This window comes from Chiloscyllium plagiosum, unplaced genomic scaffold (assembly GCF_037043375.1).
Source record: "Chiloscyllium plagiosum isolate Xiang-an unplaced genomic scaffold, Cpla_swu_hap1 HiC_scaffold_3, whole genome shotgun sequence".
NCBI classification, from domain to species: domain Eukaryota; kingdom Metazoa; phylum Chordata; class Chondrichthyes; order Orectolobiformes; family Hemiscylliidae; genus Chiloscyllium; species Chiloscyllium plagiosum.
Genome location: NW_028270141.1, coordinates 142885075 through 142957163, shown reverse-complemented (window position 1 = coordinate 142957163; position 72089 = coordinate 142885075). Strand labels below are relative to the sequence as shown.

Sequence of the window (72089 nt, the reverse complement as noted above, 5' to 3'; positions counted from 1 at the left end):
GCATTCCATTAACTCACAACTCGCTGAGTAAAGAATCTACCCCTAACATCTGTCCTATACCTACCACCCCTTAATTTAAAGCTATGTCCCCTCGTAATAGCTGACTCCATACGTGGAAAAAGGTTCTCATGGTCAACCCTATCTAAACCCCTAATCATCTTGTACACCTCTATCAAGTCACCCCTAAACCTTCTTTTCTCCAATGAAAACAACCCCAAGTGCCTCAGCCTTTCCACATACGATCTTTCTACCATACCAGGCAACATCCTGGTAAACCTTCCTCTGCACCCGTTTCAGTGTCTCCACATCCTTCCTATAGTATGGCGACCAAAACTGCACACAATATTCCAGATGTGGCCGCACCAGAGTCTTATACAACTGCAACATGACCTCAGGGCTCCGGAACTCAATTCCTCTACCAGTATAAGCCAGTACGCCATATGCCTTCTACAGTGCACTATTTACCTGGGTGACAACTTTCAGAGATCTGTGTACACGGACACCAAGATCCCTCTGCTCATCCACACTACCAAGTATCCGACCATTAGCCCAGTACCCCGTCTAACCAGTTCTGGTTGCCCTGTTATAGGAAGGGTATTATCAAGCTGGAGAGGACTCAGAAAGTAGTAGGGGCGTGGAATGCAGTACCTGCAATAGTAGTAGACTAGCTGACGTTAAGGGCATTTAAATGGGCATTGGACATACATATGGTTAATAATGGACCCGTCTAGGTTAGATTGGCATCAGATTATTTTACAAGTTGGCACAACACCAAGGGCCGAAAAACCTGTTGTGTTCTATGTTCTAAGAGGAGGTTCAGGAAGTCTTAGAGAATACAAAGGTGGATAAATCTCTGGGAACCTCGCTATTGAATGCCAGAGTGTTGTGGGAAGTAAGAGAGAACATTAAAAGACTCCTTGCAGAAATATTTGCAACATCTGTAACTATGGGTGAGGTGCCTGATGACTGGAGAGTAGCTGATGTATCTTTGTTTAAGAAAGGCTGTAAGGCGAAATCGGGGAACTGTAGACCTGTGAGTCTGACTGTGGTTGTAGGTAAACTGTTGGAAGTGATTATAAACGATAGGATTTATAGACATTCGGAGAGGCACAAATTGAATAAAGATAGTTGGCATGGTGTTGTCTGAGGAAAATCATGTCTCACAAACTTGGTTGAGTTCTTTCAGGAAGTTACCATGAGGATTGATGATGGCAGAGCATTAGATGTTGTTTATTTGGATTTTAGTAAAGCCTATGACAAGCTTCTCCATGGTAGATTAATTAGTAAAGTTAAGTCACATGGGATTCAGGGTGAGCTTGCCAATTGGATACAAGATTGGCTTAATGGCAGGAGACAGAGAGTAACGGTGGAGAGTAATGCTTTTCAGACTGGAGGCCTGTGACCTGGGATTGGTTGTGGGCCCTCTTCTGCTTGTCATTGATATAAATGATTTGGATGAGAATATAAAAGGAATGGTTAGTCAGTTTACGGATGACACAAAAATCGGTGGCATAATAGACAGGAAAGGTTTTCTAAGATCACAAAGGGATCTTGATCAGATGGGCCAATGGACAGAAAAATGGCAGATGGAGTTCAATTTGGATAAATGCGAGGCATTGCATTTTGGTGCAACAAACAAGGGTAAGATGGTAGGGCCTTGGGTAGTGTTGTAGAGCATGTATAAAATTCTTTGAAGAATGCATCACATGTAGACAGGGTGGTTAAATAGGCATTTGGGACGCTTGTCTTCATTGCTCAGTCCTTTGAGTATAGGAGTTGGGAATCTCATGTTGAGGTTGTGCAGGACATTGGTGAGACCTCTTCTGGGAAACTGTGAGCAGTTCTGGTTGCCCTGTTATAGGAAGGGTATTATCAAGCTGGAGGGGGCTCAGAAGAGATTGACCAGGATGTTGCTGGGTCTGGACGGTTTGAGTTAGAGAGAAAGGTGAGATAAACTGGGATGTTTTTCACTGAAGTGTAGAAGGTTGAGCAGTGATCTGATAGACGTTTAGAAAACAATGAGAGGAATAGAAAGAGTCAATGGTAGTTGTCTTTTCTCTTGGATGGAGGACTTCAAGACAAGGAGGCACATTTTAAAAACTTTTTGACATAGAGGGAGGTTTGTGTGTGTGGATTGAACTTCCAGAGGAAGTGGTAGATGCAGGTACAATTACAATGTTTAAAAGACATTTGGATAAGTAAATGAATAGAAAAGGTTGGGAGGAACATAGGCCAGGAGCAGGCAGGTGGGACTGATTAGTTTGGGATTATAGTTGGAACGAAGGGTCTGTTTCTATACTGTATGACTCTGTGATTCTCTGTGTTGAAGGGGCAGTGTCAGGTCCAGAGGCTTTAGGGATGGGGTGTGGTGCTACCGGGTCTGGAAGGAGGGGTCAGTACCACCTGGGTCACTTTGGGTGGGGTTTCAGGTCAGTGAGGGAGGGGCTGGGTGGGTGTTGGGTGGTATTGGGTGATGCGGGTGGTTGTAGTTCCAATCCCATTGGCAGGAGCAGGGGCCACTTTTGGGTCAAATGGGTATCAAGTCTAATGAAAGGGAGGGGTTGTTGTTTTGCTGGTGATGGGGTGGGGGGAGTTGACAGTTCCAATGGGGTTGTATTTGGGGAGAAGGGGAGTAGTGGGTCAGTGATGAGGGATCTGTAGGCTCCTGGGGTTGGTGGGGAGGTGAGGGAGTTTTGGGTCCATCAGATCACGGGTGTCAGGTTGAGGGGGGTCATTACGGGGTTGGTGTCAGGTCATGGAGAAGGGGGGAAGTGTGTCGGTGACAATGACTGACTCCTGACCAGAATTCTGGGGCCAATGAAGTGAGAAACTTGGATAAAGCCATTGATCAGAATCATTGAACTAATGAACCAGTGGGAACAGTGAGTGTAAATGGGGAATGAAATGCTTCCTGCTGATGTTAATGCAGCTGAATAATTTTCAACTGAGAATAAATGCTGTACAGTATTCTTGGTTCAAGTTTAAATTATTGACTGCCAGTAGAGGGCAGTGTTTATAAACAGGATCCCAGAATTTCTGAAATAGGAACTTGATGGAATTGGTCAAAGTCCCAATATGGGCACAGTAACATAACCTATTGTATGAACAGTCATTGTATTACTAGAAAGTAGGTATAAGTGGATATATTTTTCTTAAAGAGACCAGAAATATGCACAGTACTCTAGATTAATACATTGTGTACCTCAGCAGCCTCCTGGCTGCTAAAACGCAGATAGATTGCTAACTTGGCCTAACAGCAAGGGATGCTGGGTATATTGGCAAAGTAAAGCTGGAAAGTCACAAAGTCCACACACCAGACACAGTGCAAACACAGCAGTCGGGTGCTAATGACATTTGCTAATGTAAAAGGCAACATTTATGCAGAACAGACATACTCTCAATGACTTATAAGACCTTAAGACATAGGAGTGGAAGTAAGGCCATTTGGCCCATCGAGTCCACTCCGCCATTTAATCATGGCTGATGGGCTTTTCAACTCCACTTACCCGCATTCTCCTCGTTATCTGCTGAACAAAGGAGGGCCCTAACAGCAAGGTACAGTGCCGGGCCCTTCTACACAAAAATAAACTAACATCAGCAATCCATCCAAATGATTGACTCTGTTTCCAACGACTAAGTGTATCTCCCTGATTGGCCAGAACAATAGAAAGTTCCAGAAAACCATCTAAAAGATATAAAAACAGGCTTCACCTACAAACTTTGCTCTTGGAATCTTCTGGAGGCCTTCTGAGAAGACCAACATGGCAAGAGGCAAAGACCAACTGACCATCCAGAGAGAGAGAGAGAGAGAGAGAGAAAGAGAGAGAGGAAGAAAGCAGCTTCACAGACCCAGAGAGAGAGAGCAATTGTGTAAATCTCCAAGAAACTCGGGAATTATTGGAACCTTAGGAGCCAAATAGGATTTGACGTTGTGTGTTTAGTATTAAAGGTTGTTGTAACTTTGTTTCTAATAAAGTTGGCAATATTTTTCCTTGGTACTGGCTTGTGTTCGTATTGATCCTCGAGGGTAATACTATTGGGAATACTCTCGGTACTATGAGCTAATGAGGGCAGGAATAGGAGGATAGAGCAGATGAATGCATGGCTGAGGAGCTGGTTATGGGAAAAGAATTCACTGTTTTGGATCATTGGAATCTCTTTTCTGGGGTAGAAGTGACCTGTACAAGAAGGATGGATTGTGCCTGAATTGGAAGGGGACTAATATACGGGCAGGGAGATTTGCTAGAGCTGCTCAGGAGGATTTAAACCAATAAAGGGAGGAAGTGGGGTGGGACTCAGGGAGATAGTGAGGGAAGAGATCAATCTGAGACTGGTACAGTGGAGAAAAGGAACAAGTCAAACAGTCAGGGCAGGCAGGAACAAAGCAGAGAACAAGGTAAGACTGATAAATTAAACTGCATTTATTTTAATACAAGAGGCCTAACAGGGAAGGCAGATGAACTCAGGGCATGGTTAGGAATATGGGACTGGGATATCAGAGCAATTACGGAAACATGGCTCAGGGATGGACAGGACTGGCAGCTTAATGTTCCAGAATACAAATACTTGATAAGGGATAGCATTGCAGCTGTATGTAGGGAGGATATTCCTGGAAATACACCCAGAGAAATTATTTGAGTGGAACTGAGAAATAAGAAAGGGATGGTTACCTTGTTGGGATTGTATTATAAACCCCTAATAGTCAGCAGGAAATTGAGAAACAAATTTGTAAGGAGATTTCAGTTACCTGTAAGAATAATAAGGTGGTTATGGTAGGGGATTTTGACTTTGCAAACATAGTCTGGGACTGCCATAGTGTTAAGGGTTTAGATGGAGAGGACTTTGTTAAGAGTATACAAGAAAATGTTCTGATTCAGTGTGTGGATGTACCGACTAGAGAAGGTGCAGAGCTTGACCTACTCTTGGGAAATAAGGCATGAATGGGGCTGAGGTGTCAGTGCAGGAGTACTTTGGGGCCAGTGAACATAATTCTATTAGTTTTAAAATAGTGATGGAAAAGGTCTAACAGTTGAAGTTTTAAGTTGGAGGAAGGCTAATTTTGACGGCATTAGGCCATAACTTTCAAAAGCTAGTTGGGGGCAGACATTCGCGGGTAAAGGGAAGACTGGAAAATGGGAAGCCTTCAGAAATGAGATAATGAGAGTCCAGAGACACTATATTCCTATAAGGGTGAAAGGAAAGGCTGGTAGGTGTAGGGAAATGCTGGGTGACTGGAGAAATTGAGGCTTTGGTTAAGAAAAAGAAGGAAGCATATGTCAGGTATAGACAGCAGAGATTGAGAGAATCCTTCGAAGAGTATAAAGAAAGTAGGAGTATACTTAAGAGGGAAATCAGGAGGGCAAAAGGGGGACATGAGATAGCTTTGGCAAATAGGGTTAAAGAGAATCCAAAGGGTCTTTACAAATACATTAAGGACAAAAGAGGAACTGAATAGCGAATAGGGTCCCTCAAAGATCAGCAAGGTGGCCATTGTGTGGAGCTGCATGAGATGGGGGAGATACTAAATGAATATTTTGCATCAGTGTTTACTGTGGAGAAGGACCTGGAAGATATAGAATGTGGGGACATAACTGGTGACACCTTGAAAAATGTCCATATTACAGAGGAGGAAGTGCTGGATGCCTTGAAACACATAAAAGTGGATAACTCTCGAGGACCTAACCAGGTGTACCCTATAACACTGTGGGAAGATGGGAAGTGATTGCTGGGCCCCTTGCTGACATATTTGTATCATCGATAGTCATAGGTGAGGTGCCAGAAGGCTGGAGGTTGGCTAACATGGTACCATTATTTAAGAACGATTGTAAAGATAAGCCAGGAAACTAAAAACCGATGAGCCTGACGTCGGATGTGGGTAAGTTGTTGGAGGGAATCATGAGGGACAGGATGTACATGTATTTGGAAAGGCAAGGACTAATTAGGGATAGTCAACATGGCTTTGTGCGTGGAAAATCATGTCTCATGAACTTGATTGAGTTTCTTGAAAACGTAACAAGGAAGATTGAGGAGGGCGGAGATGTAGACATGATTTATATGGATTTCAGTAAGGCGTTCGACAAGGTTTCTTATGGGAGACTGGTTAGCAAGTTTAGATCTCGTGGAATACAGGGAGAACTAGTCATTTGGATTCCAAACTGGCTTGAAGGTAGAAGACAGAGAGTGGTAGTGGAGGGTTGTTTTTCTGTCTGGAGACCTGTGACTAGTGGAGTACCACAAGGATTTGTGCTGGGTCCACTATGTTTCATCATTTATATAAATTATTTGGATTTGAACATAGGAGGTATAGTTAGTAAGTTTGCAATTGACACCAAAATTGGAGGTGTAGTGCACAGCAAAGAAGGTTACCTCAGATTACAACAGGAACTTGATCAGATGGGCCAATGAGCTGAGGAGTGGTAGATGGAGTTTAATTTAGATAAATACTGCATTTTGGGTTAGCAAATCTTAGCAGGACTTACACACTTCGTGGTAAGGTTCTAGGGAGTGTTGCTGAGCAAAGAGACATTGGAGTGCAGGTTCATAGCTCCTTAAAAGTGGAGTCGTAGGTCGATAGGATAGTGAAGAAGGCATTTGGTATGCTTTCCTTTATTGGTCAGACCACTGAGTATCGGAGTTGAAAGGTCATATTGCGGTTGTACAGGATTTTGGTTAGGCCACCTTTGTGCAATTCTGGTCTCCTTCCTGTCAGAAGGATGTTGCGAACTTGAAAGAGATTTACAAGAATGTTGTCGGAGTTGGAGGATTTGAGGTATAGGGACAGTTTGAATAGGCTGGGGCTGTTTTCCCTGGAACTTCTAAGGCTGAGGGGTGACCTTGTAGAGCATTATAAAATCATGAGGGGCTTGGATAGGATAAATAGACAAAGTCTGTTCCCTAGAGTGCATAGGTTTAGGGTGAGAGGGAAAAGGTGTAAAAGAGACCTAAGGGACAACTTTTTCACGCAGAGGGTGGCACATGTGTAGGAATAAGCTGCCAGAGAAAGTGGTGGAGGTTAGTGCAATTGCAACATTTACAAGGCACCTGGATGGGTCGATGTTCAAGAACACTGCTGAAATTTGCTGTCCATTTTCACACTGACCTTTTGAAGTTGATAATCCTTCCTTTGGTTTTACAATTTATCTTCAATTGCTCCAATCGCTTTCCTATTTTTAAGATCACCTTCACAGCAGAAGCATTTATCTCTCACCTTTACATTTTCTATGTTTCTGTTAAACTTTTTTCAAAAGCTGAGTTCAGTTTGATATTTGCCAAATGACAGGTTATCGAGATTGTGAGACGACTCAGAGGGTATATAGCACAAAAATGTGATTTTAATTAGAATCAAAAAACAGTTCACTCCACTCCCAAAGATTTGAAATTCATTATTAAAACAATTTTGAATCTTTGATGTTGTGCATGAACAACACCCTAATTTTCAGTGAGCCCTCTTGAACTATGGGGTGAGTTCCCACCTCCGGGCAGTGTAGTGAGGTATACAGCTGTGATTCAGTATACGGGGTGTCCCTGTCTACTGCCCATTTTTCAGCTGTTTCTACCTTATCCTCATCAACACCTGCTGCAGCCACTGACTCACCGTTTCTTCTTGTATTAGTATTAACTCATCGACACAACTGTAAATATAAAATTGTGATGATCACTCCCCCTTTCTGATCTTTATCATTCTTCAGAACCATCCATGAACATTTTCCCCTGGGGTGGGGGGTGGCCCGATGGGTTGAACCCATCTCTCAGCATTCCCTTCATCAATTTTGACTGTTGTTCTGTTGTAAACCCGATGATGGAGCCCCTCTGACATTCAATCAAAGTTTACAGCCTTTTCCTCATTCCCCTCCCTGACTGCATTGTTACACATTCTATGATGATACTTTTCCCCTTCAGATGTGATTTTAACCACTGGAAGAGGCACTGAGACTGTGACTCCTCTTGTGAGATCTGTCAGCACAAACCTGACGTGGTTTTGCATTTTGTTTAGAAGAAGCCCAGTTAAATGTAAGGCTTTAATGATTTGTAATATTATTCCTGGGTAAAAATGGCAGAATAGAGTATTCAACCCCTCGAGACTGTCCCTCCATTCCCACCCTCTGGTCTGTCCAAGTGTCACTCCAGCTCCCACTCCCATCTCTTCACAATTCCAAGCTCTAGGTTTCCCTTCCCTTTCCCCAGTCGGAATGTCTCCCAGACCTTTTCCTGGACCACTTTCCCAATGCCAGGGATCATTCCCTCCAGTCTCAGGTGGTGTCCCCATGCCGTGTGGTATCACTCTCCCACCCACCACCCACCTCCTTGTTCCTGCTTGGTTCAGGTTTTACCACAAGATGTGTCACTGTTCCAGGGAGTAAAGAGCCTGGCGGAATTACAGGTATATTTTGTGTCTCATGTTGTAAAATTTCCATTTAATCAAATTCAGGGATTCGGATGGTCAGGTGTGGATGAAGTCAGTTTCGGGCTCGGAATGATGTTTTTCTGTATCACTCATGATTCAACATTAAAATGCTCTGTCACCATGGAGACGTTAATGAGTAAAGTGGCCATTTGGTGACTTGTGTTTCTGTTCGTGCAAAGTAATAAAGTTAGCTGAGTATCTCGCTCATGAACAGCAATGGTGTAAATGTTGGTCAAATCTGGACCACCCAATATTCACTGAAGTAAAGTCAAACTCAAAAGGCAGACCTGAAGCTAAATTCCACACGTCCATCAGACATTTACAGGGTCTGCATTTCAGAGCAATGGCTGGAGCTGATGTTCATCTTCAGAAGTAGTTCAGGTGTTCCTCATTTACATCAAAAAAATGAAGCTGGAAAACACTTGAACAGAAACATACCCGGTTTCGGAATTTCACATTGCAGACACTCAGTGTTGTTTATTCCTTCTTGGGGTGTGGGAGATTCTGACAAGATTGTTGTTTATTGACCATTCCTTGATGCCCAAAGATGGTGGTCAATCCTCTGTTTGAATTGCTGTCGTCCAACTGGGACTGCCATAGTGTTAAGGGTTTAGATGGAGAGGAATTTGTTAAGTGTGCACAAGAAAATTTTCTGATTCAGTCTGTGGATGTTACTCTTGGAGAAAGTGCAAAACGTGACCTACTCTTGGGAAATAAGGCAGGGCAGGTAACTGAGCTGTCGGTGGGGAAGCATTTGGGGCCAGTGACCATAACTCTATTAGTTTTAAAATACTGATGGAAAAGGATAGACTAGATATTTTTAGATTCCCTACAGTGTGGAAACAGGCCCTTCGGCCCAACCAGTCCACACTGACCCACTGAAGAGTAACCCACCCAGACCCCCATATTTACCCCTGACTAATGCACATAACTCTATGGGCAATTTAGCATGACCAATTCACATGATCTACACATCTTCGGACTGTGGGAGGAAACCGGAGCACCTGGAGGAAACCCACACAGACACACTCCACACAGACAGGTGCCCGAGGCTGGAATCAAACCTGGGTCCCTGGTGCTGTGAGGCAGCAGTGCTAACCACTGAGCCTCTGTGCCACCAACTAGATCTAAACGTTGAAGCTTGAACTTGGAAGAAAGCTAATTTTGACTGTATAAGGCAAAAACTTTCAAAAGCTAATTGGGGGCTGATGTTCGCAGGTAAAGGGACGGCTGGAAAATGGGAATCCTTCAGAAATGAGATAATGAGAGTCCAGAGACAGTATATACCTGTTAGGGTGAAAGGAAAGGCTGGTAGGTGTAGGGAATGTGGGATGGTTACAGAAATTGAGGGTTTGGTAGAGAAAAAGAAGGAACATATGTCAGTTATAGACAGAATAGATCGAGTGAATCCTTAGAAGAGGATAAAGGCAATAGGAGTACAGTTAAGAGGGAAATCAGGAGGGCAAAAAGGGGACATGAGATAGCTTTGACAAATAGCGTTCAGGAGAAATCAAAGGGTTTTTACAAATACATTAAGGATAAAAGGGTAACTAGGGAGAGAGTAGGGCCCCTCAAAGATCAGGAAGTGGCATTGGTGTGGAGACACAGGAAATGGGGGAGATACTAAATGAATATTTTGCAGCAGTGTTTACTGTGGAAAAAGAAATGAAAGATATAGAATGTGGGGAAATAGATGGTGACATCTTGAAAAATGTCCATATTACAGAGGAGGAAGTGCTGGATATCTTGAAATGAATAAAACTGGATAAAACCCCAGGACCTGATCAGGTGTACCCTTGAACTCTGTGGGAAGCAAGGGAAGTGATTTGCTGGGCGTCTTACTGAGATATTTGTGTCATCGATAGTCACAGGTGAGGTGCTGGAAGACTGGAGGTTGGCTAATTTGGTGCCACTATTTAAGGAAGGTGGAGAGGACAAGGCAGGGAACGATAGACCCGTGAGCCTGACGTTGGTGGTGGGAAAGTTGTTGGATGGAATTCTGAGGGACAGGGTGTACATGTATTTGGAATGGTAAGGACTGATTAGGGATAGTCAACATGGCACTGTGTGTGGGAAATCATGCCTCACAAACTTTATTGAGTTTTTTGAAGAAGTAACAAAGAGGATTGATGAGAGCAGAGCTGTAAACGTGATCTATATGGACTTCAGTAAGGCATTTGATAAGGTTCCCCATGGGAGATTGGTGAGCAAGGTTAGATCTCATGGAATACAGGAAGACCTAACCATTTGGATACAGAACTGGCACATAGGTAGAAGACAGAGGGTGGTAATGGAGAGTTGTTTTTCAGACTGGAAGCCTGTGACCAGTGGAGTGCCACAAGGATCGGTGATGGGTCCACTATTTTTCATCATTTATGAAAACTAGGGACGTGATTTGCTGGGCCTCTTACTGAGATATTTGTAACATTGATAGTCACAGGTGAGGTGCCGGAAGACTGGAGGTTGGCAAATGTGGTGCCTCTGTTTAAGAAAGTTGGGAAGGACAAGCCAGGGAACTATGGACTGGTGAGCCTGACGTCGGTGGTGGGAAAGTGGTTGGAGGGAATTCTGACCAACAGGATGTACATGTACTTGGAAATGTAAGGACTGATTAGGGATAGTCAACATGGCTTGATGTGTGGGAAATCATGTCTCACAAACTTTGTTGAGTTTTTTGAAGAAGTAGCAAAGAGGATTGATGAAGGCAGAGCTGTAGATGTGATCTATATGGACTTATAAGGCATTCAACAAGGTTCCCCATGGGAGACTGGTTAGCAAGGTTAGATCTCATGGAACACAGGGAGAAAAATCCATTTGGATACAGAACTGGCTCGAGGGAGAAGACAGAGAGTGGTGGTGGAGGGTTCTTTTTCAGACTGGAAACCTGTGACCAGTGGAGTGCCATAAGGATCGGTGTTGGGTGCACTGCTTTTCATCTTTTATATAAAAGATTTGGATGTGAGCATAAGAGATATAGTAAGTAAGTTTGCAGATGACACCAAAATTTGAGGTATAATGGACAGCGAAGAAGGTTACCTTAGAGTACAGCAGGATCTTGATCAGAGGGCCAATCCGTTGAGCAGTGGCAGGTAAAGTTTAATTTAGATAAATATGAGGTGCTACATTTTGGGAAAGCAAGTCTTAGCAGGACCTATATGCTTAATGCTAAGGTCCTAGGAGTGTTGCTGAACAAAGAGACCTTGGAGTGCAGGTTCAAAGCTCCTTGAAAGTAGAGTTGCAGGTTGGTAGGATAGTGACAAAGGCGTTTGGAATGCTTTCTTTTATTGGTCAGAGTATTGAGTACAGGAGTTGGGAGGTCATGTTGCGGTTATACAGAATATTATTTCATCCACTGTTGGAATATTGCATGCAATTCTGGTCTCCTTCCTATCAGAAGGATGTTGCAAAACATGAAAGGGGTCAGAAGAGATTAACAAGGATGTTGCCAGAATTGGAGGATCTGAGGTAAAGGAAGAGGTTGAATAGGCTGGGGCTTTTTTCCCTGGAGTGTCAGAGGTTGAGACATGACTTTATAGAGGTTTATGAAATCATGAGGGGCATGGATTCATAAGGCATTCGACAAGGTTCCCCATGGGAGACTGATTAGCAAGGTTAGATCTGATGGAATACAGGGAGAACTAGCCATTTGGATACAGAACTGGCTCGTAGGTAGAAGACAGAGGGTGGTGGTGGAGAGTTGTTTTTTTAGACTGGAGGCCTGTGGCCAGTGGAGTGCCACAAGGTTTGGTGCTGGGTAAATAGACAAGGGCTTTTCCCTGGCGTGGGGGAGTCCAGAACTGGAGGGTATAGGTTTAGGGTGATAGGGGAAAGGTATAAAATAGACCTAAGGGGGAACGTTTTCATGCAGACGGTGGTACATGCATGGAATGAGCTGCCGAAGGAAGTGGTGGAGGCAAATACAATTGCAACATTTAAAAGGCATCTGGATGGGTACATGAATAGGAAGCGTTTGGAGAGATATGGGCCAGATGCTGGCAGGTGGGATTAGACCGGAATGGGATATCTGGTGGGCATGGACAAGGTGGACCGAAGGGACCGAAGGGACTGCTTCCATGCTGTACATCTCCATGATTCTATCTGGGGTCTGCACACCAGCATTGTTAAGGTGGCAGTTCCAGGATATGAAGCCAGTGATGGTGACACAATGGAGAGTAATGTCTCAGAGGGGAACTTGGAGGTGATGGCGTTCCCATCGACCTGCTGCATTTGTCCTTTGAGTGTGAACGTTATGGAATGAGAATGAGCAACTGAGGAAGCTGCAGTACCTCACTGCAGTCCATCCTGTAGCAAGAACAGACTGACATGCAATATACCAACAGAGGAGAAAATGGAGTACTGAAGATAATGGATGGGATTCTGGTCAAGGGGATTGGTTTATTGAGGTCTGTTGTGTCTAGTTTCTGGAGTGGGAACACACCCCAAGAAATTGGAAATATTCCATGGCACACCAGAATTGTGATGTTTATTGAGGTTTGTTTGTGCAGAGGGTTAGTCAGTGCAGTCTCGAATCTGGCCCGATAGAAACAGTATTGATGTGGGTGGTCCAATTCACTTTCTATTCAATGAGCATGACCAGGAGTTTGAAACTTGGACCCAATAATATTAATATGATCAGACATGGCAACTGCCTGGCACTTTCACCGCATGGATTTCACTTGCCATCTGGGCATCAATGTTGTCCCGCTCTGAATTGCTGTGTGTGTGCATGAACTGCTTCATTATCTGAGGAATAAAGAAAGAACCTGAAGACCCCAGTCAGCAGAGAACAGCCCCCCTGAGGGGATTATTTAACTCTGTGTTCACCATTGAGGAAGCAGAATTCAGAAAGACATTGACAGAGCAAGTGCTCCTGCCATACCAGACTGTAACACTCATCACTGCAGGAAGGAGCTGGCCCTGTATTTCACCGAGACATCAGGGTGTCTCTCCCGGTAACTCGTGTGGTTTCTCACCTCTGAGATGTTTCTGACCCCACTGGAAGTGATGTGCTGTTTAAACATCACTGTCCTCACTCAGCACCCACACAGAGACATAATTCAGTGGAGCTCACTGGCTATTCCCCTCAACTGGGACGATGCTAGTCACCTTCCTGACACCAGGAGGTTAAACTTCCTGTTGTGACCTTCCTGCCACCTGGGTGAGATTGTCTAACCCAGCACAGACTGTAGATTACACCAGCCATTTAAATATCCTGGAGTGTGACTTCCTTAATGGGAGCATTGAGAGCCAAGGGAAGGTTGTTGTGTGAAGTTGATTTATCTCATCTACTCTGACAAACTACTCTGACAACGCTGTACTTTCTGTATTACCAGAGAAACTCTCAGCCTGACACTGTGGGAGCTGAAAGCAAATGCTGCTGGGGACCTTCAGACTTCCCTGGAGCCAGCACTCAGTGAGTTAATCATTTCAAAATCCATCTCAAAGTTGGAATGAAGGAAACTGTTCCAGAAGCAAATTGCTGCTATTTGCCTCCTGTGTTTCATGTTTGAGTAATTTATTCCAAAAACAGGTCCAAAAACAGTATGTAAATATCTGAGCTCACTGCTCAAACTGCAGATCCACCTGAAGATGCTGAGAATCCAGCCGTGAATTCACCGATCTGAGGGAACATCGATATTTTGAGTTTTTGCTTCATTCTGTCTGTCGTCCTCAGGATGATAATTGTAGGAACAGGAGCTGATCAAGAGGCAGCTGATTTCTGTCATGAAGTTTTCTGCCTTCAGTCCTTGGGGCACATTTCATTCAAATTCAGTCTGGTCAGGAGCTCACTGTTTGCTGCCCTGTTTTGGGCCAGTTCATTATCACTCGTGTCAGAGAGAGACAGCTTGTCAGGGTGTGTTTGATGATGATTCTTTCCAGAATCAATTGTTCAGACATTCAGAGGGCAGCAGATAATCTCAGCAAATACTGAGGCTGCTTTCCCACCATCTCTCACAGATGGAAGGATGACAATCAGTTTGCTGATCATGTTTGTTCCTGAGTCCTGTGGGAAAATGTGAAGCATGTTTCACACAGAGGGAGAATTCTTACTTTAAGAAATCACATTAAAGTTTAATCCCTTTTCCAAGAATGATGTTTCAGCTGGTTGTTCAATTGCTGTTGATCCATTAAAGTTAAAAATCACACAACACCAGGTTATAGTCTAATAGGTTTAATTGGAAGCACTGGCTTTTGGAGCGCGGCTCCTTCATCAGGTGAATGTGGAGGACACAGTTGTCAGACATAGAATTTATGGCAAAAGTTTACCGTGTGATGTAACTGAAATTATACACTGAAAAATACCTTAATTGTTTGTTGAGTCTCTCATCCGTTAGAATGACCATTGATAGTTTCACCTCTTTCATATGTATATCACAAAACCTTTTTAAAAGTTACAGTCTCAGATTAACTGTAACTATTGGTGTCAGCCATATAAGATGTTAGGATGTTGAAGGTGTTAGCCCCCTGTGTTCCCTGTCTGTGCCATAATGTTTAGACTGATTCTAAACTAAAAAGTGAGTTCACAGAGTCTTACAGGGATTCAAGCAGTTTTTGAGCAAAGTACAATGTAACTCTGCGAATACAAATTCACCCCACAAACGTACATGTGTATGTGTGCATGTGGGTTTTTGCGTGTTTGTGTGTGTCTGTCTGTCTGGGGTGGGGTGTTGTGAGTGTGAGAGAGAGTGTATATGTGTGTGTGTGTGCGTAAAGTGTCTAAGTCTGTGAGAGTCTGCATGTGAGTGTGGGAGTGTTGGTGTCTGTATGTATGTGTGTGTATGTATGTGTGTGTGTATGTGTGTGTGTATGTGTGTGTGTGTGTGTGCGTGTGGTCCCAGTTGAGGTCCTCCCTATGAGTATGGAACTTTGCTATCAGCCTCTGCTCGGCCACTTTTTGCTGCTGCCTGTCCCGAAGGCTGCCTTGGAGGATGGTCACCCGAAGGTCGAATGCCCTGGACTGCTGAAGTGTTCCCCAACTACAACCCTGACACGGTAGGCACTGCATGACATGTCAGAGTGTGTACATGGATACCACCATTACACGTGGGGACACCTCCCACCATGTCCGTGGCAGGTCCTCATGCTACTCAGCCAATGTTGTCTATCTCATATGGTGCAGGCAAGGATGCCCTGAGCCACGGTACATTGGGGAAACCGAGCAAAAGCTATGGCAAAGGATGAATGGGCACCGCACAACAATCAACAGACAGGAGCATTCCCTTCCAGTTGGGAAACACTCCAGCAGTCCAGGACATTCGACCTTGGACCTTCGGGTGACCATCCTCCAAGGCAGACTCCGGGACAGGCAGAGGTGAAAAATGGCCGAGCAGAGGCTCATAGCTAAGATCCGTACCCAAAGGGAGGACATCATGGGTTATGGGGTCATGTCACACTACAGGTGACCACCAATGCACTATATACACACACACAAACACTCACACACTCATATACACACACAGGCACACGCATGCCAGACACACTCACACACACTCCGACAGATATACAGACTCCCACATGCACCCTCTCACAGACTTGGGCGAGTTTACACTCACATGCACACACACGTATACACTCTCTTTCAGACACTCACAGCCCCCCTACTCCAGACACACACACACAGACACGCACACGTTTGTGGGGTGATTTTGTACTTGTAGAGTTACATTGTACTTTGCTCAAAAACTGCATGAATCCCTATAAGACTCTCTTAACTCACTTGTTAGATTAGAATCAGTCTAAACATTATGGCACAGACAGGGAACACAGGCGGCGGACACCTTCAACATCTTGTTAAATACATCTGGGAAAGTTATTTGGGTGGAACTGGGAAATAAGACAGGGATGATCACCTTATTGGGATTGTATTATAGACCCCCCAATAGTCAGAAGGAAATTGAGAAACAAACTTGTTCGGAGATCTCAGCTATTTGTAAGAATAATAAGGTGGTTATGGTCAGGGATTTTAACTTTCCAAACATCGACTGGGGCTGCCATAGTGTTAAAGGTTTAGATGGAGAGGAATTTTTTAAGTGTGTACGAGACAATTTTCTGATTCAGTATTTGGATGTATCTACTAGAGAAGGGCAAAACTTGATCTACTCTTGGGAAATAAGGCAGGGCAGGTGACTGAGGTGTCAGTGGGGGAGCACTTTGGGGCCAGTGACCATAATTCTATTAGTTTTAAAATAGTGATGGAAAAGGATAGACCAGATCTAAAAGTTGAAGTTCTAAATTGGAGAAAGGGCAATTTTGACGGTATTAGGCAAGAACTTTTGAAAGCTGATTGGAGGCAGATGTTCGCAGGTAAAGGGACGGCTGGAAAATGGGAAGCCTTCAGAAATGAGATAACGAGAATCCAGAGAAAGTATATTCCTGTCAGGGTGAAAGGGAAGGCTGGTAGTATAGGGAATGCTGGATGACTAAAGAAATTGAGGGTTTGGTTAAGAAAAAGAAGGAAGCATATGTCAGGTACAGACAGAGTAGATCGAGTGAATCCTTAGAAGAGTATAAAGAAAGTAGGAATATACATAAGAGGGATATCAGGAGGGCAAAACGGAGACATGAGATAGCTTTGGCAAATAGAATTAAGGAGAATCCAAAGGGTTTTTACAAATATATTAAGGACAAAAGGGTAGCTTGGGAGAGAATAGGGCCCCTCAAAGATCAGCAAGGCGGCCTTTGTGTGGAGCCACAGAAACTGGGGGAGATACTGAATGAATATTTTGCATGGAAAAGGATATGGAAGAAAAAGACTGAAGGGAAATAGATGGTGACATTTTGCAAAGTGTCCAGATTACAGAGGAGGAAGTGCTGGATGACTTGAAATGGTTAAAGTGGATAAATCCCCAGGACCTGATCAGGTGTACCCGAGAACACTGAGTAGCTCGAGAAGTAAAAACAATGACTGCAGATGCTGGAAACCAGATTCTGGATCAGTGGTGCTGGAAGAGCACAGCAGTTCAGGCAGCATCCGAAAAGCTTCGAAATCAATGTTTCGGGCAAAAGCCCTTCATCAGGAATAAAGGCAGAGAGCCTGAAGCATGGAGAGATAAGCTAGAGGAGGGTGGGGGTGGGGAGAAAGTAGCATAGAGTACAGTGGGTGAGTGGGGGAGGGGATGAAGGTGATAGGTCAGGGAGGAGAGGGTGGAGTGGATAGGTGGAAAAGGAGATAGGCAGGTCGGACAAGTCCGGGCAAGTCATGGGGACAGTGCTGAGCTGGAAGTTTAGAACTAGGGTGAGGTGGGGGAAGGGGAAATGAGGAAACTGTTGAAGTCCACATTGATGCCCTGGGGTTGAAGTGTTCCAAGGCAGAAGATGAGGCGTTCTTCATCCAGGCGTCTGGTGGTGAGGGAGCGGCGGTGAAGGAGGCCCAGGTCCTCCATGTCCTCAGCAGAGTGGGAGGGGGAGTTGAAATGTTGGGCCACAGGGTGGTGTGGTTGATTGGTGCGGGTTTCCCGGAGATGTTCCCTAAAGCGCTCTGCTAGGAGGCGCCCAGTCTCCCCAATATAGAGGAGACCGCATCGGGAGCAACGGATACAATAAATGATATTAGTGGAAGTGCAAGTAAAACTTTGATGGGTGTGGAAGGCTCCTTTAGGGCCTTGGATAGAGGTGAGTGGGAGGTGAGGGCGCAGGTTTTACAGTTCCTGCGGTGGCAGGGGAAAGTGCCAGGATGGGAGGGTGGGTTGTCTGGATACAGAATTAGCTGGGCCATCGAAGGCAGAGGGTGGTATAGATGGAAAGTATTCAGTCTGGCACTCGGTGACTAGTGTGTTATGCAGAGTTCTGTTCTTGGACCTCTGCCCTTTGTGATTCTTATAAATGTCTTGGATGAGGAAGTGGAAGGGTCGGTTAGTACATTTGCTGATGTCACAAATGTTGGTAGATCTATGGATAGTGTGGAGGGCTGTTGTAGTTTGCAGCAGAACATTGACAGGATGCAGAGTTGGGCTGAGAAGTGGCAAATGGAGTTTTACCTGGAAAAGTGTGAAGTAATTCATTTTGAAAGGTTGAATTTGAATGTCGATTACAAAGATAATGACAGGATTCTTGGCAGTGTGGAGGAATAGAGGGATTTTGGGGTTCACGACCATAGATCCCTCAAAGTTGCCAAGCAAGTTGATAAGATTGTTAAGAAGGCGTATGGTATGTTGACCTTCATTAACAGGGAGATTGAGTTTAAGAGCTGCAGGGTTATATTGTAGCTCTGTCATGCCCAGGTTAGACCACACTTGGAATATTGTGTTCAGTTCTGGTTGCCTCATTACAGGAAGGATATGGAAGCTTCAGAGAGGGTGCAGAGGAGATTTACTAGGATGCTGCCTGGAATCAAGGGCATGTCTTATGAAGAAAGGTTGAGGGAACCTGGCCATTTCTCATTGGAACAAAGAAGGATGAGAGGTGACTTGATACAAGATGATGCGAGTCAGAGGTAGAGTGGATAGCCAGAGTGACAGCCATTCCCAGGGTGGAAATGGCTGTCACGAGGGGGCATAATTTTAAGGTGATTGGAGGAAGGTTTAGGGGAGATGTCAGAGGTAGGTTCTTTACACAGAGAGTGCTGTGTGTGTGGAATACACTGCCAGCAGGGGTAGTAGAGTCAGATACATTACGGACATTTAACACTCTTGGATCAGCACTTGGATGATAGCAAAATGAGGGGTATGTAAATTAGTGTGATCTCAGAGTAGGATAAAAGGTTGTCACAATATCAAGGGCTGAAGGATCTGTAGTGTGCTATACTGTTCTATGTTCTATTGGGCTTGGTGTATTAAGTCAGGAAACCCAATGAATATTGTGTCCTGATGAATTAAATATGAACTTTTATCCATATTGCTAATTATGTCTCGTGAACATAATGCTGTATCTGTCCCAAATCTCTCCTTTGATGGAGAGTAGTCATGATTTGGAGATGCCGGTGTTGAACCCAGATGCACAAGGTTAAAAATCACACAACACCAGGTTAAAGTCCAACCGGTTTAGTTGGAAGCACTAGCTTTTGGAACGCCGCTCCTTCATCAGGTGGTTGTGGAGGACACAATTGGGAGGCACAGAATTTATAGCAAAAGTTTACAGCGTGATGTAACGAAAATTATACATTGAAAAATCGCTTGATTTTTTGTTGAGTGTCTCATCTGTTAGAATGACCACGATAGTTTCACTTCTTTCATATGTAAATCACTAAACATTTTGAAAATGTTGCATTCTCAGGTTAACTGTAACAATTGGTGTCAGCACAGATAAGATGTTAAGATAGAGTCATAGAGATGTACAGCATGGAAACAGACCCTTCAGTCCAAACCATCCATGCCGACCAGATATCCCAATCCAATCGAGTCCCACCTGCCAGCACCCTGCCCATATCCCTCCAAACCCTTCCTATTCGTATACCCATCCAAATGCCTCTTAAATGTTACAATTGTACCAGCCTCCACCACATCCTCTGGCAGCTCATTCCATACACGTACCACCCTCTGTGTGAAAAAGTTGCCCCTTAGGTCTCTTTTATATCTTTCCCCACTCACCCTAATCCTATGCCCTCTAGTTCTGGACTCCCCAACCCCAGGGAAAATACTTTGTCTATTTATCCTATCCATGCCCCTCATAATTTTGTAAACCTCTATAAGGTCACTCTCCCAGCCTCCGACGCTCCAGGGAAAACAGCCCCAGCCTGTTCAGTCTCTCCCTGTAGCTCAGATGCTCTAACCCTGGCAACATCCTTGTAAAACTTTTCTGAACCCTTTCACAACATCCTTCTGATAGAAAGGAGACCAGATTTACATGCAATATTCCAACTGTGGCCTAATCAATGTCCTGTACAGACGCAATATGACCTCCCAACTCTTGTACTCAATACTCTGACCAATAAAGGAAAGCATACCAAACGCCTTCTTCACTATCCTATCGACCTGCGACTCCATTTTCAAGATGCTATGAACCTGCACTCTAAGGTCTCTTTGTTCAGCAACACTCCCCAGGACCTTACCATTAAGTGTATAAGTCCTGTTCTGATTTGTCTTTTCAAAATGCAGCACCTCGCATTTATCTAAATTAAACTCCATCTGCCACTCCTCAGCCCATTGGCCCATTTGATCAAGATCCCACTATAATCTGAGCTAACCTTCTTCGCTGTCCACTACACCTCCAATTTTGGTGTCATCTGCAAATTTACTAACTATACCTCTTATGCTCACATCCAAATCATTTATATAATGACAAAAAGTAGTGGACGCAGCACCGATCCTTGTAGCACTCCCTGGTCACAGGCCTTCAGCCTGAAAAACAACCCTCCCCCACCACCCTTTGTCTTCTAACTTCAAGCCAGTTCGGAATCCAAGTGACAAGTTCCGCCTGTATTCCATGGGACCTAACCTTGCTAATCAGTCTTCCTTGGGGAACCTTGTCGAATATCTTACTGAAGTCCATACAGATCACATCTACCACTCTGCCGTAATCAAGCTTCTTTGTTGCTTCTTCAAAAAACTCAATCAAGTTTGAGACATGATTACCCACACGATTTCACAGAACCATATTGACTATCCTTAATCAGTCCTTCCTTCGAAATACATGTACATTCTGTCCCTCTGGATTTCCTCCAACAACTTGCCTCCCACCGACATCAGGCTCACCAGTCTTTAGTTCCCTGGCTTGTCCTTACCACTTTTCTTAAATAGTGGCACCACGTTTGCCAACCTCCAGTTTTCCGCCACCTCACCTGTGACTATCAATGATGCAAATATCTCAGCAAGGGGCCCAGCAATCACTTCCCTAGCTTCCCACAGAGTTTTAGGGAACACCTGATCAGGTCCTGAGGATTTATCCACCTTTATACGTTTCAAGACATCCAGCACTTCCTCCTCTGTAATATTAACACTTTTCAAGATGTCACCATCTCTGTCCCCGCATTCTATATCTTCCATGTCCTACTCCACAGTAAACACTGATGCAAAATACTCTTTTACTATCTCCCCCCCTCTCCTGCAGCTCCACACAAACATTCCCTTGCTGACCTCTGAGGGGCTCTATTCTCTCCCTAGTCACCCTTTTGTCCTTAAAGTATTAGTAAAGACCCTTGGATTCTTTTTAACCCTATTTGCCAGAGCTCTCTCATGTCCCCCTTTTGCCCTCCTGATTTCCCTCTTAAGTATCCTCCTATTGCCTTTTATACTCTTCTAAGGATCCACTCCATCCATCCTGTGTATACCTGACATGTTTTGTTTTTTTCTTAACCAAACCCTCAATTTTTCTCATCATCCAGCTTTCCCTACATCCTCAAATAATTCAATGAGGCTTATGTGGCATCATCTGCTCCTCACAAAGCCATGTTGACTATCTCTCATCAAATTAAGCATTTCCAAATAATCATAAATCCTGTCTCTCAGAATCCTCTCCAATAATTTTACCCACCACTGATGCAAGACTGACTGCCCCATAATTCCCAGGGTTATCCCTATTCCCTTTCTTGCACAAGGGAACAACTTTTGCCACCCTCCAATTATCTGGTAGTACTCCAGTGGACAGTGAGGACGCAAAGATCATCACCAAAGTCGCAGATATCTCTCACCTCATTTCCCTTAGCAACCTTGTATATATCCTTCTCTGGTGTCCAGGGGACTTATCCATCCTCACGTTTTTTCAAAATTTCCAACACATCCTCCTTCTTAACATCAATCTGTTTGAGCTTATCAGCCTGTTTCATGCTGTCTTCACAAACGACAAAGTCCCTCTCACAGGTGAATACTGAAGCAAAGTATTCCTTTAGGGCCTCCCCTACCGCCTCCAACTCCAGGCACATGTTCCCTCTGCTATCCCTGCTCAGCCCTACCCTCACTCTGGCCATCCTCTTGTTCCTCACGTAAGTGTAAAACACCTTGGGGTTTTCTTTACCCATCAAGGCTTATTCATGCCTTCTTCTAGCTTTCCAAAGTCCATTCTTCAGTTCCTTCCTGGCTACCTTGTAACCCTCTAGAGTCCTGTCTGATCCTTGCTTCTTCAACCTTAAGTAAGTTTCCTTCTTCCTCTTGACTAGATGTTCCACATCTCTTGTCATCGAAGGTTCCCTCACCCTACCACCCCTTCCTTGCTTCAGTGGGACAAACCTATCCAGTACTTGCAACAAGTGCTCCCCAGACAACCTCCACATTCTGTCCTGCATTTCCCTGAGAACACCTGTTCCCAATGTATTCTCCATAGTCCCTGCCTAAGAGCATTGTAATACCCCCTCCCCAATTAAATACTTTCCCATACTGTCTGCTCCTATCCCTCTCTATGACTATAGTAAAGGTCAGGGAATTGTGATCACCATCTCCCGCCGAGAGATCTGACCCCTGACCTGGTTCATTGCCAAGCACCAAATCCAATATGGCCTCCTTGCATTTAGCCTATCTACATATTGAGTTAGAAATCCTTCCTGGACACAGCTGACAAAATCTGCTCTACCCAAACTATTTGCATTAAGGAGGTTTCAATAAATATTAGGGAAGTTGAAGTCACCCATGACAACAACCCTGTTACTTCTGCATCTCTCCAAAATCTGCCACCCAATCTCTGAGAGCGCCAACACTCAGATTCCTCCTCCTACCTCTCCCTGGAGCATGATCACACCACTGAGCATCAAGCCATTGTCTCCAACACCGTGACTGATTCATTTCCTCCGGATGCCTCCTCCCCACAGCTTCCAACCTCATAGTCTCCTAAACCCGGACAGCCTGTTTCTACCTACTGCCCAAAATCCACAAGAGGGACTGTCCCAGCAGGTCCATTGTGTCAGCATGCTCCTGCCCCACTGAACTTATTTCCTCCTCCCTTGACTCCATCCACACTCCTCTGGTTCATTCCCTCCCCACCTACAACCGGGATTCCTTTGATGCCTTGCGACACATTGACAGCTTTCAATTCGCAGGCCCTAACCACCTTCTATTCACCATGGATGTGCAATCTCTTTACACCTCCATCCCACACCAATTCGGCTTGAAAGTTCTTCGCTTCTTTCTCAAAAAGAGGCCTGAAGAATCTCCATCCACCGCCACTCTCCTCTGCCTGGCTGAACTTGTTCTCTCTCTCAACAACTTCTCCTTCAACTCATCCCATTTTCTCCAAATCAAAGGTGTAGCAATGGGTACCCACATGGGTCCTAGCTATGCCTGCCTTTTCATGGGGTATGTGGAACATTTCTTGTTCCAGGCCTACCTGGGTCCCCTCCCACAACTGCTTTATCGGTACGTCGATGACTATTTCAGTGCGGCTTCATGCTCTCGCCCTGACCTGGAAAAATTCATAAACTTTACTTTCAGTTTCCATCCCTCCATCACCTTCACCTGGTCCATCTCTGACACTTGCCTTCCTTTCCTTGACCTTTCTGTTTCCATTTCCGGCAATAGTCATCCACTAGTATCCATTACAAGCCCTCTGACTCCCACAGCTATCTGGACTACAGCTCTTCTCACCCTCCGTCCTGGAAGGACTCTATCCCTTTCTCTCAGCTCCTTCGCCTCCGCCGCATTTGTTCCAATGAGGCCACTTTCCAAAGTGGTGCTCTTAATATGTGCTCCTTCTTCTCCAACCGTGACTTCCCACCTACAGTTGTTGACAGGGCTCTCAACAGCGTGCGGTCCATCTCCCACGCCATGACCCTCACCCCCTCCCTCCCCTCCCAGAACAAGGATAGGGTCTCTCTTGTTCTCACCTTTCACCCCACCAGCCTTCACATGCAAAGAATAATCCTCCGCCATTTTCGCCAACTCCAACACGACGCCACCACTAAACACATCTTCCCTTCCCTCCCCCTGTCTGCAATCCGCAGAAATCGTTCCCTCCTGGACAACCTAGTCCACTCCTCCATCACACCCAACACCTCTCCCATCACACACGGCACCTTCCCATGTAATCGCAGAAGGTGCAACACCTGCCCCTTTACCTCTTCCATGCTCACCATCCAAGGCCCCAGACACTCATTTCAGATTAAGCAGCGTTTCACTTGTACCTCTTTCAATTTGGTCTCTTGCGTTCGTTGTTCCCAATGTGGTCTCCTCTATATCAGAGAGACAAAACGCCGACTGGGTGATCGCTTTGCTTGAGCACCTTTCGTCTGTATGCAATCAGGTCCCGGACCTTCCTGTGGCTTGCCACTTCAACACCCAATCCTGCTCCCATGCCCACACGTCTGTCCTTGGCCTGCTGCAATGTTCCAGTGAAGCTCAACGCAAACTGGAGGAACAGCATCTCATCTTCTGACTCGGTGTGTTACAGTCTGCCGCTCTCAACACTGAATTCAACAACTTCAGATATTTTATTTCATTTATTTTTAAAAAATTGTTTTCACTTTTCTGTAGCTCTTATTTCTTTATTGTCTCTCTTTCTCTCACTCCCCACTCTCTCATCGCCTTCTTCCTCTCCTTTTCCCCCTTTGCTATCCTTCTCCCCTGTATTCCATTTTGCCTCTGCTTCACCCCTCCCCCCCATCCCCCACATATTTGGTCACATAGCACTGGCTTCAGCCTTGGTCATTCCCAGCCCCTAATCTCCCTATAATCTCTCTATGCACTGTCAGTATCACCTCTTTACTGCTACCTTTGCTTCTGGAGCCACGACTCACCTTCTCTCAGCCTCGTATAAATACCTCCCTATTTCTCCCCTGTTTTTAGCTTTGACAAAGGGTCAGTTAGACTTGAAACATCAGCTCTTTTCTCTCCTTACAGATGCTGCCAGACCTGCTGAGATTTTCCAGCATTTTCTCTTTTGGTTTCAGATTCCAGCATCTGCAGTAATTTGCTTTTTTGCCACCCAATCTGCTGCTCCATGTCTCTGTTGCTCTTGGGGGGGTCTCGAAGAAACTCCCAATAAAGTGACTGCTCCCTGCCTGTTTCTGATTTCCAACCATACTAACTCAGGAGACAAACTTTCCTCAATAACCTCCCTTTCTGCAGCTGTGATACTATCGCTGATTAGTAATACCACTCCCCCATCTCTTTTACCTCCCTCCCTATTCCGTTTGAAACATCTCAACCCTGGAACATCCAATAACCATTCCTATCCCTGTGATATCCAAGTCTCCGTAATGGCCACAACATCGTAGCTCCAAGCACTGATCCATGCTCTAAGTTCATTACCATTATTCCTGACACTTCTTGAGTTAAAACAGACACTCTTCAACCCAGCACCCTGACTGCAACTTTGCCCTATCAGCTGTCTATCCTTCCTCACACACTCTCTGTGTTCAGGTGAAACCCGTCCTCCTTGTACAGGTCCCACCTTCCCCACAAGGTATCCCAATGATCCACATATCTGAAACCCTCCCTCACACATTTGTTCAAATTTGATTTCCATATAATTTCCTGATTATTACCTAATGGTATCTTATAAAATGTGGTCTGATTTATAAGTTTGTGAATGACACAAGGATTGGGGGAGCTGTGGATAGTAAGTGGGATAGCCAGAGGATGCAGCAGGATATAGATATGGTGGTGACCTGGGTGCAGAAATAGCAGATTGAATTTAATGCAGAGAAATGTGAGGTGATGCATTATTGACATTGTCATGTCGGAAGGAAGTATCCAGTAAATGGCAGAACATTTGGAAGCATTGACAAACAGAGGGTCAAGGTACACAGGCCCACAGTTCCCTGAAAGTGGCAGCACAAATAGTTAAGGTGGTCACGAAGGTGTAGGCCATCCTTGCCTCCATCGATCTGGGCATAGAGTATAAAACATGACAATTTATGTTGCAGTTGTATTGAATTTTAGTAAGGCTACTTTTGGAATATTGAATTTAGTTCTGGTCACCACAAAACTAGAAGGATTTGAAGACTTTGGACAATGAACAGAAAGGATTTACCAGAATGTCACTTGGTTTGGAGGGTATTAGCTATGAGTAAGATTGGACAAACTTGGTTTATTTACCACCCTCAAGGACAGTAACCTCTGGGTTATTACCAGTGCCACGTGCTAGTGAGGCAAGGAATAGAAAGGTCGGAGAGATGAATGTGTGGCTAAGGAGCTGGTGCAGGTGGCAGGGTTTCAGGTTCTTGGATCAATGGGATCTCTTCTGGAGAAGGGGTGACCTGTACAAGAGGGACAGTTTGCACCTAAACTGGAGGGGAACTGATATCCTCATAGGAAGGTTTGCTGGTGCTACTCGGTTAGGTTAAACTAGGGTGGCAGGAGGATGGAAACCAGAGCAGCAGGTCACCAAGTGGAAGGATTAAGGGGAAGATACATGTTAGGACCAGTAAATCAGAAAGAAAAGAAAGGCAGAGACAGGTAAATATACACGATGGTACTAATGAGCTGAAGTGTGTTTATTTCAATGCAAGAGGTATTAAAGGTAAGGCAGATGAGCTTAGAGCCTGGCCCTACATGGAACTGTGATGTTGCAGCTATTACAGAGTTGATTGAGAGAGGGACAGGACTGGCTGCTTAACATTCCAGGGTTTCATTGTTTTAGACGAGATGGACAGGAAGGTAAAAGAGGTGGAGGAGTTGCATTACATCCGTACTCAGAGAGGACATACTGGAGGCTTATCTACGAGGGAAATATGGGTAAAGCTCAAACAAAAGATGGGTGTAATCACGCTGACAGGATTATACTGTAGGCCCCCTAACAGCCACCGAGACACCGAGAAATAAATATGTAGGCAGATTATGGAAATTTGCAATAAAAAGTGTTTTCACACTGGGTGACTTTAACTTCCCCAATATCAACAGGGACTCCCTTGCAGCAAAAGGTTTAGATCAGGCAGAATTTGTTAAGTATATCAGAGAAGGCTTTTTGAAATAGCTTGTGGATAGTCCAATTAGAGGATGGAGGGACGATACTGGACCTTGTGCTGGCAAATGACCCTGGCCAAGTGACTGACCTTTCAATGGGAGAGCAGCTTGGAAACAGTGATCACAACTCCTTCAGTTTTAAGATAGCAATGAGTAAGGATTAGTCAGGACCTTGTGGCAAGCTGATAAATTGGAGATGGGAAAATTATGTCAGTATTAGGCAGGAGTGAGAAAGTGTTAATTGGAAGGAGCTGTTATCAGACAGGTCCACATTTGACATGTGGGAATTGTTTAAAGACCTGCATGTTCTCGTAAGGAAGAAGGACAAGGATGGCAAGGTTAGGGACCCTTGAATAACAATGGAGGTTATGAATTTAGTCAAAAGCAAAAAAGAAGCATATGTAAAGTTTAGGAAGCTAAAATTGGACAGGGCCTGTGAGGAATGCTAAAAAAGCAGGAAGAACTCAAGCAGGGAATGAGGACAGCAAGAAGAGGACATGTAATGACCTTGGCAAGTCGGGTTAAAGAGAATCCGAAGGCATTCTATACATACATTACCATCAAGAGGCTAACTAGGGAGAAAGTAGGACCACTCAAGGAAGGAGGGCACTTGTGCTTGGAGACTGAGGATGTGGGTGAGATCCTAAATGAGTACTTTGTATCAGTATTCCCCCAGGAGAAGGAAATAGAGGACAGTGAGATTTGGGTGGAGCATGCTAACATACTATGGTATTTTGAGATCAAGAAAGAAGTGGTGTTGGGTCTCTTAAAGAGCATTAAGATGGATAAGTCCCCAGGGCATGATGCTATCCACCCCAGGTTATTGAGAGAGGCAGGGGAAGAGATTGTTTGGATCTTGACCTAGATGATTTGTGTCCTCATTAGCCACCAGAGAGGTCCTGGAGGACTGGCGAGTAGCTAATGTTGTTCCTCTGTTCAAGAAGGGAAATAGGGATAATCCAGAAAACTATAGACGGGTGTGTCTCACATTAATGGGATAGGGAATAGGATAGAATTTACACACATTTGGAAAAGCCGCCTAATTAGGGACGGTCAGCATGGCTTTGTGAAGCACGGATCATGCCTGACTAAAGTGATTGCATTTTATAAAACGTGACAATGGTGACTGATGAGGGTAGAGCAGTGGATGTTGGCTGCATGGATTTTAATAAGACTTTCAGTAAGGTTCCTCATGGTAGGCTCATCCAGAAGATTCAGATCTCAGTAGGATGGGATCCCCGGTGACTTGGCCACATGGATTCAGAATTGGCTTGCCCATAGAAGGCAGAGGGTAGTGGTAGAAGGGTGTTTTCAAGCTGGAGTTCCGTGACTTAATGGTGTTCCACAGGGATCTGTACTGGGATCTCTGCTGGTTGGGATATCTATAAAAACGACTTGGATGAAAATGTAGATGTGTGGTTTAGTAAGTCTGCAGATGATACAAGGATCTGTGGAGTTGGGCATAGTGTAGAAGGTTGTCAAAGGATTCGGCAGGATATAGATCAGTGCAGATATGGGTGGAGAAATGATAGATGGAGTTTAATCTGGGTAAGTGTGAGGTGCTGCATTTGGGAATTCAAATGTTAAGGAAATGTATACAGTTAATAGCAGGACCCTGAACAGCATTGCTGTACAAAGGGATTTTGGGGTTCAATTCGATAGCTTCCCTAAAGTGGCCACACCAGTAGATAGGATGGTAAGGAAGGTGTATGGCATGCTTGCCTTTATTGGTTGAGGAATTAAGTACAAGAGTCAGGATTTCATGTTGCAGCTTTATAAGACTCTGGTCTGGCCACACTGAGGGTATTGCGTTCAGTTCTGGTCACCACTTCACAGGAAGGATGTGGAGGCTTTGCAGAGATTGTAAAAGTGGTTTCCCAGGATGTTGCCTGGATTAGAGGGTATGAGCAATAAGAAGAGGCTAGAAAAGTTAGGGTTGTTTTCTCTGGGGTGGAGGAGGCTGAAGGGAGATTTGATAGAAGTTTATAAAATTTTGAGATGCATAGATAGGGTTTTACCCAGAGATGAAATATCTAAAGTTAGGGAGTATGCATTTTCTTTACACAGAGAGTGGTAAGGGTCTGGAATGCACTGCCAACGATGATGGATGAGGGAGATACAATCGGGGCATTTAAGAGATTTTTAGATAACCACACGGATATGCAAGGGATGGAGGGGTATGAACAAAGGGTAGGCAGAAGGGATTAGTTTTAATTGGCGTCATTTTCACCACAACATCGTGGGCTGAAGAGTCCGTTCCTGTGCTGTATTCTTCTAGGCTCTATTTTCAACTAACCTCAGAGGCTGTGGGGTTACCTGATAGAAATTTTCAAAATTACGTGAGGCATGGAGAGAATGCACAGATGGAATCTTTTCCTCAGGACAAAAATGTTACTCACTAGAGGAGATAGATTTCAGGTGAAAAGGTGAATTTTTAAAGCAGATGTGAGAGGGAAGATTTTTACCCAGAGGGTGGTAAATGCCTGGAATGTGCTGTCAGAGAATACAACAGCAACATTTAAGAAGCAAAGTGTCAGAAACATGAATAGACGGGAACAAAGAGATATGGACTGCACAGAGACAAAAGGTTTTTAGTTTAGAAATGTATCGTGTGTTGGCACAGGCTTGGTGGGCCAAAGGCCTACTTCCTGTGATGTACTGTTCCTTGTTGTTCCCATCTTATTAACATTGTTATATCCAATCATCAACTTACTGGAAGGATAAGGGCCACTGGAAGGATGAGGGCAGCACGTGGATGGGAACGCCATCACCTCAGAGTCCCCTCTCCATTGTGTGACCGTCATTGTCTTCAAATCCTGGAACTGCCCACTGAACAATGCTGAGTTCCTGACACCACATTGTAGCAGGGAGGAGAAAGTGAGGACTGCAGATACTGGAGATCAGAGTCAAAGAGTGTGGTGCTGGAAAAGCTCAGCCGGTCAGGCAGCATCCCAGGAGTGGGAGAATCAACATTTCAGGCATAAGCCCTTCATCAGGATTGAGGCTTGTGGGCCAAGGGGGCTGAGAGATAAATGGGAGGGAGATGGGGTGGGGGGGGAGATGGCTGGGATTGTGATAGGTAGGTGAAGGTGGGGGTGAAGGTAATAGGGCAGAGAGGAGGGTGGAGCAGACATGGAGGAAGGAAGATGGACAGGGAGGACAGTTCAAGAGGATGGTGCCAAGTTGGAGGTGGAAGCTGGGATAAGGTAGGGGGAGGGGAAACGAGGAAGCCGATGAAATTCACATTGATCCCGTGTGGTTGGAGGGTTCCAGGGTGAAAGATGAGGCGTTCTTTCTCCAGGTGTCGGGTGACCAGGGTTTGGCGGTGGAGCATTGTAAATGCCTGCGACTGCTCACGTGAAATTAAAAACCATTAAGAAGGGAGGGCAGAAATACAGGAACAGCAACTGGAATAAACAGGGCACAAAAATTGGTCAAAAAGCAAAGCATGCTGGGAATCCTGAGCCAAGACAGACATACAAGAGACAATTCTGCCCAGGGAAAGGTCCTTGCAAGATTTACGCTCGGATAATTGAAAACTGGAGAGGCACCAGAGCACATTACAAAGTGTGTCAAACAAACATCACAAGATGCATGGGACATGCCTCAGTAAGGCAGAAGACCAGGTGTGTATTCTGGGATGAAACCAGACTTCCAGGCCCAAGGCAGACACATCGAACGGGTCACTGTTAGCAAGCCATCGAGTACCATTAGCAGCATTTCAAGGTGATAAAACCAATTAGTTCGATTCCCCTGATTAGCAAGTCCTTGGAAGGTTCCACAAGGGAGCCAGGAGGGTATAAGAACCCGGCCTGGCAGGACTTGACCGGACCCCACTCTCCAGCCGACCTACAGGCAGGTCAGGACACAGCAGTGAGCAGAGCAGCTCACCCTCCGACCAGAGAGAGAATCAACTCATGAAGAGAGGTACAGATGGAACAATTCAACAGAGCAGCAAAAGATCTGGTAAGTGTTTTAATATTCAAAGGAATTGGATCGTTAGAAATAGAGTTGGTAAAATTGTCGAGTGTAGTTTTTCCCTTTGTTGTCTCAAATAAAGTTGGGACTTGGCTGACTGACTGCAGTCTCATGCTGTGTTGTCCTTACCTGATACACGCTAAGGATCCTGGGTAAATAAATATGGTGTACACTGGTCGAGGAGTCTGCAGTCTCTTAGAAACACACATTACTAGATAAAAGACATGGACTGTAGCAACTCAAAAACAGAGCTCACCACCATCTTCGGGCAATAAGGAATGAACAATAAAACCCACCTTGTCAGAATCTCCTACACCCCGGGAGGCAACAGGAAATACTATGTGTCTGCAAAGTGAAATGACTGAACTGAAGTACTGTTGCGGGTTCAGGGTTTTTTTTACATTTTTTATTTCTTCAATGTGAATGAAGAGCACTTGAACCACTCATATAAAGATAAATGCCAGCTCCACCCATTGCTCTGAAATACAGACCCTGTAAATGTACAGATGGACAATTGAAACTTAGCCTCAGGTCTGCCGTTTGGGTCTGTCTTTCTTTCAGTGAATATTGTGTGGTCCTGATTTGACCAACATTTACACCATTGCTGTTCATGAGTGAGATACTGAGCTAATTTTATTACTTTGCATAAAGAAACATACACGTCACCATTTGGCCCATTTCACAATAATGTCTCCATGGCGATACATTTTAACGTTGAACCATGAGACATGCAAAGAAATATTGTTACGAGACATAAAGTGACTTCACCCACACCAGGACCATCCAAATCCCTGAATTTGACTAACTGCAAATTTTACAACATGAGACAGAAAATGTATCTGTAATTCCCCCAGGCTCTTTACTCCCTGGAACAGTGACAAACCTTGTGGTAAAACCTGAACCAAGCAGGAACGAGGAGGTGGGTGGTGGGTGGGAGAGTGATCCCACATGGCATGGGGTCACCACCTGAGATCCCTGGCATTGGGAAAGTGGTCCAGGAAAAGGTCTGGGAGAGATTACAACTGGGGAAGGGGAAGGGAAACCTGGAGCAGGGAGTGGGGAAGAGATGGGAGTGGGAGCTGGAGTGACACTTGGACAGACCAGAGGGTGGGAATAGAGGGACAGTCTCGAGGGGTTGAATACCCTATTCTGCCACCTTTACTCAGAAAAAAACGTACAACACATTAAATCCTTATATTTAGCTGGGCCTAACCAACCAAAATGTGAAAATACACCAGGTTTGAGCTGACAGATCTCACAAGAGGAGTCACAGTCTCACTGCCTGTGTCAGTGGTTAGAATCACATCTGTTGGGCGGAAAAACATTTCGTTGTCGGAGTTTGGAAAATGCAGTCAGGGAGGGGAATGAGAAAAAGGCTGTAAAATTGGATTGAATGTCAGAGGGCTCCAGCACCAGGTTTACAGCAGATCAACAGTCAAAATTGATGAAGGCAACACTGAGAGATGGGTTCAACCCATCGGGCCATCCCCACCCCAGAGGAAAATATTCATGGACGATTCCGAAGAAAGATAAAGATCAGAAAGGGGGAGTGATCCTCACCACGTTATGTTTACAGTTGTGCAGATGAGTCTTTTCACCAGGGTGGGAGAGTCGAGACCTTGAGGGTATAGGTTTAGGATGAGAGGGGGACAGATATAAAAGGGATCGAAGGGGCAATTTTTTCACGCCGAGGGTGGTGTGTCTATGGAATAAGCTGCCAGAGAAAGTTGTGGAGGCTGGTAAAAGGCATTTGGATGGGTATGTGAATAGGAAGGGTTTAGAGGGATACGGGCCAAGTGTTGGTAAATGGGACCTGACTAGATTGGGATATCTGGTCGGCATGGACTAGTTGGACCGAAGGGTCTGTTTCCGTGCTGTCCATTTCTATGACAGTGAAAGAGTGACCCCGTCAGAGTCAATTCCATGTGAACACTAATGCAGTGATAAACAGTGCCAGGGGAAGTGTACCCCAGTGACAGGCTGTGTCAGGAGCTGCATATCAGTGGGAGTAGTTTTGAAGTTGGGGGAGCAATCATTTTGCCAGTCTCAGCATATCTCAGGGAAGGAGGGAAAGACACAAACAGGATCTTTGTGAGATGCTCCAATCATTGGGCAGTGAACACCCCACCGGCCTTACCCTGCTACTGTCCATGGTCAGGGAGCAGAATAGCCCCCATGTCAAAACTGAATGAAGGAAAAGCTGCAGGAAATGAAGATGTACAAAACTGAACCCCGAAGGTGAAATCATTTTCTCCTCATCACCAGTGACCGGGAAATTAATCTTCCAATCCAGTGGATTCCCAAACTGGGAAGAGTGACAACCCTGAGTATGTGAGTGAGTAGCATTTACAGAAACAGCTTTCCCAAGTGTTCAGTGTTCCCTCGAGCCAGCACACAGAGAGTTAAGGATTTCTGAATCCATTGTAAAGTCAGAGCTAAGAGAAATTTCCATAATTAATCAGCTGGAATGTTCCTCCATCATGACGTTCCTTCCTAAGGATAAACTATATTCAAAATCATCCTAATCAAAGAGTATATAACGAGTGTAACTCTGTGCTCAAACTGCAGATCCACCTGAAGGTGCTGAGAGTCAGTCAGTGCGTTCACCAGTGATCTGAGAGAACACCATGATGCTGAGAATCTTCTTAACTGTGTCTGTCCTTTTTGGGCATCAAATTGCTGCACGGACAACAGAGCAGGAGGTGATCGACTTCTGTGACGGTGTTGACTGTCTCAAGCCAGAACAAGTCACCCAGGACACGGTCAGTACAGCTGAGAGTTTCCTCTGTTCTGTTGTGTTTGTACCAGTGGAAATTATTCCATGTTGTTTTTAGTCCCGAACCTGCAGTGCACCAACAGTGTACATCCCAACCCTGAACCATGAGGCTGGACTGAAATTACTCCTCGGGCCTCATTAACACTTTCTACATGAGCTGCCATCGCCTGCCTGGCTCCCACTGCCAGCTTGTGCAGTAAGAAGAATATCAGGGCTTCCATCTCCAGCAGCAGGTGAAGGGAGGGGTCAGTGTGCTCACAGAGAGGGGAATGGTGGGGGACAACACAAGGACTTTAGAGACAGGGAGCTCTCCTACTGCTCCTGTCTTCACTCAATCCAGACCTGTTACTGAAAGGCAGTTCTGTCCTATATGGAAGAAGCCAAGTCTGGTTCTCAGAGAAATCCTCTGATTTCCAAGCCTGGAAAGACCCCTAATTCGAGGTTTTTTTAACTGAATTCAAATTCTATCATCTACCCTCGTGGGGTTCACTCCAGGTCTCCAGAACATGTCCTGGCACTCTGGATTAATAGTGTCTCCATTAGAGAGGTGCTGGAAAAGCACGGCAGGTCAGGCAGCATCAAGGAGCAGGAAAATTGACGTTTTGGGCAAAAGCCCTTCCTGATCAAGGGCTTTTGCCCGAAAGGTGGATTTTCCTGCTTCTCGGATCCTGCCTGACGTGCTGTGCCTTTCCAGCACCGCTCTAATCTAGACACTAGTTTCCAGCATCTGCAGTCCTCACTTTTGCCTCTCTGGATTAATAGCCTTGTGATAAATCCCATGAGGCCATCACCTGCCCCAATTCAGCAGGCTGTAAGTAATGGTGTTTTTATCCTTTCATTCAGTGAAGGTGTCACTGGCATGGCTGATATTTGTTGCCCATCCCTCATTCCTCAAGGCATTTTTCTGTTTAAATAATGTGTTAAAACACACAGAGAGATACACAACACCGGGACATGTGGTCATTAACGTTGGCTCAATGTCGAAGGGTTTCAATAACATTCTCTAAATGTTGCTATTGCAAACCCAAAGGGAAGGAGCAAGGTGAGTCTAACACGACAACATGAAAGATGAAAGAGTGAGAGAGAAAGGGAATGAATCAGGAAATGCTGCTGTCAGGAATCCCATTAAAAACTTCAAACCCTGTTTCACGTTCAGTTGCTCCAGAACATGAAGACTCTTGCACACCTGAACACCTGGTCCAGTTCTTTCAGCATTGACAAACTTTGGTAGAAGTTCAGTTATATTAAACAGTAATACATATTTTACTCTCATTTTAGGATTATGATGAAATAGAATTTCTACACATTCAATGGGCTGAAACAGCAGTTCTTGTTTCGGAGTTGAAGACAGATTTGGAGAGAGGAATGGAAATCAGCCAGGATAAACTGTTCAATTATGCATTTTTTGGCAATGCTGATGGTATGTCAGATATTCCATCAAAGTAACAACAGAATATGAAATGACTTTTTACTCTTTCGCATTTCTTGCTTGATACGTTCTGCATTGACAAAGAATTACCTGTGCCGTGCCTGTGGGCGGCACGGTGGCACAGTGGTTAGCACTGCTGCCTCACAGCGCCAGAGACCCAGGTTCAATTCCCGCCTCAGGCGACTGACTGTGTGGAGTTTGCACGTTCTCCCCGTGTCTGCGTGGGTTTCCTCCGGGGGCTCCGGTTTCCTCCCACAGTCCAAAGATGTGCAGGTCAGGTGTATTGGCCATGCTAAATTGCCTGTTGTGTTAGGTAAGGGGTAAATGTAGGGGTATGGGTGGGATAAGCTTCGGTGGGTCGGTGTGGACTTGTTGGGCCGAAGGGCCTATTTCCACACTGTAATCTAATCTAATCTAATCTAATTCCACAAGGCTGTCACTATTCATCAAATTTAAAAATACATTTATTTCATAAAGGAATTTTAAAAATATTTGAAAAAATATTATTATAAATAGCAAGATGAATGATTCAAGCCTTTTCCCAACAATATCCTTGCATATTGACACTCAAACTCAGTAAAGTGTCACTCACATCTTCACTCTTTAATGTTTACTCAATCGATGAGGACACAAACGTTTGCAGGTGGCAACTTTCTGCACATCCACTAATTGTGATTCCCTCCATCTCTCCCAAAAACACACAGACTAACTTATTGACTTCTCTTTGACATTGAATACTTTGAGGCAGTTGACCAGCAGATTGCCTAAAACTAAGCTGCTATCTTGCTTTTAAACAGACTCAGAAGTGACATGACACCAGGGTATAGCCCAGCAGGTTTATTTGAAAGCACAAACTTTCAGAAAGCTTCTTCTTCGTCAGGTTCACCTGACATGTGATTCTGTCCTTGTCCACCCTAGTCCAACATCAGCACCTTCATGTCTTTCGAATAGAACCTCATTATGGCCCCTGGCCTCATTCTATAGATCATTACACAGTCTAAATTTTGTAAATTCTCCATTTAGAGTAGGTGAAGTTCTTTCATGAAAAGCTACAGCACCACCAAGTTGAAAAATAATGCATATCCGACCGTTAAGTGAGCAAGTTACCTTCAGAGAACTAAAAATGATAAAACAAATTCAAGTTGGCATTGGAATCCAAGTTTTTAAATCAGGTAAATCATGTATTATAAACTTTATTTGCAGGTATTGCTGGACTGTTAGGTTTGGACTGTTGGTAAGTGGAAGGAATTTCTGCCGTTCAAAAGACAAATCATGTTTAATTGACTTCATATAGACATTAGATTAGATTACTTACAGTGTGGAAACAGGCCCTTTGGCCCAACAAGTCCACACCGACCCGCCCAGACCCATTCCCCTACATTTTATCCCTTCACCTAACACTACAGGCAATTTAGCACAGCCAATTCACCTAACCTGCACACTTTTGGACTGTGGGAGGAAACCGGAGCATCCAGAGGAAACCCACGCAGACACGGGGAGAATGTCCAAAATCCACAGTCAATCGCCTGAGGCGGGAATTGAACCCAGGTTTCTGGCACTGTGAGGCAACAGTTCTAACCACTGTGCCACCGTGCCTGCCTCTGACCATTACCATTAGCTGGTAATGGTCAGAGGAATGAAACACATTTGATGTTTTATGTATCAAAATTTAAAAGGTGTATGACAAATTATTATGGAAAACACTGAGCAAAATTACAGATGTTGGTATTAAAGAGATTGGCAGCATTGAGACTCAATTGTTTGATGGAGAGAAAGCAGAAAGTAGTGTTAAACAGCTATTTCTCATACTGGAGGCAAGTATCATCCTCGAGCTCTATGATGCAGTGGTAGTGTCTGCACCTCTCAGCTTGGAGATCCATCTTCAAGATCCTCTTGGGCCAGAGGTATATGATGACATCTCTGAACAGGTTGATTTGAAAATACCTAAAGCACCAATCCCCAGAGATCAATATTGCACTTTCACAGAATGTTAATAATCTGGACTTGAGTGTATAAGGTGTAATTTCAACATTTGCAAGTGATACAAAATAGTTGGGAAGTGAATATTTTTGTCAGTTATCAATGGGATGTTGACATCACTCGCCAGACCCAGTATTAATTTGCCTGTAAGGTCATTGCTGTAAGTCCAAATTTAGATGTAAGCCAGGCCAGATATGGATGAAGGACATTATTGAACCAGTTAAGTTTTTTTTATACTGATCAATGGAGTTCATATGGTGATCGTTAGGACAATTTTTAAAATCCAAACTTTACTGAATTCAAAATTCCTCGCTCTCTCGTAATGGGATTTGAGCCAATGTTACCATAACCATAGCCTGGGTGGATTATTAGCCCAGTGATAACACCACATGCCCTTAACAGTAAGGAGGATTCTAACAGTAAAGTCAATTCAGGTTACGTGATACAATACTAACCAGGGGTGCAAGAACTAAGGCCGAGGATATTTGTGCTCAAGTCTTTGACTTTGTCATTTCACATTCAATTGAAATTCCACTGTTACTCAATCAACCCCATTATCCAGATAGCTATTCTCACACACCTTCACAGGTTAGCCCAGAAGATACAACTTTTACCCTTTACCTCCTCCCACCTTAGTTTCCAAAACTCCTACACTGCTGTCAGGTAAAGGGGAAGCATTTCTTGCATTGTCATATTCCCTTCTCACAATGTGATCAACTCCACATTGGAGAAATTCAACACTGAGAAATCCATTGAATATTAAAATTGAACAGTATTATAAGAGCCCATTCAGCCCATCATGCCGGGGCCAGCTCTCTGAAGGAACAATTCACTAAATGCTACTTCTGCACTTTCTACTCATAGATCGGCACATTCTCCTGTTTCCAATTATAATCCAATTTCTGCATAAATATCTTTTTATTCACATTGGGAAACCTGTATGAGTGAATACAGTAAGCAGTTATGTATTATGCTATAGTTTAGAGAATCAGGGATTGATTTTGATAAGTAATGATGACATCCGTAGTTTAATGAAAAAGGAATTGGTTTAGCTGAGCGGATTTTCTGAAGTGTTCTTGGCTGAGGCCAGATGTGTAAATTGATTTCTCTCGAAAGAAGGAGAAGATAAAATTTAATGTGTGTGTGGGCGGGGGGGTGGGGTGGAAATAGAGAAAGGGATTCTCTCTGGTGCAAGTATCGTGCAGGGTGCTTTTGGAATAGGAAAATATTTTTGCCATATGTTTTGAAATCATCAAATGTATATTCTATGAAAATAATTTACTTTAACCTGCCTTAGTTTCAACTCTTCTGTATAATAATCTTCTGTTTTCTTTTAAAGGCAAATCTGCAAAATTCAATGTTCGCTTTTCTGTGAAAGACCAGCTCACGAAAACCAGAAACAATTCACAACATGATCTATCAACACATAATGCCACCTGAGATTTGACTTGTCCAGTCATAACATCAGCTGGCATCATAATATTTGGCTCTTTTGCAATATTTTTGAAATTGCTGGATTGAAGCGAGATCTATCTCTTTCTTTTAAAGTAACAACTCAGGTGTGGTTCAGGACATAAAACAGCTCCATTATGGTGACATTCATTCAATATAACTTGAAGATGGATTTGAATGTTGCTAAGAGCTTTCTTGAAATGAAAGCTCTAACAGTGGATTATTTGATGAAGACTAAAATTAGAGTTATAATTAGAAAAGTAAAATGTTCTCAAGATGAGATGGTTCAAGTTATTATTCAACAGTTAGCATTGTTTTCTCATTCATTTATGAGAATGTGGGCATTGCTGGCTATGCCAATTTTTATTGCTGACTATGCCAGTTTTTATTGCTCATGTCGTATTGACCAGAGGGCAGTTAAGAGTCAACCACTATTCTGTCAATCTAGAATTGCATATAGACCAGATTAGGTAAGGACAGCAGTTTTCTTTTCAAAAAGGGAATTCTGAATGAGATGGGTATTTCCGACCAATGGCATGGTCATCATTAGAATTTGAATTCCATTCATTTTTTCCATCATGAACTCACACTCTACCACAGGATATTATCTAGCTGTCTGGATTAATACACAAGCAATAATACCATTAGACCATCACATCCCCAATTAGAAGAAAGAAAAATGAAAATATAATGTCATAGGTGAAATTAACAAAGCTCAAGTTAGAAATGACAGGCCTTCAGTTTGAAGACAAACAGAAATAAGGGAAAGAGAATCAGAAAAATTGAAATGGAATGGGAGGAATTCTTAAAAGAAAATTAGAATGGAGAAGGTGGTAAAACGTGCAAGTTAGAACGAGGAAACATTGGATCCCTAATGATACAGGGAACTTGGACAACTGGATTTAGTCAAAGAAAAGCTTCAACGAAAAATGAAGAAGGAAGGAGGGAGGAGCTTGGAGGATGATTCTTGACCCAAAGAGGGATTTGATTTAACCAAGAATCTACACATAGTGCTGAAATTTGCTGAAGGTAGAATCAAAAACTCTTGTACCCCATTTTAAAAGGTTGTTGAACAGAAGATGTGACTCTGAGAGGTCCAGACCTTAACGGGACAAAGTAATTTGGAAGGTACAGCTCTGACTGTGTATGCCAGATTGTCAGAAGAACAAGTGGAGTAGAACTGCAGAGTACAGCACAGTCAATGATGCAATGCTCAATATTTAGAAGCTTGTGCCTGAAGCTTATTAATTAAAATTTAGGATTGCAAGAAAGAAACCTAAATAGATATTTGTTAAATTTTCAAAAAACAATGCAATGCTGTGGTGTCAGTGGTTTAGCTGTGAGGGGTTGAACGACTGTCTCCTGTTCCCAGTTTGTATGTTTATGTGCACATATGTTCATACCTGATATAGAATTCACTGCCTGAAATAGTGGTGCAAGCAACTTCAGCAACAATATTGAAAGATAAACATGTAAATAACAGTGTTTTCTTTATCTGCAGAAACAATTGTTCCTTTAACTGCACCTTGGGGACTTGCTGGATACTTGGTAAATCAAACATTTCCAGAGACAGTCTATATCGGTGTTGGCATTGTTCCTGAAGTCAGAAGTATGCCTGAACCGACAGATCAAACGATTAAATTAAAAGAATTAACTCCAGGTCACTACTTTGTCAAGTGAGTTTTGATGCTGAAATATTGTGATTAATGTTTCTTTATGTCACCATCATTCCAGTCTGGGTCAGACTGAGATTAACAGGTCCATTCAGTCAGACTGGGACATTGGTCAATGTGAATAGAATTGTGGATTGGTTCATTTCTCACAATCTGCAACTCCACCTCCTGACAACACAGCCAGTCCTCCACATTCACATTACTCCAGCTCACAAGAAGCTGGCGCCTCGATTCTAAAAGTCTCATCTGCAACATGCTTAACATTTTTCACAGAACACTTCCACTTCATTTGAACAAAGGGACTTTGGAGTAAGAGTAAGTCATTCAGATCCTTTAGACTGCTTCACCCTTCTAGGTAATGGCAGATCATCCACTTCAGTGGAATTTTACCACAATATTCCCATATGTCTTGACGTCATTACTATCTTGAAGTGCATCAATATCTGTCTAGATCATACTCAGTGACTGAGCTTCCACAGTTCAGAAGGCACCATTCCAGAATCAATAGTACTTTGAAGATTTGAGAATAAAAGCCAATATCCCCACATCTCTCTACCCACCTTCACCTCACTGGGATGTGAATAATCAGAGTCCCAGGGAATTTCAAATGTCATCCATCAATTTCTCCAACATCATTTCTTTACTGTGACATTTTCCTTTCAACTTCTCATTCTCACTGGCCTCTGTATCTCAGTCATTTTCTAGACATTTTTTTGATCTTGCTTCGTGCCAAACACAAGATAATAATTTAGCTTCGGTGGTTTACTTCTTTGAGATTGAACAAGAGACTGTTGCCTTAACACCATGCCACAAAGCTCTTAGAGTCATACAGTCATAGAGATGTACAGCATGGAAACAAAACCTTCGGTCCAACCCGTCCATGCCGACCAGATATTCCAACCCAATCTAGTCCCACCTGCCAGCACCTGGCCCATATCCCTCCAAACCTTTCCTATTCATATACCCATCCCAATGCCTCTTAAATGTTGCAATTGTACCAGCCTCCACCACTTCCTCTGGCAGCTCATTCCATATACGTACCACCCTCTGCGTGAAAAAGTTGTCCCTTAGGTCTCTTTTATATCTTTCCCCTCTCACCCTGAACCTATGCCCTCTAGTTCTGGACTCCCCCACCCCGGAGAAAAGACTTTGCATATTTACCCAATCCATGCCCCTCATAATTTTGTTAACCTCTATAAGGTCACCCCTCAGCCTCCGACGCTCCAAGGAAAAGAGTCCCAGTCTGCTCAGCCTCTCCCATAGCTCAAATCCTCCAACCCTGGCAACATCCTTGTAAATCTTTTCTGAACCCTTTCAAGTTTCACAACATCTTTCCAATAGGAAGGAGACCAGAATTCCTAACCAATGTCCTGTACAGCTGCAACATGACCTCCCAACCCCTGTACTCAATACTCTGACCAATAAAGGAAAGCATACCAAACGCCTTCTTCACTATCTTATCTACTTGCGACTCCACTTTCAAGGAGCTATGAACCTGCACTCCAAGGTCTCTTTGTTCAGCAACACTCCCTAGGACCATTAAGTGTATAGGTCCTGCTAAGATTTGCTTTCCCAAAATGCATTTATCTGAATTAAACTCCATCTGCCACTTCTCACCCCATTGGCCCATCTGGTGCAGATCCTGTTGTAATTTGAGCTAACCCTCTTCGTTGTCCACTACACCTCCAATTTTGGTGTCATCTGCAAACTTACGAATTGTACCTCTTATGCTCGCATCCAAATCAATTATGTAAATGACAAAAAGTAGAGGCCCCAGCACCGATCCTTGTGGCCTCCAGTCTGAAAAACAACCCTCCACCACCACCCTCTGTCTTCTACCTTTGAGCCAGTTCTGTATCCAAATGGCTAGTTCTCACTGTATTCCATGAGATCTAACCTTGCTCATAGTTTCCCATGGGGAACCTTGTCAAACACCTTACTGATGAAGTCCATATAGATCATGTCTACTGCTCTGCCCTCATCAATCCTCTTTGTTCCTTCTTCAAAAAACTCAATCAAGTTTGTGAGACATGATTTCCCCCGCACAACGCCATGTTGACTATTCTAATCAGTCCTTGCCTTTCCAAATACATGTACATCCTGTTCCTCAGGATTCCCTCCAACAACTTGCCCACCACCGAGGTCAGGCTCACTGGTCTATAGTTCCCTGGCTTGTCCGTACCGCCCTTCTTAAACAGTGGCACCACGTTTGGCAACCTCCAGTCTTCCGGCACCTCACCTGTGACTATCAATGATACCAATACCTCAGCAAGAGGCCTAGCAATCACTTCTCTGGCTTCCCACAAAGTTCTCGGTACACCTGATCAGGTCCTGGGGATTTATCCACCTTTAACGGTTTCAAGACATCCAGCACTTTCTCCTCTGTAATCTGGACATTTTGCAAGATGTCACCATCTATTTCCCTATAGTCTATATCTTCCATATCCTTTTCCACAGTAAATACTGATGCAAAATATTCATTTAGTATCCCCCCCATTTTCTGTGGCTCCACACAAAGGCTGCCTTGCTGATCTTTGAGGGGCGCTATTCTCTCCCTAGCTACCCTTTTGTCCTTAATGTATTTGTAAAAACTCTTTGGGTTCTCCTTAATTCTATTTGCCGCAGCTATCTCATGTTGTCTTTCTTGGGAAATGTACCTATCAAAACAAAAGAGTGTGATGTTGAAGGTTCTGAGATGTCAGGGTGGGCATGTGCCATTCTTGACGTGGGTTGGCAGAAGGTGGCAACATTTTTAGGGCAGGAAACTGTCCGCAGCAATTTCAGCACAGCAAGATTCCACGAGCAGTCCCATGAGTAACATTCGCACAGTACCGAAAAAGTATTAAACTCTCCCTATAGCCTGAGAGGAAGACAGTCACTCCTTCAGGAATTTTCAGTGATTTGAAAATCACTGTCTGACAAGATCCTTTTGTGAATCAGACCTTGTGGCAGAAAGGATATTTTTGATGGATTTGTTTTTCAAAGGGTGCAGTTCTAATAGATGCAGTTGTAAATCATAAGCTCACAATTGAATGGAGGTGATCAGTGTATCGCCCACAGATTGGAGAGCTGATAAGAGCCCCACATCAGCTCTCTCAGGGAAAGCTTGCTGCATTCAGTGACCCTCAAGCACTGCTGGCTCCTGGCTGCTGAGGCACTGTATCTGAGAGGCCGAGCATCAGCACTGACTCCCAAGCTGATAGGTCTGTGATACCAGGTAGAGGATCACAGAACTGTGTTGGGGGTGTGGAGTGGGTGAGGTGGGTCAGCAGAAAGGGCAGGTGTCGGAGTCTCTCTAATGGCTAGATCCTGATGGTGGTTTATTTTTTATTCATTCCTGGGATGTGACTTGTCCTATCTCTAGTTGCCCTGGAGATGGCGGTGGTGAGTTGTCCTCTTGAACTGTTGCAGTCCTGCTGTCAGGAAGGCAGTTCCAGATACTTGATCCACTGACACTGACGGCACAATGATATATTACCAAATCAGGATTGTCTGTGGTTTGGAGGGGATCTTGCGGGCGGTGATATTCTCATGTACTTACTGCCCCTGACCTTCTCGATGGTAGAGGGCAGAGTTTTAGGCCATAAGACCATAAGACATCGGAGCAGAAATTAGGCCATTTGGCCCATAGCTCAGCCATTCAACCATGGTTGATAAGTTTCTCAACTCCATTATTCTGCTTTCTCATGATAACCTTTGATCCCCTTGGCAATCAAGAACCTATCGATCTCAGTCTCAAATATACTCAATGACCTGGCCTCTACAGCCTTTGGTGACAATGAATTCCATAGATTCACCATGCTCTAACTGAAGACGTTTCTCCTCATCTCTGTTCTAAAGGATCTTCCCTTTACTCTGAAGCTGTGCCTTTGGATCCTAGTCTCTCCTGCTCATGGAAGCAACTTCCCTACGTCCACTTTGTCCAGGCCGTTCAGTATTCTGTAAGTTTCAATTAGATCCCCCTTCATCCTTCTAAATTCCATCGAGTATCGACCCAGGGTAATAAAACATTCTTCATATGTTAAGCTTTTCATTCCTGGGACCATTCTCATTAACCTCCTCTGGACCCCTCCAAGGCCAATACATTCTTCCTGAGGTATGGGGGCCAAAGCTGCTCACATTACTCTCAATGTGGTCTGACATTTAGAGCCAAGATTGTATTTGCCTTCCTAACAACCTGCAAATTTACCTTAAGAGAATCCTGGACGAAAACTCCCAAGTCCCTGTGCACTTCAGATTTTTGAATCTTCTCCCCATTTAGAAAATAGTTTATGTCTCTGTTCTTCTGGCCAATGTGCATGATCTCACACTTTTCCAAGCTGTACACCATCTGCCACTTTTTTTGCCCACTCTCTTAACCGATCCAGGTCAGTCTGCAGCCTCCCTGCCTTCTCAATGATGCCTGTCCCTCTACCTATCATTATATCATCTGCACATTTAGCCAGAATACCTCAGTTCCTTCATCAGATCATTAATGTATAAAGTGAAAAGTTGTAGTCCCAACACAGTGCCTTGAGGAACACTACTAGTCACTGGCTGACATCCTGAGAAGAACTCTTCTTATCCCCACTCTCTGCTTTCTGCCAGACAGCCAATCTTCTATCCATGCTAGCACCTTGCCTCTGACACCATGGGCCCTTGTCTTACTCAGTAGCCTCCTGTGTGGCACCTTGTCAAAGGCCTTCTGGAAGTCCAAGTAGATAACATCCATTGGCTCCCCTTGGTCTAACTCGTGCATTACCTCCTCAAAGAATTCAAACAGATTTGTCAGGTGTGACCTTCTCTTGATGCAACCTTGCTGATTTTGCCCTATTTCATCATACACTTCCAAGTATTGAGAAATTTCATCCTTCACAATGGATTCCATAATCTTAACAACGATCAAGATCAGACTAATCAGCCTGTAATTTCCCCTCTTTTATCGTACTCCCTTTTAAAATAAGGGAGTTACATTCGCAATTTTCCAGTCCTCTGGGACCCTCCCTGACTCCAGTGATTCCTGGAAGATCACCATTAATGTCTCCACTATCTCTTCAGCTGTCTCTTTCTGGGGTGTGGTCCATCTGGTCCAGATTATTTCTCCCCAATCAAACCTTCCAAATTTCCCAGCACCTTCTCCTTGGTGACGGCCACCATACTCACCTCTGACTCTCTGGAATTTTTGGGATGTTACTCGTGTCTTCCACCATGAAGACTGATGCAAAATACTTATTCAGTTCCTCCACTATTTCTTTGTTCCCCATTACCACTTCTCCAGCCTTGTTTTCAGCAACCCAATGTCTATTTTGCCTCTCTTTTGCCCTTTAGGTATCTGAAGAAATTCTTGCAATCTTCTTTTATATTACTGGCTAGCTTATGGTCATAGTCGATATTCTCCTTCCTTATTTCTTTTATCGTTGTCCTCTATTGGTTTTTGTAAGCTTCCCAATTCTCTGGGTTCCCACTGCTGTTCACCGCATTGTATGCTTTCTCTTTTGCTTTTATGCTGTCCCTGACTTCTCTTGTCAGCCATGGTTGCCTCATCCTCTGAGTTCTCCTTACTTGTCATTTTTTTCATACTTTTCCTTGCAGTTGAATCCACCTCCAGTGGTGTTAACCTGCTGCTTTGTTTCCCACTGGCCTTGGTACTTCTTTCTCCTCGGGATGAATTTTTACTGTATCCCAGAAACTCTTGCTGTTGCTGTGCCACTGCCTTTCTTGCTAGGCTCCTCTTCTAGTCCATTCTGGTCAGTTCCTCTCCACGCCTCTGTAGTTGCCTTTATTGAGCTATAATACTGTTTCATCTGATTCCACCTTCTCCCTCTCTAATTGCAGAGTAATTTCTATCATATTATGGTCACTGCCTCCTAAGGGTTCCTTCACCTTAAGCTCCCTTATCAAGTCTGCCTCATTGCGCATCAATAAATTCAGAAATACCGTTCTCTAGTGGGCTCCACCACAAGCTGCTCCAAAAAGCCATCTCATAAACATTGTTCAAATTCCCTCTCTTGCAATCCACTACCAATCTGATTTTCCCAGTCCACCTCCATATTGAAGTCCCCGTGATCATTGTAACCTTGCCTTTCTTATATGCCTTTTCTACCTCCTAGTGTATCGTGCGCTCCACATCCTGACTACTGTTTGGAAGCCTGTACATAACTCCCATTCTGGTTTTTTTACCTTTGTGGTTCTTCAACTCTAGACATATTATACATCATCCGACCCGACATCGTTTCTTGCTCTTGATTTAATTTCATTTCTTATTCATAGGGCAACACCCGCTCTGTCCATTTGCCTGTCTTTTCTATAGGATGCATATCCTTGGATATTTAGCTCCCAGTCCTGATCCCTTTGCAGCCACGTCTCCGTGATGCCCACCACAGCATACCTGCCAATTGTGATCTGCAACACAAGCTTATTTACCTTATTCCGTATACTGTGTGCATTTAGATATACCTTCAGTCCTGTATTTACCATCCCTCTTCTCATTGTTATTCGTTTATTCAGTGTGTTTGAAGTTTGATTCCTAACCCTTTCCAAACACCGTGTCCTATTTTGTGTTCTGGAGACTTTAATAATTGCTTTTGAGTTCTCCTTACTTGTCATTTTTTTCATACTTTTCCATGCAGTTGAATCCACCTCCAGTGATGTTAACCTGCTGCTTTGTTTCCCACTGGCCTTGATACTTCTTTGAGTTTTACCCTTCGCTTTCCCCCAACTTTCTAATTTGTTGACCACCCTATTTACCTTTCTCTAGAGAATATTAGTCCCAGCTCGGTTCAGGTAGAGACCATCCCAATGGTACAGATCCCTCCTGTTCCAATACCGATGCCTGCGCCCATGAAAAGGAACCCCTCTTTCCCACATCACTCTTTTAGCCACATGATTACTTCCTTTGTTCCTGTTTCCCGATGCCAATCTGCACGTGGCTCAGGTAGTAATCCAGAGATTATAACCCTTGAGGACCTGTTCTTTAATTTAGATCCTACTTTCCAATAATCCCTAAACTGATCCTCTTTCTTCATCGAGACAATGTTGATTGTCCCAACGTGGACCACAAAAATTGGATCCTTCTCCTCCCTCTCCAATATCCTTTCAAGCCGGTCAGAGGTGGCCCTTACAGTGGCACCAGGCAGGCAACATACCATGCAGTTCTCTCTATCCTGCTTACAAAGGATGCTATCTATTCCCCTAATTCTCGAATCCCCTACAATTACCACTAGTCTTTTTGCTCCCCCCTCTTGAATGGCCTCCTCTATCACAATGCCATGGTCAGCTGGCTCACCCTCCCCACAGCCCTGTTCCTCATCTACACAGACAGCAAGTATCTCATGCACCTTGTACAAAGTCAAGAGCTGAGGCTCATCTGTCTGAATACAGGACCCTCCTATCTGCCTCACTTGCAGTCACACACTGCTGTCCCTGTCCCTTACCAAATTTGTGATACTTAATCTACCAGGTGTGACTGCCTCCTGAAACACAACGTCCAGGTAACTCTCCCCCTCCCTGATGTGCCGCAGTGTTTGAAGCTCACATTTCAGCTCATTAATTCTGAGCCAAAGTTCCTTGAGCAACCAACATTTGCTGCAGATGTGGTCAATGCAGCTCGCAAAGGGATCAGCCAGCTCCCACATCATACAGCTACAGCACATCACCTGCCCAGCCAGCTCGACTTAATTAATTTATTAGTTAGTTATGCCGTGTTATTTTTTCAAATTTGGGACAGATTCCCTACCCGCCAATCAGGTCACAGCCCTCCTGTGATATCCCTTTTTCAGTTTGAGTTCAGTTACTCCACGGGTTCCTCCTGGAAGTTAATGCCAAAGGAGCAAGGTGATTCGTGACATGGTAGATGGTACACACTGTGCCACTGTGCATTGGTGAAGGGAGCGAATATTGAAGGTGGTGGAAAAGGTGCCAGTCAAGTGGGCTGCAATGTCCTGGATGGTGGTGAGATTCTTGAGTGATTTTGCAGCTTTACCTATCCAAGCAGGTGGTGTGTAGTCTATCACATTCCTGACCTATGCCTTGTCGGTGTGGACAGGCTTCAGTGAGATATTACATTGTACCTTGTAGATGGTGCACATTGCTACCATAGTGTGTCAGTGTTAGAGGGAGACACAGCCAAAGCAGCTGAATTCTAGGCCTGAGCTAAGAGTGGAGAAAGTGAGGTCTGCAGATGCTGGAGATCAAAGTTGAAACTTTATTGCTGGAACAGCACAGCAGGTCAGGCAGCATCCAGGGAACAGGAGATTCGACGTTTCGGGCACAGGCCCTTCTTCAGGAATGAGCAGAGAGTGTTCAGCAGGAGAAGATAAAAGGTAGGGAGGAGGGACTTGGAGGAGGGGCGTTGGAAATGTGATAGGTGGAAAGAGGTCAAGGTGAGGGTGATAGGTCGGAGTAGGATGGAGGCGGAGAGGTCAAGAAGAAGACTGCAGGTCAGGAAGGCGGTGCCGGGCTGGAGGGATTCGGCTGAGACAAGGTGGGGGGAGGGGGGATGAAGAAACTGGTGAAGTCCAAGTTCATCCCCTGCGGTTGGAGGGTTCCCAGTCGGAAGATAAGACGCTCCTCCTCCGACCGTCGCGTTGTTGTGGTTTGGCGGTGGATGAGTCCAATGACCTGCATATCCTCGGTGGAGTGGGAGGGGGAGTTGAAATGCTGTGCTACAGGTTGGTTGGGTTGGTTCGTCCGGGTGGCCCAGAGGTGCTCTCTGAATCGCTCCGCAAGTAGGCGGCCTGTCTTCCCAATATAGAGGAGGCCACACCGGCTGCAGCGGATGCAGTAGATGATGTGGGTGGAGGTGCAGGTGAATCTGTGGCGGATATGGAAGTTTCCTTTGGGGCCTTGGAGAGAAGTGAGTGGGGAGGTGTGGGCGCAAGTGTTGCACCTCCTGCGGTTGCAAGGGAAGGTGCCGGGAGTGGAGGTTGGGTCGGTGGGGGGTGTGGATCTGACAAGGGAGTCGAGGAGGGAGTGGTCTCTACGGAAAGCTGATAGGGGAGGGGAGGGAAATATATCCTTGGTGCTGGGGTCTGTTTGGAGGTGGCGGAAGTGACGGCGGATGATGCGCTGTACATGGAGATTGGTGGGGTGGTAGGTGAGGACCAGTGGGGTTCTGTCCTGGTGGCGGTTGGAGGGGCGGGGCTCAAGGGCGGAGGAGCGGGAAGTGGAGGAGATGCGGTGGAGGGCACCGTCGACCACGTCGGGGGGGAAATTGCGGTCCTTGAAGAAGGAGGCCATCTGTGTTGTACGTATTTTGAACTGGTCCTCCTGGGAGCAGATGCGGCGGAGACGAAGGAATTGGGAGAATGGGATGGCGTTTTTACAGGGGGCAGGATGGGAGGAGGTGTAGTCCAGGTAGCTGTGGGAGTCGGTTGGTTTGTAGTAGATGTCCGTGTTGATTCGGTCGCCTGAGATAGAAATAGAAAGGTCTAGGAAGGGGAGGGAGGAGTCCGAGACTGTCCAGGTGAATTTGAGGTTGGGGTGGAAGGTGTTAGTGTAGTGGATGAACTGTTCAACCTCCTCGTGGGAGCACTGTCATCAATGTAGCGAAGGAAAAGATGGGGGGTGGGGCCAGTGTAGTTGCGGAAGATGGATTGTTCCACATACCCTACGAAGAGGCAGGCATAGCTGGGGCCCATGCGGGTGCCCATGGCTACTCCTTTTGTTTGGAGAAAGTGGGAGGATTGGAAAGAAAAGTTGTTCAGGGTGAGGACCAGTTCGGTCAGTCGAAGGAGGGTGTCGGTGGAAGGGTACTGGGTGGTACGGCGGGAAAGGAAGAAGCGGAGTGCTTTGAGTCCTTCGTGATGGGGGATGGAGGTGTACAGGGACTGGATGTCCATGGTGAAGATGAGGCGTTGGGGACCGGGGAAGCGGAAATCCTGGAGGAGGTGGAGGGCGTGGGTGGTGTCACGAACGTAGGTGGGGAGTTCTTGGACTAATGGGGACAGGACCGTGTCGAGGTATGCCGAGATGAGTTCGGTTGGGCAGGAGCAGGCTGAGACGATGGGTCGTCCGGGGCAGTCAGGTTTGTGGATTTTGGGCAGGAGGTAGAAACGGGCGGTGCGGGGTTGTGGGACTATGAGGTTGGAGGCGGTGGATGGGAGGTCCCCTGAGGTGATGAGGTTATGGATGGTCTGGGAGATGATGGTTTGGTGGTGGGGGGTGGAGTCATGGTCAAGGGGACGGTAGGAGGAGGTATCTGCGAGCTGAGCTAAGAGTGACTGCACTTGCCAATAAGGCTGTGTTGGAACAAATGTGGCTTTAAGGAGTTCGAACAAAACTGGAATCAATGGGAACTGGGAAGGATATCGGCTGGTTGGAGACATACCTGACACGTGCTCATGAATGACCTCTCTCTTTAACAGGAGTTGCTCAAACTGTGACAAATGACTTTCACACCACATAAGTGTCAGACAATTGTAACACAGAGTCTAACCATCACCCCCTGATATTCAATGGCATAATCAGTGAATGCACCATGTCAGTGACTGCAGATACAACATAAACATTCAACTCTTCTGCCATTTCTCAGTTCATCATTATCAATTCTCCTAAATCTGCCTGCAATTGAATCACTTTTGATATAGCCAAAATGTCATTTTGACTTATCTTTCAAGTTTTTGCAATTCATTTATGTGTTTTTGATGGATTACAGACATATTCAATTCTCCTCTTCCTGATGACTTTCTTATTTGTCCTTTATGGAAATTTCTAGAAAGAGCTCTCTCTGCAACTTTTCAAGGGAATTCATGTATTTGCTAAAATGGCCACAATGCTCAAATTGGGGCCGTTCCAGGTTTTCATGGAGGCTCAGGGTCGCACGGTGGCTCAGTGGTTAGCACTACTGCCTCACAACGCCAGGCACCCGGGTTTGAGTCCAGCCTCAGGTGACTGTCTGCGTGGAGTCTGCACATTCTCCCAGTGTCTGCGTGGGTTTCCTCTAGGTGCTCCGGTTTCCTCCCACAGTCCAGAAATATGAAGATTAGGTGAAATGGTCATGCTAAATTTCCAATAGTGTTCAGGGATGTGTAGGTTAGGTGCATTAGTCAGGGGTAAATGTAGGATAATAGGTTAGGGGAATGGGTCTGGGTAAGTTACTTTTCAGAGGGGTCGGTGTGGACTTGTAAGGCCAAACGGCCTGTATCCACAATATAGGGATTCTATAAAAATGAAAGGCTTCCCTGATTCAGTGATCAATCATCTAGTTATATGATACCATTTTCTTTATTAGTCAGTCTCTCACCAAGATTTCTCTGACTGCGCCCCATGTAATGTTGAGAACACTTTACCTGCTATGGGACTGTCTATTCTGATCATTGATTGATTCTGTTCCTGTAATCACAATGGAGGGTTCTCAATGGGCTGAAAGACTGACTCCTATTCCTATTGTCCTGTTAATCTACTCTGATCTAGACAGGTTTTGTCATGAGGAATGAGAATTAAATGCCTATTCACTTAATTCTGTTGCAGGACATTTCATGAGAAATATGAATGGGAAGAAAATAAAGAACTGGTGCTGGACTTCTTGAAGGAACTGGAAGAAGAAAAAGGAACATTTGAATGGAGTTTTGTTGTCATTTGGTATAATAAAGGTGGACTAACGCAAATATGGTTTAGACAGGAATCAGAATGAAATTTTTCTGGTCGATTCTGTTACCATTATAATACTGAACAGTGAGATGCTGAATTCTAAAATCTGTTTTATCTTCCCCAAACTACACATTGAATTAACCTAGAATACTGTGCATAACTTGGGTCTCCTTACCTAGAGAAAGATACACTCTTATACTTACCTTCCAGTGAATGCAGTGACCGGTCATTATAATTCTTTATAATCGGGATTTCTTGTCAAATCTAAATTTTTGGTCAGTGTTTCAGATTCATTTCTAACTAACCACCTCTGTGGGGCATTGGTGACATCAGTTTAAGGTCGTTTTATGGCATGTACAAAGGGTTAAATTCAATTGTACATGGGGAGTTGGATCCTTCACTGGGAAGCAGGAATTTGATTTCCTTTTCTCCAATCTTCTTTGAAATGAATGCATTGTGCACGGCCTGAGACAGGGATGGTCCTGGTGATAGATTATGCTTCTGTTTAATCTCAATCATGCTGGGTCAGAAAGTTTCATGTTGATGTGGTCAGAGCTCATTGACAGTGGGAGGTATTACAGAGCCTGGTTGTTTGAGATTGGTCAGTGCTGGAACTGCCCTTTGGAGTATTCCTATATGGAATGGATTTGTAAACCATCAATACTGTTAGAAACGAAAATCGCTTCTCAATAATCGCTCTAGACAAATTCAGGAAAACAAAGTTTTATTAACAAGTCTGCAGAGTTGGGCACCCTTGAAAAAAAAAAGGTGCGCCAGGCTAACAAAGTTTTCGATTAAATACAGTTCAAGCTCCTCCCTTCTATAGCTCTAAAGAGTCACGAGGTTCACATTCTGAACATTCATTATTTTTCCATTCTGGACCCTTATCACAAAGTCTGCAGTATATGTCTCCCTAGTTGTTTTTCTAGCCTGCAGTCTTATCAGTCAAGGACTTATTCTTCTCTGTCAGAGTTAGTGGTCTTATCAATCAAGGACTTGTTTTTCTACTCTGTCTCGTCCTTTATTATAGAGAAGCATGTTTTACCCTACCCCCACGGCTCTATTCCCCTTAGACTCTGAGGTCATGCACATCTTAACTATTTGTACCGAAATCGTCTCTCACAATTCCACCCTTTCTGTTTTTAAGATGTGCATGACAAAGATAAGCGTCCTCCCATCAGGGGCCCGGGAAATCCTTGGTCTTTCGCAGCAACAGCACCTTAAGTTCCTGCGTTCCATGTTGGGGTACCGCCACTGCCTGGAGTTGGGAAATATTTTTCTGGATTAAAGATTGAACACAGGGGATCAGGCAGGGTAAGATGAGTAGAAGCATTACGCCCCCCCCAGCCACCAGTAACGCCGTGCGCCACCAACTACCACCTAGGAGACCATCCCACCATCCGATGCCACCAAGAGGGCGCCAGGATTGAACCGGCACATGGGCCAGTTTCCGAATTTTATCGGAAATCTTCAAAACCGCTTTACCATTATCGTCAATTTTCAGACAGCAGTTAGTCAGGTTAACCTTCCCGCTCACGCCCCCTTCCGAGGCCAACAGATAATCCAAGGCAAGCCGGTTTTGGTATATAGCAGCCCTCATCTGATCCTGCTGCTTAGCCAGCAACTCCAGGGCCAGGGCGGTCTGATTAGTAATGACCTCTACGACTGCTTGGAGCCTGATAATTCGGTTTAACATATAGATAGGAGTACGGTATCCCCATGATCCGTCCTGTGCCCACGTAGCAGGCCCGTAGTATTCAATAATACGGGCCGGTGGCCACTCATCCCCCCAATCACCGACTTGGATATCCCTTGGCGACCTACGCAGGGAGTCAAAGAGTTTAACTCCCAAATCATCGCCTTCCTCCCGGGGTAATAGGAAGAATTCAGGTCTTATTAGACCCAGGAAGCATACTCCAGCCCATCCCATGGGCAGTTTGAAATATGCCTGATTACCGCATATCCAAAATAGGCCATCTGGAGCAGGCCCTCCCTGCCTCACAACGTCATCCCACAACTCCTTTACCCCAGGGACGCCCTCATAAGGACCAGGACCACTGCAATTCCAGTATTCGGATTGTTGGCCCCGTGGCAGAGTCTGGACAGGATTGTTCCAGCATTGATTCCCCTGACAACCACCGCTCCACACTCTTTTCATGCCATCGGAAGGGTCAGCACTTGGCTCGTAAGAGGAGGAATCAGAACGTAACCGAATGCAATTTTGATGATCTCGGTTTGCAATGTACCAAGCAATATTCTCAGGCCACCATACTTGTGTGGTGGCATTCAATACACTCTGACAGGGACTAATTCCTACCTCCACGGTCCCCTTGCCTTCAACACATAACTGGCCCTCAGGGCTATTTGTCAGTCTCCACCCCTGGCTTTTCCTTTCGTTGACATGTGTCCAATTGTAGTGAAGCAATTCCCATATGTCTAAGCTTTGCCCAGTCCACGGCCATTGTTCTGACATATGTGGCCCCCCACAAACCCAGCAATTGCTAACATTTAAAACAGTGGCAATCCTAGAGGTGAGATCAATAAACAGGTTTTGTGTTACATCAGGGAGCTCAATCTGCTCTTCTACCTCTTTGTATATAGATGGCACTTTAGAGACAACGACCGTTCTCTGACGGTCGTTCTCTTTCTCTAACTCCCGTTCAGTGTTCTGAACTCTGGTCTCCTTGACTCTGTCAACCTGCTCTCTGAGCAACACGGAGGGTAGGCCCCACTGCCCATCTTTGTTAACACACACCCAGCGGTCATTTTTAGGGCACCCACGGACTTTGCCACCGTACCCTTTATTATACACTTGATAATAGGGTTTTCCATCCTCCCAACATTCTTGCCGTGCATTCACATCGTAACACCGATCGTTCACATGGGAGTGAGACACAAATGATCCCGAGTAGATCTGACTCCCAAGTCTCACCGTAGTCCGACATTTGTCACATCTCCCCTCGCCCTCCCCCACATACAGGAGTAAACCGATCAATATCCCCACCAATACAGTCCAGGTAGAGTTCATTGTCGCTGTCTTTTTAGCTTTATCACCAACGGCTTGTCCCCTGGCCTGCATGTCCAAGTGCTCTCTCCTTCTGGCGGAACAGGCCCCTTTATCCTCGATGCATGGGCCCACCCTTTTTCTTTCGTCCGAACAGCGGCTTCAGTTGTTAACAGGACCAGGAACGGTCCTTCCCACTGCGGCTGGAGCTTTTCGGCCCTCCAGGTCTTTACAAGTACCCAATCTCCGGGCTCCACCTTATGCAAGAGGAAGTCGAGCGGCGGAGTCTGAGCCTTCCTCCGGAGTTCTGCAAAAGAACGGGATAAGGCCAGTAAATAGTCTCTGACAAATACATCTCCCCCTTGTAGAGTGGGACACCCATCAACCTTACTCCAATATGGTAATCCGAACAGCATCTCATAGGGGGAGACCCCGATATCCCGGCGAGGTGCTGTACGTATCCTCAATAGGGCAATGGGAAGGCACTTTGGCCATGGTAACTTAGTTTCTAACATCAGCTTAGTCAATTGGGTCTTGAGCGTGCCATTCATTCTCTCAACTCGACCCGAGCTCTGAGGATGCCAGGGTGCATGGAATTTCCATTGGATACCCAGGGCAGTACAGATCAAATGGTGTAGCCTAGAAACAAAATGTGTCCCGCAGTCTGAGTCGATAGATTCCATTATGCCATATCTCGGGATTATGTTCTCTAACAATAGACGGGCCACAGTTGGTGCATCGGCTTTGGTGGTTGGGAAAGCCTCTACCCAGTGGGTGAAATGGTCTACTATTACTAGCAGATACTTCCATCTCTGTACTGGGGGTAAGTCTGTAAAGTCAATTTGGATCCTCTGGAATGGCCTAATTGCGAGGGGCTGACCACCAGCTGGCATAGAACGCATGGCTTTCTTGTTAATTCGCTGGCAAGTGGGGCATCCGACTATTTCTTGTTGGGCTAACGTGTATATCCCCCTACATACATAGTCTCTCAGGATCGTGTCACACATGGCTTGCACCCCCCAGTGGGTCTGATGGTGTAATCGGTGCAGAATACTCCGGGTGATCTGTTTGTTTAGTACTTGTCTCCCATCAGGAACCGTCCACTTCCCGTTAGTTTCTAGCCGGGCACCCAATTGATCCATTTTATCAATCTCCCCCTGGGTGAAGACGGGTTGTTTAGCGAGCCCTTCCCTCAACGGTATTAATGTTAATAATTGGACGGATTTTTCGACCGCTGCCCGCTTGGCTTCCTCATCTGCCAGCCGGTTTCCCACCGCTTCCGGTGTCGACCCCTTCTGGTGACCGGGTACATGGACTACTGCGAGTTCTGTAGGCAACGCCAGGGCTTCCAACGTTAGGCTGATCATTTGTTCGTGAGCTAATTCTTTTCCCCGGGAAGTTATCAATCCTCGCTCTTTCCAGATTTTCCCGAAAGTATGAACAATTCCTTATGCATACTTTGAGTCAGTATATATGGTCCCCACTTTCCCCTCCAACAACTTCAGGGCCCTCTGGAGGGCGTACAACTCACAGGATTGGGCTGACCACTTCCCGGGCAGTCGTCCGGACTCGATCGTCCGTTTCGTTGCGCCATCTACGACCGCATAGCCACTGTACCGTACCCCACTGATGCACCGGGAGGACCCGTCGATGTACAGTTCCTGTCCTTCACCCAGCGGGGCCTCTTGCAGGTCCTCTCAGCTTTTGGTCTGTAAGTCTACAAATTCCACACAATCATGCTCCTGTTCCCCATCTGCAGGACGTCCGTATAGAAACTGGGCAGGGTTGCAACTGAGATCTTTTGCAAAATTGAGATCGTCTCCGGTCATCAAAATCGTCTCATACTTCAGGATGCGAGAGTCTGTTAACCAGCGGTGAGCCTTTTGAGCCAGTATGGGACTAACCGAATGTGGGGAGTATACTGTGATTCTTCCTCCAAAGGTAAGTTTCCGGGCCTCTTCTACTAACATTGCCGTAGCTGCCACTGCCTGGATACAGGTCGGCCATCCACGTGACACAGGGTCTAACATTTTTGACAAAAATGCAACCGGCTGACGTTTCCCTGCCCGCAGCTGGGTAAGCACACCCTGGGCAATTCCGCCGGCGCTATTAACATATAACTGGAACGGTTCCTTCAGGGTGGGTAAAGCCAATACCGGAGCTCGGATCAGTTTACTTTTAATAATATTAAATCGCTGCTCCTCCTCATCTGACCAGTCCAGTTTTTGTTCTTCTTGTCCCAGTTTGTCGTACAAAAACTTTACTAGAGTGGTGTAACTTTTAATCCATATCCGGCAATACCCTACTAGCCCCAGGAACTGTCTGATTTCCTTCTTCGTCCTGGGTATTGGCATACCCGTAATCCCCGATATTCGTTCTGGCGTGATACGGCGATGCCCCTTACTGACCTGATGGCCCAGATATCTTACTTCTTGCTCCACAAACTGGAGTTTTGACCTGGAGACGCGTAGGCCCTGTTTCCGCAGGAAGTTCAGCAGGGCAACGGTGTCTGCTCGTACCTCCTCTTCTCCCGGTCCTGAGAGTAAGAGATCATCGACATATTGGAGCAATTGATTCTCCGCGTTACACCGAAATCCTCCTAAGATCTGCTCCAGTATTTGTCCAAACAAGTTGGGTGACTCCGTGAATCCCTGCGGCAAGACTGTCCATCTTAACTGTCGCTTTCGTCCTGTGAAGGGATTCTCCCATTCAAATGCAAAAAGGTTCCGACTTTCTTCGTCAAGGGGGCAACTCCAGAAGGCATCCTTCAGATCTATTACGCTGAACCATTCATGTTCGGGGGGAATTTTACTCATTAACGTGTAGGGATTGGGTACCACCGGGTATCTAGCCTGGACTACTTCATTCAACCCCCGCAAGTCTTGCACCAGCCTATATGTCCCGTCCGGCTTCCTCACAGGGAGTATTGGAGTATTGAAAGGGGACATGCATTCCTCCAGTAGTCCATCTGTGATTAATCTTTCTATCACAGGTTGTAACCCTTCCCGTCCTTCCATAGCAATCGGATACTGTTTCCTTCTTACCGGGCCTTTTCCTGGTAACATGGTGATTTGGAGAGGTTTGATGTTTAGACCCCCTCTGTTCCCCTCCCGGTACCAAACTCCCGGGTCTATTTGTTGATCATCTTCTTCGGTGAGGGCGAACAACCGTACCACCATTTCCCCGTTACTTGGTACCGTTCCGATCCCTAGTTTGACCTGCAAGTCTCTTCCTAACAAATTAAACCCCGCCGATGGCAGTTGAAGAAGGTCTCGTTTAGTAGTTCTGTTTTCATACCCAATTTCCACGTCCTCCACTACTGGGACTTGCAATGTCTTTCCTCCAATGCCAGATACCCCCATAACTGTTCTTCCTGCTCGGGCGCCGGGGGTTATTTGGATTATACTTGATCTTTCGGCTCCCGAGTCCACCATAAATGTGATCTCCGACCCTTGGGGCCCTACTTTCAAGTTTACCAGGGGTTCCTGTCGATAGTCCTTTTGCCCCAAGGGTAGGAACCCCTGACCTCCCTAATCTTCCTCCATCAGGGCGTACGACCGCACTTCCCGCTTGTAGCGGGGGCACTCTCGCTTAAAATGTCCCTCTTCATTACAGTAGTAACATCTGAGTATCCTCCTCGTTTCCCTGTCGCGGCCTCGAGTTCCTCCACCCTTCCTTTGTTCCGGCCCCGGTCCTCTTTTCCTCTGCTCTTGCCACGACTCTCCCCTTTCCGGTTCCTGCCACGGCTCCCCCTTTTCCCTCCTTCCAGCTGTCACTTGTTGCACCGTCTGCATCATTATCTTTGTCGCCTTCTTTTGCTTCTCATCGTCCCTTCTCACAAACACCTTTTGCGCCTCCCGTAGTAGTTCACTCAGAGGTTTACTATCCCAATCATCCATTTTCTCTAACTTCTTTCGTATGTCCGGCCAGGCTTTTGACACAAACTCTACCCGTATGAGTTGCTGTCCCACTTCCGTCTCAGGGTCCACCCCAGCGAACTGCTGCAAGTTCTTCCTAATCCTGTCTAGGAAGTCTGTAGGGGTTTCTTCCGGGTTTTGATGATTCCCAAAGGCCTTGGTAAAATTGTGCCCCTTCGGGGCTGCCTGCCTTATTCCTTTTATCCAATATTCCCGCATATCCCTCATGTTGCGTCTTCCTTCTTCCGTTTGCTTATCCCACTCGGGGTCGGTGAGGGGAAATTTCTGCTCCCCTCCTGCTCCTCCCTCTCTCTCCCAGACCAACAGCGCAGCTTGTCGTATCATCTGTCGCTCCTGGCTAGAGAACAATGTTCCCATGATGGACTACATCTCATCCCACGTATAAGTATTTGGCCCCAGGAACTGATCTAATTGTTCAGCCAGGCCCATGGGGTCCTCCAGTAGGCCCTTCATCTCCCTCTTGTAATTCCGCACTTCAGTACTCGTTAAGGGGACGTTCACATATCCCGTCCCTCCATCCGCGCCTCCCATGGGCACTTCCCGGAGTGGATTCATTCTTGCAATCGGGACAGAGTTCCGTCTGTGACTCTTTTCAGCTTGAGATCTAGTCTGTACTCCTGAGGCACCTGGTTGTTCCTCCCCACTTTCTTCCCCTTCCCCTGAATCGTCGCCACCCGAAGGACCATTTTGCGGGGCCGACGGGGTCACATAGGGCGGCGGTAAGTGATCTAAAGGTTCCCATTCTTTCTGCCCTTTCGAGTCTTCATTGGTTACCTTCATTTTGCAAGATAGTGTGACTGGCAGCCAACAAAGGGCGTAATCACTTTCCCCCCGAGTAACATTAGGTTTCGAATTGACATATAAAATTAGAGCTTGCTGGACCCAGTCTTCATCAGTGCCGAATTTAGGCCACCACACTGAGTCTCCCCGAATAGGTGTTTGGGACCACGTTTGACAGTATCTCACCATCTTCTTTCTAGATTTTCCATTTCTCCTACCCTGATCCCAATTATTTAACATTATTCCTAACGGACTATCGTCAGGTACCCCGGGGTATTTTTCATTGTCTACGCTCAAGCCTACCTTTCCCTTATTCGCCTTGGATCCCTTATTTCCCATTGCCGAGGACTTTGTAAAATCGGAGATTCCTGTATTATCCCGTGATAATCTATCACTATTTAGCCAATTTCCGGACCTTCAGTCCCGTGATCGCCCAGGTCCCTTTGCAGGCACCCCCGGTCTTTGGATTCCTGTGTCCTACGTCTCTGTGAAACAGATCACAGGCACCCCGTAGGTCCACGTTCCTCCGCAAACACGGTCTCTGCAAAATCCCGCACAGACGAGCCCCGGTCTCTAGATTCCTGAGTCCCACGTCTCTGTAGAAAAATCTACAGGCACTCCGCAGGTCCCCAGTCCTCCGGAAAGACGGTTCCCGCAAGTCTGTTCTTACCTGGGTTCGGTGCACCGAAATTACTCGATCGTTAACCGTCCCCACTGCCTCGGCCACACCCCTCCTTTGTTCTCCTGAGCCTTCCGGATATCACTCGCTCAAGCCGCGCGGGGCGACAAGCAAGGAATCAGGGACTGCCGAACTCGGCAGGGTGCACCTTCTCCGATGTCCATCCTCAGCCCCCCCTCGCGGCCGGAGTGTTGATCGGACGAGCCCCCAAGTTTGTTAGAAACGAAAATTGCTTCTCAATAATCGCTCTAGACAAATTCAGGAAAACAAAGTTTTATTAACAAGTCTGCAGAGTTGGGCACCCTTGAAAAAAAAAAGGTGCGCCAGGCTAACAAAGTTTTCGATTAAATACAGTTCAAGCTCCTCCCTTCTATAGCTCTAAAGAGTCACGAGGTTCACATTCTGAACATTCATTATTTTTCCATTCTGGACCACTTCCGCCCTCAGACCCCACACCTCCAACCGTAACAAGGACAGAACGCCCCTGGTGCTCACCTTCCACCCTACAAACCTCCGCTTAAACCAAATCATCCGCCGACATTTCCGCCACCTCCAAAAAGACCCCACCACCAGGAATATATTTCTCTCCCCACCTCTTTCCGCCTTCCGCAAAGACCGTTCCCTCCGTGACTACCTGGTCAGGTCCACGCCCCCCTACGAGCCACCCTCCCCTCCTGGCACTTTCCCCTGCCACCGCAGGAACTGTAAAACCTGTGCCCACACCTCCTCTCTCACCTCTATCCAAGGCCCTAAAGGAGCCTTCCACATCCATCAATGTTTTACCTGCACATCCACTAATATCATTTATTGTATCCGTTGCTCCTGATGCGGTCTCCTCTTCATTGGGGAGACTGGGCGACTCCTAGCAGAGCACTTTAGGGAACATCTCCGAGACACCCGCAGCAATCAACCACACCGCCCCGTGGCCCAACATTTCAACTCCCCCTCCCACTCTGCCGAGGATATGGAGGACCTGGGCCTCCTTCACCGCCGCTCCCTCACCACCAGACGCCTGGAGGAAGAACGTCTCATCTTCCGCCTCGGAACACTTCAACCCCAGGGCATCAATGTGGACTTCAACAGTTTCCTCATTTCCCTTTCCCCCACCTCATCCTAGTTTCAAACTTCCACCTCAGCACTCTCCCCATGACTTGTCCGGACTTGTCCGACCTGACTATCTTCTTTTCCACCTATCCACTCCACCCTCTCCTCCCTGACTTATCACCTTCATCTCCTCCCCCACTCACCCATTGTACTCTATGCTACTCTCTCCCCACCCCCACCCTCCCCTAGCTTATCTCTCCACACTTCAAGCTCACTGCCTTTATTCCTGATGAAGGGCTTTTGCCCGAAACGTCGATTTCGCTGCTCGTTGTATGCTGCCTGAACTGCTGTGCTTTTCCAGCACCACTGATCCAGAATCTGGTTTCCAGCATCTGCAGTCATTGTTTTTACCTCGTGTCATAAACTAGTCAATGCTCAACGTCTGCCGCCAGAGATTTTTCTTCAGCAATTCTAAAACCTCCTGTCAAATCATACAGAAATACGAAATAGGAACAAAAGTCGATCATTTGGCCCCTTGATCCTCCTCTAGTAAGATCATGGCTGAACTATCTATTTCAAATTCCATATTCTCATCATTCCTGATAATCTTTCATTCCTTCGACTAAATGTATAAATATTCAATGACCCGCACCACCACCTTCTCAGGCAGTGAGTTCCAAAGTCATACAATCCTCTGACAGGAAAATATTTCAATCAGGTGACCCCAATTTTACAGTAATGACGTCCTACTTCTGGACTGAACCACAAAAAGAAACACGTTTTCCATGTTCACCTTCTCAAGACCCTTCAGGAGTCTTGTACACTTAATCCAATTACCCCTCACTCTTCTAAACTCTAGTGGAGACAAGCCCATCCCATCCAGTGTATCCCGCATGACTCATTCACTTCAGCTTTTAATCTAGTAATCTTTCTGTAAACCACCTCCAGTACATTGACAATCTTCCTTTAATAAGGAAATAGAAACTGCACCCAGTATTTGACATGTAGGCACATGAATGCTCAGTGCATCCTTACTTTCATGTTCAATTCCTCTTGTAATAAATTGTGTCATAAACAACTGTACACAAGCATCTTGCTGGGGTCTAACAAATGGTCTTATTCAGAAGAGGTCACTCTCCTGTCTCGCTACAAATACTCATATCACAGACCGCAGTGGCTCAACATTACAACTTGCCACCATTGTCTAAACAAAAGGAAGGAATAGGTAATAAATGTCAGTCTGTCATGAATGATCATGTCCCAGGAGGAAATAAACAACATGAAGACAATGCGCAATGATCCAGTCAGTTATGATTCTGCTGAAGATTTTTTGTTGGGAGACTGAAGAGCACGTGAACAATTTACAGATTTAAAAAGGGGAACCAAATATTTCTCTGAAATGCAGGCCCTGAAATGTCAAGATGGAAAAATAGAATTAGGCTTCAGATTTGCCTCTGGATGCTGGCTTTACTTCAGTGAACTTTTTGTGGTCCAGATTTCAGGGACATTAACCATGATCCTGAATTTGAGGGAGCTACAGAGTTGATTTGTGTACTTTGCAGTCAGACACCCACAACCCATCTCTCGGCCTCTCAGTAATATTTACTTGGTATTTTACATCTTTTGATGTTGAACTCATGAGAGATGCAGAAAAACAGTCACAAAATGCAAAGTCAGTTCATCTGACCGATTTGTATAAAACAAGTCCATATATTTTACTACTTGTAGATTTTATCAAATGATATTTAAAATTTACCTGCAATTCTTTCTGATTGGTTATCACCTGGAAACTTTTCTAAGCAATTTACATCTTGTTTTCAACTTTAAATCTAACTGCCACTAATTCCCAATAACTTGTGTTAATACTTAAAGAAATTAAGATCTGTAGAGGCAAGCATTGAAGAATTTAAGGAGACAAAATGAAACAATGCTACAAACCCTATGGCTAGTGTTGCAAAGTGCTGTAATTTTCCAATTGCCCCTAGATCCTGGTATGGTTCCAGCAGGTTCAAAATTAGCAAAGATGTCCTGATGGCTATTTGTTTGTCAAGTTTGGTAAGAGCACAACCGGAATATTAATGAAATGAGTTAAACCGTCATCCAGGACATTACCAAACAATAATCGCCATCAATTGGGACTCACCATTGCCCAGTGAGAATTTGCCACGCTGCTTGTGAAATGTATAAATGGTGAAATGAGATGATCAAAACATTGAAGTAAATCTCACCAGACTTCTCTCCCGATTCAGCCACACATCTTACCATTGCCCACATTGCTCCAACCCCCCCGAAGAATCCGGCTATAGTTACTGAACACTCCAATAATTCAACCAGTCTTCAGATGGAGGATCCTGCAGAACTGATCCAGTATAAGACTCCCCACAGAAAGCAGCACTGAGAATCTTTGTAGAAACAGTACCCACCTTTTACAGCACAAGCACCAACATCGCAATAAGGTGAAGAGTTATCCCAAAGCCTTTGTGAAAAGCTAGAGAGAGAGTAAAAATGTAACAAACATGGGTAAAGTGGCAGGTGGTGGAGGTGTCGGTGTGGCAGATGGGTAAGGGAGTAGAGTGGCAGGTGGGGGAGTGAGCAGGGTGGTAGATAGGTCTGGGGATAGAGTGGCAGATGGGTGGCTTAAAGGACAGTAAAGATTAGCAGATGAGGAGTTACTGGAATGGTGTGAGGGTGAGGTTGATCTTAGGTTTGGGAGTAGTTGGTTTGGGTGAAGGGGTCGTGGTCGTGTGATGAGGGTGTCTTCACATCAGGATAGGTCGGTGGGGGATAAAGGCAGTTGCGTAAGGTCATGGAGGGCCGAGGTGGGAGAGAGGTTAGGTCAGACCATTGGTGGTGGGGTCAGTGATTAGATTTGGTTGCATGAGCCGGTGAAGGAGGTGAATCATAGAGTCATAGAGTTCGAACAATCCAGAGACAGGTCTTTTGGTCCAAATTGGTTGATGCCATACAAAATGTCTAACCACGCTAACCCCATTTCCCTACACTTGGCCCATATATTTCCAAATTTTTCCTCTCCATGTATTTGTCCAAATGCCTTTTAAATATTGTTAATGTACCCACAGCAACCACTTCTGCTGGCAGCTCATGCCATATGCATACCACCCTCTGTGTAAAAAGGTTGCCCCTCAGGTTCCTTTTTATTCTTTCCCCTCGAACCTTAAACTGATGCCCTCGAGTGCTCGATTCCCCAACCCTTGGGACAAAAAACTGATTGCATTCACCTTATCCATGCCTCCGATGATCTTATACCCTTCTGTGAGATCCTCCCTCAGTCTCCTATGTCCTAAATTAAAAAGTCCTAGCTTGTCCAACCTCTGCCTATAACTTTTGTTGTGTCCTGGTAACATTCTCGTATATTTCTTCTGCACTCTTTCCCGTTTAATCACATCCTTCCTATTGCAAGGTGACTAAAACTGAACACAGTGCTCCAAGTGTGGCCTCACCAACATCCTGTACAACTGCAACATCATTTCCCAATTTCTATACTCAGTGCCCTGACTAATTAAGGCCAGTGTGCCAAAAGCCTTCTTCATTCCCCCATCTACTTGGGGTGTAGGTCTCCACGTTCAGGGAACTGTGCACCAGAACTCCAAGGTCTCTCTGTTCCACTACACTCCTTAAGGCCCTACCATTCACCAAGAAACTCCTGCTTTGATTTGTCGTTCCAAAATGCAAGACCTCACGCTTGCTATATTAAACTCCATTTGCTATTTCTCGGTCCACTTCCCCAGCTGATCAAAGTCCTGCTGTATTTTCTGAAAGCCTTCCTCTCTGTCCATAATACCACCTACTTCAATGTTATCTGCAAACTTACTAATCATGCCTTGCCCATTCTCATCCAAATCATCGCTCTCGATAACAAACAATAATGGGCCCAACACCGACCCCTGAGGGACTTCACCAGTCACAGGCCTCCAGCATAACAAGCATCCTTCCACTCTTACCCTCTGCTTCCTACCATCACGCCAATTGAGTATCCAATTTGCCAACTCTCTCTGGATTCCAAGCGATCTAACCTTCTCGAGCAGCCTACCATGTGGAACCGTATCAAAGGCCTTATTGAAGTCCATATAGACTACATTTACCACTCTGTCCTTGTCAACTCTCCTGGTCACTTCATCAAAGAACTCTAACAAATTTGTGAAACATGATCTCCCGTGCACCAAGCCATGCTGACTACACTTAATCAAACTCTGTCTTTCCAAAAGCATGTATAACTTCTCTCTGAGAATTTTCTCAAGTAACTTATCTCCCACAGAGGTTAGGCTTACTGGTCAATAGTTTCCAGGTTTTTCTTTGCTGTCTTTCTTGAATAAGGGCACAACATTTGCTACCTTCCAGCCTTCCCAAACCTCACCCGTGGCTAACGATGATGTAAAAATATCAGCCGGGGTCCCTGCAATTTCTTCTCTCTTCTCTTGTTGGATTCTTGGGTATATCTGGCCAGGACCAGTGATTTATCCACCTTCATACATTCTAATACATCCAGCAATCCTCGACTCTGATATGGATTGTCTTCAAGGTATCACTATTAACTTCCCCAAATTCTCACGTCACCATGTCTTTCCCCACAGTAAACACTGAGGAGAAATATTCATTGAGGACCTCGCCTATCTCCTGCAGTTCTACACATAAGTGAGTGGTTGGTTCAGTCTGGGGAAAGTCAGATCAGGATGGGGTGTAGTCACATGGTGGGTTGTTCATTGGATCAGAAGGGCTAGTCTGGTGATGAGAGGGTTAATCACCTGGTCAATGGTATAATTGGGTGATGCTGGACAACCAGATCCACACAGAATGGTTGAATAGTGGGTTGTAGTACTGTTGTGTAGCCAGGGAATTTGGTGACATCGGAGGTGGGGGCACTGTGGGAATCAAGTGGGTGAACTGTATAGTTAACCTGGAATTAGAAATGTTTTTATTATCCATGAATTATTTCTTTGGCAAACTCAGTGAGTCGGCACAGTGGTTAGCACTGCAGCCTCACAGAGTCAGGGATGCCGGTTTGATTCCTGCCTCGGGCAACTGTCTGTGTGGAGTTTGCACATTTACACCGTGTCTGCGTGGGTTTCCTCCAGGTGCTCTGGTTTCCTCTCACAATCCAAAGGCGTGCAGGTTCAGTAAATTGGCCATGCTCAATTGCCCATAGTGTTAGGTGCATTTGTTAGGCGTAAATATAGTCAAGGTTAGAGTGGTGCTGGAAAAGCACAACAGGTCAGGCAGCATCTGAGGAACAGGAAAATCAATGTTTCAGACAAAAGCCCTTCATCTGGAATCATTCCTGAAGGGCTTTTGCCCAAAACGTTGATTTTCCTGCTCCTCAGATGCTGCCTGACCTGTTGTGCTTTTCCAGCACCACTCTAATCTTGACTCTGATCTCTAGCATCTACAGTCCTCACTTTTGCTGAGGGGTAAATATCGAGTGGGGTAATGGGTTTGGGTGAGTTAATCTTCTGAGGGTTAATCTAGACTTGTGGGGCCGAAGGGCCTGTTTCCATACTGTAGGAATCTAATCAGATCTCTCCAAAGTCTCCACATCGAATTCAGGGTGAGAGACCCACCCGAAGACTTTAGGACACAAGATTGGATCGGGATTTCTGAGGGACACTGATTCATATCTTTTGGTGTATCCAGCCTCTGACTATCCACAGAAAGGACGAACTGGACCCATGATCCATCACAAGGTTGTAATGAAATAATATTTCCATATTTAGTCAGCTGTTGTGTTTCTGTATCTGTTTCCTTATCATGTGACATTCATGCCTGCAGCCAAGCCATATTCAAAACTATCACCCCAAAATAGTATAAAGCGATCCATAGTCTCTACTCAAACATCAGATCGACCTGAAGGTGCTGAGAGTCAGTCAGTGCGTTCAAGACCGATTTAAGCAGACACCAAGATGCTGAGACTCTTCTTAACTGTGTCTGTCCTCTTCGGGTATCTGGTTGCTGCGCAGAATGACGTACAAGAAGTGGAAAATTTCTGTGAAGAATTGAACTGTCCTGAACCAGAGGCTGCCATCTTGGAGAATGTAAGTACAATTCAAAGTTTATTGCATTCTGTCATTTTTGTACCAGTATAAATTATTTAATGACTGTATCCGATCGCCCACAACCACTCTACCCCTCAACTCTGAAACATGACTGCACTGATATCCATCCTCAGGACAACAGATTGGGCACATAATCTCCAGAGTTTTCAAGACTGCGAGGTCTACTCATTGACATTTTAAAAACACTTAAAGGGCCAGCTAAGGTAGATGGGGTACTGGGCTAATGGTCGGATACTTGGTAGTGTGGATGAGCAGAGGGATCTTGGTGTCCATGTACACAAATCTTTGAAAGTTGCCACCCAGGTAAATAGTGCGGTGAAGAAGGCATATGGCGTACTGGCTTTTATTGGTAGAGGAATTGAGTTCCGGAGTACTGAGGTCATTTTGCAGTTGTATAAGACTCTGGTGCGGCCGCATCTGGAGTATTGTGTGCAGTTTTGGTCGCCATACTATAGGAAGGATGTGGAGGCACTGGAACGGGTGCAGAGGAGGTTTACCAGGATGTTGCCTGGTATGGTAGAAAAATCGTATGAGGAAAGGCTGAGGCACTTGGTGTTGTTTTCATTGGAGAAAAGAAGGTTTAGGGGTGACTTGATAGAGGTGTAAAAGATGATTAGGGATTTAGATAGGGTCGACAGTGAGAATCTTTTTCCACGTATGGAGTCAGCTATTACAAGGGGGCATAGCTTTAAATTAAGGGGGGTAGGTATAGGACAGATGTTAGGGGTAGGTTCTTTACTCAGCGAGTCGTGAGTTCATGGAATGCCCTGCCAGTAGCAGTGGTGGACTCTCCCTCATTATGGGCATTTAAGCGGGCATTGGATAGGCATATGGAGGATAGTGGGCTAGTGTAGGTTAGGTGGGCTTGGATCGGCGCAACATCGAGGGCCGAAGGGCCTGTACTGCGCTGTATTCTTCTATGTTCTATGTTCTATGTAGAAAGGGTGTTTCTGTTGGCTTGGAGTCTCGGGAATTGGAGAACTCAGTCTCAGAATAAGAGAACCAGCCATTTCGGACTGAGATGAGGAGAATCGCTTCACTAAGAGGGCAGTGAAGTTTGGAAACCTTTACCCCTGGGAGCTTGGCCATTGATTATGTTTAAGACATCAACCGATAGATTTCTAAAAAATATCAAGGGAGATAGGGATAGCATTGGAAAGCAGCGATGAGCCTGTTGTGGAATCTCCAGCTTCACTCAGATGATCATCAATCTTTAGACTATTTAGTTGTCGATGATCAACTGGTGAGAATATTCAAGGCTGGGGTAGATAAATCTTTGGGCTCAAAACACATCAGGAGGTATCATAACAAGGTGAGAAACTGGAAGATCAAGTGTAGTCAAAGATCAGCCAAAATCTTACTGCCTTGTTCCTGTTTCTAATATCAGACATTCTTTTGAAATTGGTTATTTTTTGTCCAAATTTCTCAACCAGAAACGAGGACCAAATTCAACGACATTGACATTTTCTTGATCTTGTGTACATCTGCAGTAACTGAGTGTGGAAGATTTTCAATAACATTCCATACATTTTATATCAAAGACCCAAGGGAGAAAATGGCCCATTGTGCAAAAAATGACCAAGATGAAAGAGTTGAATGGAAAACAAAATGAATTAAGAAGTGTTGAGACCAAGATCCCAACAACATCTCCCAATTCCCTTTAAAACTCAAAGCTTAAATGACACCTTAATGCTCCATCCAGACACCTGGGACAGTCCTCTGAACAAAGTTCTTTTTCAGAGACACTTTACAGTCATAGAGATGTACAGCACGGAAACAGACCCTTTGGTCAAACTCATCCATGTCATCCAGTTATCCTAAACTAATCTAGTCCCATTTGCCAGCCTTTGGCCCATATCCCTCTAAACTTGAAGGTGGCTCAGTGGCCATCATTGCTGCCTCACAGCACCAGGGACCTGGGTTCAATTCCAGCCTCGGGTGAGTGTCTGTGTGGAGTTTGCACACTCTCCCTGTGTCTGTGTGGGTTTCCTCCGGGTGCTCTGGTTTCCTCCCACAATCCAAAGATGTGCAAGTCAGGTGAATTGGCCATGCTAAATTGCCCATAGGGTTAGGTGCATTAGATAGAGTAGGGGAATGGGTCTGGGTGGGTTAGTCTTTGGAGGATCGGTGTGGACCTGTTGGGCCGAAGGGCCTATTTCCATACTATAGAGATTCTAATTCTAAACCTTCCCTATTTCCATTCCCATCCAGATGCCTTTTAAAAGCTGTAATTGTGCTGGCCTCCTCCATTCCTGTGGCACCTTCTGTGTGGAAAGGTTGCCCTTTAGGTCCCTTTACATCTTTCCCCTCTCACCCTAAACCTATGCCCTCTATTTCTGGACTCCCCTACCCCAGGGAAAAGAGTTTGTCTACTTATCCTATCCATGCCCCTCATGATTTTACAAACTTCTATAAGGTCACCCCTAAGCCTCCGATGCTCCAGGGACAACAGCCCCAGCAGAGTCAGCCTCTCCCTATAGCTCAAATCCTCCACGCCTGGCAACATCTTTGTAAATCTTTTTGGAACGCATTCAAATTTCACAACATTCTTCCGTTAGGAAGGAGACCAGAATTGCACGCAATATTCCAAATGTGGCTGAGCCAATGTTCTCTATAGCCTCAACATGACCTCCCAACTCCTATACTCAATGTTCTGACCAATAAACGAAAGCATACTAAACTCCCTTTTCACTACTCTATCTACCCGCGACTCTACTCTCAAGTAGCTATGAACCTACACTCCAAGGTCTTTTTTAAGCAACACTCGCTAGGACCGTACTATTAAGAGTATAAATCCTGCTGTGATTTGTTTAATCAAAATGTAGTGCCTCACATTTATCTAAATTAACTCAATCTGCCATGCCTCAGCCCATTGGCTCATTTGGTCAGGATCATGTTGTACTCCAAGGTAACTTTGCTGCCCACTACACCTCCAATTTTGGTGTCATCTGCAAAGTTACCAAGTATACCTACTTGTTCACATTCAAATCATTTATGTAAATGACAAAAAGTAGAGGACCCAGCACCGATCCTTGTGACACTCCACTGGTCACAGGCCTCCAGTCTGAAAGGCAACCCTCCACCACCACCCTCTGTCTTCTATCTTTGAGCCAGTTCTGTATCCAAATGGCTAGTTCTCCCTGAATTCTGTGAGATCTAACCTTGCTAACCAGTCTTCCATGAGGAACCTTGTCAAATTCCTTACTGAAGTTCATATAGATCATGGCCACCACTCTGCCCTCATCAATCTTGTTACTTCTTCAAAAAACTCAATCAAGTTCGTGAGACACGATTTCCCACACATCATATGTTAATAAATGTTATTTTCTTGTTTTAGGGTTATGAAGAAGCAGAATTTAAATTTGCCCCCTGGGTTGAAACAGAAATACACGGAATGGTTATCAATAATGTGGTGGAGGCCGGCCTCAAAAGATTTTTTGAATATTCACAGTTCCACAATGATGCAGGTAATTTTCCTGTTCCTTCACTGTAACATTGGAATTGAAAACAACCCTGAAATATTTGACCTGGCTTATTTGAAACTTTCTGTATGTAGAAACACATTGACCAAAGGATTCCAGCTTGCTGATCTTAGTGGTCGTTCCAGGATTCTGTCCATTGTGCCCTCCATTACTAACCTATTGGAATCTGTGGAAGCTGTCCATATATGGGTACAGTGGGATACCAAGCACACTTTCTCATTCCAATCATGATCTCTGATTTGTCTTTGGACATGGCAACCTTATCCAGCCCAGAGCTAGGTGGGGTAAAGTAAGGTTTTCTAATCTCAGGGACAAAAGTCAAGGCAATAGGGCAGAGGGGTGACCTGGAAAAAGGTAAGCCAAGTGACATAGGAAGAGACAGAGAGTTTCATGGGAATAGTGTATCGGTGAGTAAGGTCAATGTAAAGATTATCAGTAAATAAATTGAAGACTCTTTCGTTGAATGTACAAAGCATTTGTAATACTTCAGGTAAACTGGTTACATAAATAGATAAAAGGAAAATAGATCCAGTACCCAGAGATATTCTTACAAAGACACCAATGTTTGGAAATAAATATTCCAGGATAGAAACATTTCAAGAAGACCAATAGAATAGAAAAGGTTCTGAAAAATGGAACTGTGAGGTCTAATTTTCCAAATCTCTCCAGATGCTAAAATACAGTAAAAGAGTCATAGTCATATAGCACAGAAACATTCCCTTTAGTCCAACTCATCCATGCTGATCGTGTTTCCCAAAGTAAATTAGTTCCAGTTGCCCGTGTTTGGCCCATATTCCTTGAAACCTTTCCTATTTATCAACTTGCCCAAATGTCTTTTAAATGTTGTAACTGTACCTGCATCTACCACTGCCTCTGGCAGTTTATTCCACATAAGAAACATCATTGACCCTCAGGTCCCTTTTAAATGTTTCTCCTCTCACATTAAAACTAATGCCCTCTATTTTTGAACTCACACACCCCAGAGTTATTTGTTATTTATCTTATCTATGTCCCTCATGATCTTGTAAGACTCTATAAAGTTACCAAGCAACCCCCGCCACACCAGTGAA

General features: G+C 45.1%; 2 protein-coding genes across 2 annotated transcripts in view; both read left to right on the top strand.

Annotated features, from left to right (window-relative positions):
* Nucleotides 1-33714: 33714 nt before the first annotated feature.
* Nucleotides 33715-52403, top strand: LOC148151757 (uncharacterized). The gene is made up of 4 exons (XM_087983994.1): nucleotides 33715-33908; nucleotides 35201-35342; nucleotides 40285-40459; nucleotides 51905-52403. The coding sequence occupies exons 1-4, from the start codon at nucleotides 33774-33776 to the stop codon at nucleotides 52065-52067; spliced, it is 615 nt and encodes a 204-aa protein (XP_087840120.1). The 5' UTR covers nucleotides 33715-33773; the 3' UTR covers nucleotides 52068-52403.
* Nucleotides 52404-67363: 14960 nt separating this feature from the next.
* Nucleotides 67364-72089, top strand: part of LOC148151756 (uncharacterized) — a 9732-nt gene continuing 5006 nt past the window's right edge. Inside the window, exons 1-2 of the mRNA XM_087976523.1 lie at nucleotides 67364-67516; nucleotides 70875-71004. Coding sequence (XP_087832649.1) covers nucleotides 67385-67516; nucleotides 70875-71004 — 262 coding nt within the window. The 5' untranslated portion in view covers nucleotides 67364-67384. The remainder of the gene's footprint in view (nucleotides 67517-70874; nucleotides 71005-72089) is intronic.

Coding starts and splice junctions, on each gene's coding strand:
- LOC148151757 (XM_087983994.1), top strand. CDS start 33,774: ATGATGCTGAGAATCTTCTTAACTGTGTCTGTCCTTTTTGGGCATCAA. Junction 35,343..40,284: donor ATTTTTTGGCAATGCTGATG/GTATGTCAGATA, acceptor CTTTATCTGCAG/AAACAATTGTTCCTTTAACT. Junction 40,460..51,904: donor CCAGGTCACTACTTTGTCAA/GTGAGTTTTGAT, acceptor ATTCTGTTGCAG/GACATTTCATGAGAAATATG.